General features: G+C 45.4%; 1 protein-coding gene across 1 annotated transcript; it reads right to left on the reverse strand.

Moving 5' to 3' along the window:
• Positions 1 to 259: 259 nt before the first annotated feature.
• Positions 260 to 39266, reverse strand: LOC143773828 (uncharacterized). The gene is made up of 9 exons (XM_077261166.1): positions 39193 to 39266; positions 38992 to 39038; positions 38012 to 38086; positions 28103 to 28165; positions 26230 to 26283; positions 18590 to 18646; positions 11749 to 11823; positions 3516 to 3581; positions 260 to 554 (listed from the first exon to the last, which is right to left on the reverse strand). Exons 1-9 carry the CDS (start codon positions 39239 to 39241, stop codon positions 387 to 389), a joined length of 654 nt encoding a protein of 217 aa, XP_077117281.1. The 5' UTR covers positions 39242 to 39266; the 3' UTR covers positions 260 to 386.
• Between the last annotated feature and the right edge of the window lie 32823 nt (positions 39267 to 72089).

Raw genomic sequence — 72089 nt, forward strand, 5'->3', positions numbered from 1 at the left:
AAGGTATAATTTTATTCAACTTCATATGACATGTCCATATAGAGGAGGTTTGATCCTCCTGTAAGGTGCCCTTTAATATTTATGACTGTCATGCGCACAGAAGAGTTTAACAGATTTGGCCTGATCTTACTGTGAGGTCTTATCCAAGATCTTCTGCAATGTCTGTTTCTCTTTTTTGTAAAATATTAGCTAGGCTTTCTTTAACATCTAAAATTAAGTTTTCAATTAAATTTCAATAAAACTCCAAACCGTGTGCAGTTCAACTTGTCCATTTTATTCTTTTAAAGATTTAAATATTTATTAATTTAAAGATTAAAGCAAATCATTGCCAGACTTATGGAGTCATGATTTTAATTAATTATTAGTGGTACTGAAGAATCAACTAATTATATAATAATATCAAGAACACTACCAAGATTACCACCATCTGTATCTAGAAGGCCAGTAACCTGAATCGCTAATCCATTGCCTGAATCAACAAGGTTACAGGATACATGAAGTAATGAGCTAACAAGTCCCGCAACCGAATTTACAAGTGATCCGACATAGCCATTCTGTAATATAAGGAAAAGGTGAAAATGATTAATTATGTCTGTTAAAACATGAATTGTTTGTTTAGCAAAAAGATATCTTGACATCAGGTCTGCCATTCCACAGTTGAAGTAGTAGAAAATAAATAAGCAGTAGTGTTACTACAAAGACAATCTTTTATTATTAATATCATCTAACAATAGTTATTTTAGTATATTTTTGGCTGTGTTTCCACTGTGCACCAAGGATGATGCTGTAAGTCCTCATGAAAATTAATGTTTAAAGGGAAGCCATCAGCATGATGTTGTAATGTACACACATGGCTGTATTGGTGATATAATACAGATTACTATGATACATTTCGCAAATAAATCTACTTTATTGTTCTTATTTAATCACCATTTGAAATTTTCTACTAATGTGCACAGGGGTCAGACTGCACTTTGGGTCTATTTGTGTGGCAATAATTGATCTATTGATGATTTTAAGTGGAATCTGTCAGTAGGATGTACCCTTCTAAGCCTTTTATATGGGCATGTGCGTTATAGGATGCTGAATAACATGATGACTTGATATTTTTTTTAAATAAGTAAATGAGCTGTTAAGCTCTATGGGCACACAATCTGCCTCCAAAACCTATTTTAAACTAAAGGGGATATTACTAGTATTATCAGTAGAGTAGCAACCAGGGATAGGGGCAGAGGGTGCAGTCCCCATGGGCTCCCCACTGTTAAGTTAAGCTCTGTTGTACTGCACGGAGATGCGGTCCCTCTGCATTATCGCTCTCTTTTCTATAGACTGCAGGTAGCTTTAAGACTGCAATTTACAGAACAGCAGTTGATGCATCTGTGTAAGCACAGAACTTCAGAGTTCGGGCACGGTGACTTCATTGCACTGTGTGGGGACGCCAATTTCCTGTGCCTGCAATGACAGCGTGGTGATCTGCCCATGCGTTAAAGGAGTACTTGTCAGGATCCTGAGTTAGGTGAGTTTATGATGCTTTTTATTTAAATCGTGTGGTGGGACTGTGAGGGCATCATAAAGTTTGGATGATGCCCTCATACAGTGTGGGAGCTAATGTGAGCTCTTCATCCCCAGCACTTTTGTGCATGAACCTCAGAGCCTAATTTCATTATTCAAAGACTCCACTGCACGGATACACCTGACCTGTGTCATCTCCAAGATCTGAAGATTATTTCTGATGGAGGCCTAGAGCTGGCCCAAATGTCAACATTTCTACACAGTAGTTTTACCTAATGTTAATATATCACTATCTAAGTTTTTTGCATTTAACTCTGGAGTGCCAAATTAAATTTTTGGCCTACATGCAATGTTGTGGCCTTTACACAGTGTGGAAGCCACTGTGAGGGCCATAATATATTCTTAGCGCCTTTATACAGTGTTGCAGCTACTGTGGGGGGCTGTCTTAAACTGTGTGCCACTATACAATGTGATAACAACTGTGGGGGCTATCATAAACCATGGGGACTACTTTGTGGGCCTTTATATAGCATGACAGCTAATGTGAGGGTCATTTTACAGCTTAGGGGCTACTGTAGGGGCTTTCATAAAGTGTGGGGGCTATTATAAAGTGTGAGGGCTAATGTGGAGACCATTAAAAAGAGTGGAGGCTACTGTGAGGGCACAAAGGAGACATTTTACTCTGTAAGGAGCACAGTGGTGGCATTACTATGTGGAGCAATAAGATGAGTCAGTATTGTCCTACACAGCAGGTGCAGAAATAGCGACACATACTGCTGCAGCAGCGGCTCAGTATTGGAGTATTAGTAGGATGAGGCATTTGTACAGAGTGGGAATAGATGGGGACGGTGCAAGAAATGTGAGAAGTTAAATATGTCTTTGTTGTATTCTCTGCAGACGAGTTGTGGCTGGAGAAGTTATCTTGTCTGTCTGGGCCAGATGGAAAACATGGAAAAGTGAACGACTCCATCAGAAAGAACGTCAGTGGTAAGTCATTATCTATAACTGTGCTGTAATCTCTTACATGTTCTGCAGGACTGTTATCTCCAACTATATGGTTACCATTTGGCGCTAATATCATTGTCGGTCTTTGTGTGGAGATTTTTTGTCAGTTGCAGCAGGGTCATCTGCTGAGGTTCCCCTATACCAATGTTTACCAAACTCTAGTTCTCACGGCACCCAACAAATCATGTTTTCACACAGGTGATGGAATTTTTATCACAGGATCAAAAATTGCCATAGGCCTATGCAATACTAAGAAGGACCTGAAAACAAGATCTGTTGGGGGCTCTGAGGCCTGAAGTTTGGGAAACACTGACGTAGACTCACGAATAATATGCGCCACCGTAGTTGTAATCAGGTTTACCTGGTTAGAGATCCAGTTGGAGGTTTGCCCCCCACTCCCCTCTGAGCTGAACCCCACGCCCCAGAGTGTGCGACAAGTAGATCAGCAGTGGTAACAGCCCCTTTTGTTTAAAATAAGCTCGGAAGGGAGATTCTCATGCAGATCTATTTCCGGCCCATAGATAAGAAAAATGTGGATTTCTCTGGGATAAGACACTGGATTGCAGATATCAAGAAATAATTTTGACTCACATGCCCATTTAGACGGCTTAGGAAGGCTGATCTTATTGATGGATTCCTTTTAAAGCTAATAACTGGAATACAAACCCAGTTCCTTTTGGAAATGTTTCATTTGCCATCATCCTTGCTGCCCCCCGCTAGACTTTGTTGACAAGGCTGCAATAGTGATACCCTGTGTACAGCACTAGTGACCGTTCTCAGCAGGCACACTCAGGTAGACGGTACGAGTCCGCTAAGCCCAGGCCATCACTGTTTCAACTCTGTTAACCAAGACTGGCGGCTAGTGGCAGAAAGTGCTGCAGCAGCAAATAAGTATTGTATGTTTTGTTAGTAGAAATCAGATCCAGCCTGCGGACTATTTTTCTATAAAACCAGTTAACTCCTTTAAGCATAAATATGTAATATAAAAGTGTAATTACCAAGCCAAAAAGTACGACGTTCAATAATGAAACAAAATCCAAACCTTCCGCATTAATAAATTTAGCCTGAAAATGAAACATAAGACAGCATAATATTATTATTTTAGCTTACATATTCACGTTTCCCTTACTGGACATTTGCTCGTCCCTCTTTTTACCATGGAAGTAACATGAATGTTGGGGGAAATGTTAGCATAAGGGCCGATTGTTGTGGACTGACAGTTGACATGTATATGACATGTGGATGGTTGTTTTTAGGTCTCTTGTTCTTAGGTGTGATCCTGCAATTTTATCATATATAAGTCTAAATGCATTCCTATTATTAACTATTTACTAAACAAGGGTAATTGACATTTCTTCATCTTGGGTTTACATCATTTCGTAATGAAAAAAGTATAGAAATGATGATAAACTAGAACAAAATGATTTCATCAATAAACTAAAGCCATTCAATTTTATCTAATACTAGATGGCAGCCCGATTCTAAAGAATCGGGAGTCTAGAATCCATATATACTTTATTTATTCAAATGTAAGAATAATTTGGTGGGCGGGGCCCCTCGGCCTCCGATTTGGTGGGCGGGGCCCCTCGGCCTCCGATTTGGTGGGCGGGGCCCCTCGGCCTCCGATTTGGTGGGCGGGGCCCCTCGGCCTCCGATTTGGTGGGCGGGGCCCCTCGGCCTTCGATTTGGTGGGCGGGGCTCCTCGGCCTCTGATTTGGTTGGCGGGGCCCCTCGGCCTCCGATTTGGTGTGTGCTCTGCCTGGGGCCACTGTGCTCTGCCTGGGGCCCCATATGCTGCCTGGGGCCCCTGTGCTCTGCCTGGGGCCCCATATGCTGCCTGGGGCCCCTGTGCTCTGCCTGGGGCCCCATATGCTGCCTGGGGCCCCTGTGCTCTGCCTGGGGCCCCTGTGCTCTGCCTGGGGCCCCATGTTCTGCCTGGGGCCCCTGTGCTCTGCCTGGGGCCACTGTGCTCTGCCTGGGGCCCCATGTTCTGCCTGGGGCCACTGTGCTCTGCCTGGGGCCCCATAAGCTGCCTGGGGCCCCTGTGCTCTGCCTGGGACCACTGTGCTCTGCCTGGGGCCCCATATGCTGCCTGGGGCCCCTGTGCTCTGCCTGGGGCCACTGTGCTCTGCCTGGGGCCCCATATGCTGCCTGGGGCCACTGTGCTCTGCCTGGGGCCCCATATGCTGCCTGGGGCCCCTGTGCTCTGCCTGGGGCTCCATATGCTGCCTGAGGCCCCTGTGCTCTGCCTGGGGCCCCATGTTCTGCCTGGGGCCCCTGTGCTCTGCCTGGGGCCACTGTGCTCTGCCTGGGGCCACTGTGCTCTGCCTGGGGCCCCATATGCTGCCTGGGGCCCCTGTGCTCTGCCTGGGGCCCCTGTGCTCTGCCTGGGGCCCCATATGCTGCCTGGGGCCCCTGTGCTCTGCCTGGGGCCCCTGTGCTCTGCCTGGGGCCCCTGTGCTCTGCCTGGGGCCCCATATGCTGCCTGGGGCCCCTGTGCTCTGCCTGGGGCCCCATACGCTGCCTGGGGCCCCTGTGCTCTGCCTGGGGCCCCTGTGCTCTGCCTGGGGCCCCTGTGCTCTGCCTGGGGCCCCATGTTCTGCCTGGGGCCACTGTGCTCTGCCTGGGGCCACTGTGCTCTGCCTGGGGCCACTGTGCTCTGCCTGGGGCCCCATGTTCTGCCTGGGGACACTGTGCTCTGCCTGGGGCCCCATAAGCTGCCTGGGGCCCCTGTGCTCTGCCTGGGACCACTGTGCTCTGCCTGGGGCCCCATATGCTGCCTGGGGCCCCTGTGCTCTGCCTGGGGCCACTGTGCTCTGCCTGGGGCCCCATATGCTGCCTGGGGCCACTGTGCTCTGCCTGGGGCCCCATATGCTGCCTGGGGCCCCTGTGCTCTGCCTGGGGCCCCATATGCTGCCTGGGGCCCCTGTGCTCTGCCTGGGGCCCCTGTGCTCTTCCTGGGGCCCCTGTGCTCTGCCTGGGGCCACTGTGCTCTGCCTGGGGCCCCATATGCTGCCTGGGGCCCCTGTGCTCTGCCTGGGGCCCCTGTGCTCTGCCTGGGGCCCCATATGCTGCCTGGGGCCCCTGTGCTCTGCCTGGGGCCCCTGTGCTCTGCCTGGGGCCACTGTGCTCTGCCTGGGGCCCCATACGCTGCCTGGGGCCACTGTGCTCTGCCTGGGGCCACTGTGCTCTGCCTGGGGCCCCATATGCTGCCTGGGGCCCCTGTGCTCTGCCTGGGTGTAGGACACTGGTGACGTCACTTATCTCCGGACATTAGCTCCGGACATTAGCTCCGGACATTAGCTCCGGACAAAGCCACGGAAGTTGGCACAAATTGCAGGAAGTAGTATTCTAGGCAATTATATATTAGATATACACTATATGTATGCAACGCACAATACGCTAATACTTGTATGTATGCAATCTTTTCAGGAAAAGCTCATTATGGTCATGAGCCTGGTAGCTTAACCATGTAGTAAATTATTGGTGATGTCAGGGGCATAGCTAGAAAAGCTATGACCCCATAGCAAACTTTTGATTCCCCCATGTTCTGTTGCTGATTAGTGAAGAGCAGAATGGTGGGACATATATTGCAATTTTCTGACTATAGAAAACACATTTCTATGCTATGCCTTCCAGGATCCAATGTTATACAATTAGATATTTTCTACTAACTGAAACTAATTGGTGATTTAAATAAGCACTCTAAGCTAGAATACAGAGGTTAAAGAAAATCTGTCAGCAGGTTTTTGCTACCTCATCCGAGAGCAGCATAATGTAGGAAAAGAGATGCTTATTCCAACCATGTATCACTTAGTTTACTGGGTGCAGCAGTTGTGACACAGTTCTTAGATGTAGCATGAAGCAGATCTGAGAAAGCTAACCCCGCCATCACTAGGCTCTGTGTGTACATAGTCTATTGACAGTGAGCTGCTTATCAGAGTAGGGGGTGTATCAGACCAGGGCTCATGTATAGTATGGTCAGGGCAGTGATAATCTCCTACTGATAAAGCATTCATTGTAAGTAAACAACAGCACACAGACTAATAAGTGACACATCCCTGAATTCAGTGTCTCAGCTGCTTCCTCCTGCTGTCCTCAGATTACATAGGAAAACCTGCTGAAATATTCATTTTAACATCAAGCTCCTGTGGCTGTTAGTGTTTCTATGCAGCATTATACAGACAGATCTACCTCATTCACATTATGCATGCAAAACTCTGCAACACCCAGCGCACTTCACTCCTGTCGATGCACACTAATAGCTCTATTGCCCATTGGAAATACAAACTCACATAGCTCTGCTATATGCAACAAAGCACACACAGCAATGCTGCACACTTACCACATCTACAGAGATACGAACTTACAGCTTTGCTTTATACAGTGGGGCAAAAAAGTATTTAGTCAGTCAGCAATAGTGCAAGTTCCACCACTTAAAAAGATGAGAGGCGTCTGTAATTTACATCATAGGTAGACCTCAACTATGGGAGACAAACTGAGAAACAAAAATCCAGAAAATCACATTGTCTGTTTTTTTAACATTTTATTTGCATATTATGGTGGAAAATAAGTATTTGGTCAGAAACAAACAATCAAGATTTCTGGCTCTCACAGACCTGTAACTTCTTCTTTAAGAGTCTCCTCTTTCCTCCCCTCATTACCTGTAGTAATGGCACCTGTTTAAACTTGTTATCAGTATAAAAAGACACCTGTGCACACCCTCAAACAGTCTGACTCCAAACTCCACTATGGTGAAGACCAAAGAGCTGTCAAAGGACACCAGAAACAAAATTGTAGCCCTGCACCAGGCTGGGAAGACTGAATCTGCAATAGCCAACCAGCTTGGAGTGAAGAAATCAACAGTGGGAGCAATAATTAGAAAATGGAAGACATACAAGACCACTGATAATCTCCCTCGATCTGGGGCTTCACGCAAAATCCCACCCCGTCAGAATGATCACAAGAACGGTGAGCAAAAATCCCAGAACTACGCGGGGGGACCTAGTGAATGAACTGCAGAGAGCTGGGACCAATGTAACAAGGCCTACCATAAGTAACACACTACGCCACCATGGACTCAGATCCTGCAGTGCCAGACGTGTCCCACTGCTTAAGCCAGTACATGTCCGGGCCCGTCTGAAGTTTGCTAGAGAGCATTTGGATGATCCTGAGGAGTTTTGGGAGAATGTCCTATGGTCTGATGAAACCAAACTGGAACTGTTTGGTAGAAACACAACTTGTCGTGTTTGGAGGAAAAAGAATACTGAGTTGCATCCATCAAACACCATACCTACTGTAAAGCATGGTGGTGGAAACATCATGCTTTGGGGCTGTTTCTCTGCAAAGGGGCCAGGACGACTGATCCGGGTACATGAAAGAATGAATGGGGCCATGTATCGTGAGATTTTGAGTGCAAACCTCCTTCCATCAGCAAGGGCATTGAAGATGAAACGTGGCTGGGTCTTTCAACATGACAATGATCCAAAGCACACCGCCAGCGCAACGAAGGAGTGGCTTCGTAAGAAGCATTTCAAGGTCCTGGAGTGGCCTAGCCAGTCTCCAGATCTCAACCCTATAGAAAACCTTTGGAGGGAATTGAAGTTCATGTTGCCAAGTGAAAAGCCAAAAACATCACTGCTCTAGAGGAGATCTGCATGGAGGAATGGGCCAACATACCAACAACAGTGTGTGGCAACCTTGTGAAGACTTACAGGAAACGTTTGACCTCTGTCATTGCCAACAAAGGATATATTACAAAGTATTGAGATGAAATTTTGTTTCTGACCAAATACTTATTTTCCACCATAATATGCAAATAAAATGATAAAAAAACAGACAATGTGATTTTCTGGATTTTTTTTTCTCAGTTTGTTTCCCATATTTGAGGTCTACCTATGATGTAAATTACAGACGCCTCTCATCTTTTTAAGTGGTGGAACTTGCACTATTGCTGAGTGACTAAATACTTTTTTGCCCCACTGTATATACACACATAGCACTGCTTCACATATACAGCACTGCTGCACACATATACATACTCAGACAGCAATGCTGCATGCACACACAAACATATCTCTGAAGGCATCCTATATCAGTGTTATTTCTGAGTAGCTCAATACCTAATGTAATATTCTCCAAAAGTATCCTCTCTCTTTCAACTTCCTTGCACCCACCTAACTCTGCTGACTATACAAAGATAAAATCACACATAACTGTGCTGCCTTTATATACTCACACATGTAGGTTACATATTTACCACTGCTGCACATACACACACATCTGCTGCACATACTGTATACAGACTTCTGCTGCACATACACACACTTCTGCTGCACATACACACACTTCTGCTGCACATACACACACTTCTGCTGCACATACACACATCTGTTGCACATATGCACAAATCTGCTGCACATACACACACTTCTGCTGCACATACACACACATCTGCTGCATATACTGAGATGCAGTGACCTCTGTTACAGCTAGGGGCAATGCATGTTCTCCTCAGAATGTGCACGGAGGTATGTTGAGGCCATGGGAATGCATGGCAGTCGCAGGCATAAATGTGATGAGACAACATCTGGAATTATTGTAAATGGCCAAAATGTGTTGCACAGGAGATACTCTGCGCTGTAAGCCTGAAATAATGTTGTTCTGGGACCTGTAGTCCCACAAGTATTGGTGTAGCTTTAAAGGGAGGCTTACAGGGTTAGTCAGAGAGCTGGGCAGGTCTGACTAACCACACGCACCTCCCATTTATGGTGTGGTCACATGAGGGAGAATGTGTGGACCTGATTGGTCCGTGTGTAATGTCTTGGAAGGTCTATGTGTTGGATAGTCCCAGGTGGGGCCGGACGTCCTGACAAGCACATGAAAAGGTCTTGGACCTGGAGGCCTGTGTGTTGGACGGTCCCAGGTGGGGATGGACGCCCTGAACAGCACACACAGAGGCAATGTTTGCAGAGTCAGCGATGGCACTGAGTTTGGGGGAACTATCATCCGTCTGAGGATCTGGACTGTCAGGAGTGCACTGGTCACAGGGACGGTGAGCCCAATTCAGCAGCTTCCCCAGGAGAGAGCACTGACAGGAGGTTAGCGTGTGGAGCAGGAGCTCCAGGAAGGTAACCCAGAGTTGGGGGATTGTATGCACTGACGAGGGTCAGTTAATGAACTGTGCAGGTCACCCATGGTAACTGGAGGTTGTAAGGTCCAGCATGTTTAGAGACTGCAACCTAATGTCGTGTGTTGCTGCCTGTTGTGTTCCATGGACATTAATGAATAAACCAAAATAGTCTGTTTATGTGAAAAACCGGCCTGTCTACGTTTATCCTGTTGTCAAGCGAGTATTCCCCAACCCGCTAGTGATCGCGGCATCACAATAAACACACATTTGCTGCACATACACACATCTGCTGCACATACACACAATCTGCTGCAATATGCACATTTCTGCTGCTACTGTATACACACACTTCTGCTTCACATATACATCTGCTGCATTTACACACATCTGCTGCATATACACACACACACATCTGCTGCACATACACACACATCTGCATATGCACCCACATATACTGCACTGTTATGGACCTGGTGGTTAGGAGCACCCGGAATGACCTGATGGTTAAACTAGAACTAAGGACAAGCTCTGGGGAAGTGGGAACTCTGATGACCGCAAACCCTACTCCTATCACACACACTAGAAATAGCCGTGGAGCGTACCTAACTCTCCCTAGATGCCTCTTCACAGCCTAAGAGCTAACTACCCCTAAAGATAGAAATAGAAGCCTTACCTTGCCTCAGAGAAATTTCCCCAAAGGAAAAGGCAGCCCCCACATATATTGACTGTGAGTTAAGAGGAAAGTCACAAACACAGGAATGAAACAGGTTTTAGCAAAGGAGGCCAGACTTCACTAAATAGTCAGAGGATAGAAAAGAGAACTATGCGGTCAGCACTAAAAACAAAAACCGACTCACGGTGTGGAGGTGCAACTCTGCACCCCCAGAGCTTCCAGCTAGCAAGGAAATATGATGATGGCAAGCTGGACTAGAATTTAGCAGTACTAAGAAATATATTCAGGCAGCAATAACAACAAATGAACTCGCAGGGACTTAGCTTCTGCTGGAGTAGACAGGTCATCAGAGAAGTCCAAGAGAGATCTGAACCAATACTGAGACATTGACAGCTGGCATGAAGTAACGATCTGAGTGGAGTTAAATAGGGAAGCCAGCATAGTAATAAACGAGGGCAGCTGAAAAAGCCAACCTCAAGGACCAGCAGTTCCACTCAAAGCCACCAGAGGGAGTCCAGGAACAGAACTCACCAAAGTACCATTCATGACCACAGGAGGGAGTCCGAGAACGGAATTCACAACACTGCACATACACACATCTGCTGCACATACACACATCTGCTGCACATACACACAATCTGCTGCAATATGCACAATTCTGCATATACACACACTTCTGCTTCACATATACATCTGCTGCATTTACACACACACACACTTGCTGCACATACACACATCTTCTGCACATGCACCCACATATACTGCACATACACACACATGCTGCACAGATACACACATCTGCTGCACATACATACATCTACTGCACATACACACACACACCTCGGCTGCACATACACACACTTCTGCTGCATATACACACACAACCAAACACACAGCCAGCTCTACTGAATACATAAGCACTCTCAGTACTGCATGATCACCCCCATACATCTCTGAAGTCACATACATCAGTGATATTTATGAGTAGTAGTTAGTTCATTACCTAATGTATTATTGTTCTCCATTTGTATTCCCCTCTCTTTCAGCTTCCTTGCAGAAATGTGACTGATAACATGGAACATCATGAAAAATCCTACAGCTAATCTAGACCAGTGCTGGCACAGTTCAACTTCCTCTCTTGTACTGATCAGTGTGGGGCAGAGAGTGAGAGGAGTGCAGCTTTCTCACTGCACAAATCTCTCTCATCCTACCTGAAGCCCCAGGTCCCATGGTTATAGTTCTGTCCCCAGACATATGAAATGCATATTCAGTAATAACTATATGGAATTCAACAGTGCTATTAGTAACATGGACCATATCCTGGCAATCTATTACTCAAAACTAGGTTATGACTCAAAATATGTTTTGCTCATATTTAGTATTTAGCAAAAATTGAAAGAAAAATGTATAGATGTATAATATTTACCGCACTGCAACACACGGCTTCAATAAGGTCATGCGGATCTGCAGTAAATGATGCAGCTGCCCATGGGTCATCACGCTGTAATAAATACAAATATTTTAAGAGTGCATATAATTATGAATCAATGAACATGTGATTTATACGCTTATTATGTGTGTGTGTTTTAGTTTTCATACTGTAGTGCCACGGTAGCACACTGTGCAGTGACCCAGCAAAGTTCAAAGCAAAACATCTATTTAATGTTCAACTCAAAAAAACACAGCACACCATATCCTCCAGATCACAGCTGGGAAACAGGACAGTCCACCTCCAGATCGCAGCCGGGAACAAGATAGGATATGTGCAAACCAGATGTGGACTATGTATTACAGTCACAAAGCACACCAGTACACTTCTAACTTTTTGCCGTGGATGACTGCACCATCGTGTTAATGTTCTACTCACAGCATTATACAGTACACAATATCCTCCAGATCGCAGCCAGTAACAATATCCTCCAGTTTACAGTCACTAAACATGCCAGTCCACCAATGAAAAGTTACCATGGGGGACTGCACCGCTGTTTACGCTGTGGGTGCCAGGCTTCTCAGCTGCCTTAGCTGTTTGGCTCAGGTGGTCAGTGTTGCTTCACACAGGTGGGGTGCTGCAGAGCCTTCTGCTCTGTATTGCTCCAAACACCAGACTTACACTGAACCTGACACTCTCAAACCCTATACTGCAGGGTATTTAGCTAGCAACCTGTGGCCTTCAGCCACATAGAAAACCCAGCCAGGAATGAAATGGACTGCATTACTACCTTCTGCAGTCTGTTTCAAAACACAAAAGCCCAGAGCAGGTTTTCCCTAAATCTGCCTTGACCAATCAGCATGTCCAAGACCTACACTCAATTTTATTCTGCATTGCAATCACAGCAACACTTGTGACTGCAATGCACTCTCATGGCCTCAACACGCCTCCGTGCATATCCTGGGGGGAACATACAGCGACCCTAATATGTAAAACCAGTCACTGCCTCACATACCCCCTCCCTCTGTTCAAGCCTGTGGGTTGAACACTTGTCACCACACATGGGCACGTGACAGGCATCCGCATGACCCTGTGACACTCCCGTCCGACACTGTACTGAGAAACCAAAGAAGGGACTGGAACCATCGGTTGACACATGCATCCCTCCCCTTTGTGTTTCTCCTCCATACTTTAAGTGGCCACTCACCTCCCTGTTCTCCATTGCAGAAGACATGCCCACTTTCCTGACTAACAGTAAATTTGGGCCAGTTTTGCGTGGTCTCAACATTGTTTATTTGGGGTTCACTAACCCCGCAGATCATCCCTTTACCTCAGTACCTGCTTTTGGGCATTTGGAAGCATTTCCTCCATACACTTACCAGTGGGGTCTCCACGGCCTCTGCTACCACAAACTCCAGGGGGAACCTATTGGGGTTACACTCTATCCCTAGGTTGATGTCACCTGTAGCAGGTATCCCTGACTTGGGACCTTCGGGTTCTACACCTGGAGCAACATTTACCTTGAGAGGGTTGACCCTTGTCTCCCACAGGAAACAGAACAGGGGCAAGTCTCTTCCCAACACAGACCCATATGGAATGGTCTTCATCACTCACACCACATGTTTAATGTCCCCAAATGATGTAGAAAAATTAACCTCTACAGATTTCCCCATGGATACCCATCACCGTCACTTTCCATCCTTTGGGTTGACCCTGGCAACAAGGGACCCATGGACCAAAGTCACTCTGCTTCCCGTGTCCAGGAGAGCTTCTGTTTGGTACCCATTCACAGGTAACTGGCACAGCCGGGCATCACTGTCAGCTGAACAGACTGGCTAGGCAAAGACACACCACGGGTATACCTGCAGTCCATGGGTTCAGATATCACGGGGCAGTTGACAGCCATATGACCGGGACCTCAGCAACGCCAACACTTAATGCTGTGGCCCGAAAATACCTTGGAGCCGCTTTAGGGGAAACGGAACTTCTGTCATGCTCCTGTACAAAGTCCTGAGTGGCTGTACACCACTCAATCTAACTGATCAGCTGGTCCAGAGTGCCCAGGTCCCCTTGCACCACCCAATGCTGCAGAGCGGTAGGCAGAGCCCTCACCAGCCGGTTGATCACCAACCTCTCTACCATATGGGCCAGGGTCAAAGTCTCAGGCTGGAGCCATTCCTCTACCAACTGAAATAAGTCATACGCCTGTCACCTGGCAGGACGAGTCTCTGCAAAGGACCACTGGTAAACCCTTTGATTGCCCCTTACCTTAGGGGTCTCCTCTTTACACAGCTGTAACCGTAGCTCCTGCTACTGCAGCAGTACCTCTAGCTGCTGGCGCTGGAACTGCAGTGCCTCTTGCTGCTGCTGGTCCCGTACCTCCTGCTGAATGCGGACCACCTATTTCAAAAACTCCTCCATTTCTCCAGCAGACTTGCTCACAACATGCAGCATGCTTTGGGGTATGCATCAGTTCACATTGCTCCGTATACTTTCCACCATATGTAGTGCCGCAGTAGCACACTGTGCAGTGATGAGGCAGTGACCCAGAAAAGTTCAAAGCAAAATGTCTCTTTAATGTTCAACTCAATAAAACACAGCTCATAATATCCTCTGGATCACTGCCCGGAAACAGGACAGTCCACCTCAGGATCGCAGCCGGGAACAAAAAAGTCCACCTACGGTTCGCAGCTAGGCACATATCCTCTAGATTACAGTCACTAAACACACCAGTCCACTTCTGACCTGTTGCCGTGGGCAACTGCACCACCGTGTTAATGTCCTACTCACAGCAATACACATTACACAATATCCTACGGATCACAGCCGGGAACCATATCCTCCAGTTTACAGTCACTAAACATGCCAGTCCACCTCTGAAAATTACCATGGATGACTGCACTGCTGTGTACTTCGTGGGTGCCAGGTTTCTCAGCTGCCTTGGCTGTTTGGTTGCCTCACACAGGTGGAGCGCTGCAGTGCCTTATGCTCTGTACTCCTCCAAACACATGACTGACACTGAACCTGACACCCCCAAACCCTATACTGCAGGGTTTTTAACTAGCAACCTGTGGCCTTCAGCCACATGGAAAACTCAGCTGTGAGTTAATAATTTAGGTCAATGTATTCCTCCAACTGGTCATCCGGTGGTCACCAGGTAATGGGTTGTAACCAGTTACAGACTCCAGAGCTGCTTTGCACTTTCCATCTTCTTTCTTAGACTTAGTTTTGCAGAAACAGATCACTTACATTGGCTGAATCCTGTATCTAGCATTTACTATGTCCGACTGTGAGGTGCGTTACTTCCCCTGTTACATAGTTCAGACTTAGCTAGAATGGAAGTATCATGTACAGGTGACCAGTGACCTCAACCAGGCAAATGTATGTGCTCATAACTCAGTAAATACACCAAACTACAGCGACTGCTTCCTTTAGATTTACATGCAATCCATGTAATAAGAAAAGGGGCCTGTGCTAGTTTCCTTTTAGTCCAGAAGGAGAAGGCATTGTGCTGATCAAAACTGCGAAGCCTCCACCTGCCATGAAAATAATTGTTTAACACTCTGAAGTCTCCCATGACTGTATCCAGCCCCTTTCAAGCTTAGTAATGTCCAAGTAACCCCACCATAGAAACGCTTTTCCTCTGCTTCCTCACCATTAATACGCTTCTGTGAGGCCATTTGTGACCTGCATTTGGTAGTGATACCAACCACTCAGCTGGTACCAGTGATGATGGTGGTGCATTTCTTGCACTCACATCCATAGCTATGGTTTGTATATATATATATATATACTTTTTTTTTTTTTTCAACTTCTACAGGTATACGAACAGAAAGTGAAATGTGGTAGGATGCTACGGTATAGATATGACGTGTACAGTTGTCAAATTAGACTTGTAAAACTTGTTCAAAAAGAGACATGCAGAGTTATATGGCTACATTTTTAATTATTTTCTCTGTTTTATAGATTTTAATGCATATTTCTGTGGCAGAGCTGTGATTTCTGATGAATTCTTACTATCATAAAATCATCCTAAAATGCCTGCTGCTTTCTCTACCTGCACTTTTATATGGGCTCTGACAGACCGTACTAACTGGCTGGTCTATACCATGTGATGTGAATGCAAGCCGGCTTGGATTTGTCCCCAGGAGAATAGGAGAATCCTCCGGTGAGCCCCTGTGCAAGAGTGGACCACCACACTCTCATATGAGCGGTACTTGCCAATACACACTTTAATCACTATATGTGCTGTTCCCTTTATGTTTTTTCATACCTTGCAATTTACCATTATATTATTAGCTTGCTTTCCATGCTTGTCTGTTGCCATCTACTGACCAGAGGCTTTGTGTCAGTCCCTCGCTCTTCCTTTTACATTTTTCTAGAACGTGGGAATGTCCTGTAGCCTTATGTATTAGCTCACTTCCTGGCATCCTTTTTTTTTTCAGCCATGGTGTGAGAAGTACGCATATCTTTTGGGCTGCAGAAAACAAAAGTCTTTTGACCACACACACACACACACATTCAGTAGTGGCTCCAGGGGTGAACACCCACAAGACAACCACAAGGACGGCTGCTTGTACCATCTGCATCATACCACCTCATATCTTTGGTTATGGTTCAAATAAACCACCGCTGATTCATCTCTCTGCATCCACATTTGAATCCATCTGCCTAGGAGCGACTCTTGGTCCTGTCTGCTACACGGCAAGGATACAAAGATAGGACTTCTCACACCACCACCATACTACACACCTTCAATAGCCTTGAGTGGGGACAGAACACTATGTACAGACTAAGGCCGGGGTCACACTTGTGAGTGTGATGCGAGAAACTCGCATCATTACCCGGCGGCACTGGGGACTGGAGTGTGTGGCTGCATGTATTTCTATGCAGCCGAACACTCCAGTCCCGAGTGCCGGTGGCAGTGCCGGGTATTGATGAGAGAGACTGGAGTGAGTTTCTTGCATCACACTCGCAAGTGTGACCCCGGCCTAAAGCAGATTCTTATTAGTTCCAGTTCATTGTCATATACATTTGTGATTGAGGATAATGTCACATTTGCATGTAGCTGAAAAGTGGGGCACTGGACTTGGTTACTGTTGGGCCCTTGGCAAACCAGTATGATACTGAGCCTGCAAAGAATTATGAGGCAGTCATGTGAGCCGTTTGTCACTGATGCCATCTTCTGCCATGTATAAAATGTCAGCAGCATTTTATTTGTGTTATACATGAATCATATTGAAAATTTTTCAAAATCAGAATTTAACAAATTTTATTTGCATCAAATCTATTCTATTATCTCTAATTACCATCAGTCACCGTCTGCAGTGAAGCTCACAATCTAAACTCCTTATCTGTATTTCTTTGGAGTGAGGGTATGTGCACACGTCCGGATTTCTTGCAGAAATTTCCTGAAGAAAACCGGAAATTTTCTGCAAGAAATCCGCATTTTTTTGGCGTTTTTTTTTTCGTTTTTTTCGCTTTTTTTAGCATTCTGCAAGCGTAATTAGCTTGCAGAATGCTAAAGTTTTCCAAGCGTTCTGTAGCATCGCTTGGAAAACTGACTGACAGGTTGGTCACACTTGTCAAACATAGCGTTTGACAAGTGTGACCAACTTTTTACTATAGATGCAGCCTATGCAGCATCTAAAGTAAAAGATAGAATGTTTAAAAATAATAAAAAAATTAAAAAAAATGCTTATACTCACCCGCAGACAGCTGATCTCCTCACCGGCGTCCGTTCCGTATAGATAGTGTGTGCGCGCAGGACCTTCCATGACGTTGCGGTCACGTGAGCGGTCACATGACCGGTCTCGACCAATCACAGGACAGTGACATCATCGCAAGGTCCTTCTCCGCACACCAGCTACAGAAACCGAAGCGGCAGCATGCAGCGGAGAGGCGGGAAGACATCGAGGGTGAGTAAAGGACTATTTTTTATTTTAATTCTTATTTTTTGACCAATTATATGGTGCCCAGTCCGTGGAGGAGAGTCTCCTCTCCTCCACCCTGGGTACCAACCGCACACAATCTGCTTACTTCCCGCATGGTGTGCACAGCCCCGTGCGGGAAGTAAGCAGATCAATGCACTCCTAGGTGTGCGGAATCCCCTGCAATTCCGCATTTTAATGAACATGTTGCTTTTTTTTCCGCGATGCGATTTTTTCGCGGAAAAAAATGCTACATTTGCACAAAAAATGCGGAATACACTGAAAATAATGGGAGGCATATGTTAGCGTTTTTTTTCGCGTTTTTATCACGTTTTTATAGCGAAAAAACGCGAAAAAAACGCGAAAAATACTGAACGTGTGCACATGGCCTAACTGTTCAGAGTCAAATGGCTTATGTCTGTTTAGCAATATGCAAATTGCCTCTTCTGAGAAAAAGAGAACTTAAACTCTATAGTGCCACCTGTTGGAAGTAGCGATCCTACAAGTCACAATCAACCCTTTAACGAGTCATGCAATATGACTTAGGATAAAATGCCAAATCATCTCAATTCGCAGACACAGTGTTTGGGCTGTTGGCCCTCGTCAGTGCGAAGCATGAGAACTGATTTGGCTAGGTGAGAGGCTCTGGACTGGGGTCTAAGGGGTAACGTTTCTCATTGTGGAGAGTGACATACCATCTCTGGCTTGTCAAGGTAAGGCGAATAAGCCAAGGAGAAATGTTACCCCTTAGACCCCAGTCTGTTTAGCAAAGCATTTGTCTGTAAACTAGGGGTAGGAAAAAGAAAAATGGCCTGACAGGATTGTCACTCTTACTGCTACATGAACCATGTTAGTAAAAGTATGAATTAAGAATTTATTTTAGAGAAAATTAGAGTTTACCACATTACCTCAAAAGCTGCTCTGATTTTGGCTTTCTCAATTGGACTAATTTTCAGGCAAATCATCTATGAAAAGTGGTAAGAAAAGCACAATTAATTTTAATAACACTATAATCATAAAAAATAAAAGTGTGGTATGGGGTAAAATAAATGGTTGCTTCCTTTTAGAAATTGTCCTACTAGTGTCCAAGATGTTGCTTTCTGGTATTACACCTACAGTATACCTCTTCACCCAGCTGTAAGAGAAGATGCTGACTTTGAGCAATCTTGTATTTACACTAAGTTTTTTTGCCAAGTAGCTCTCCAAAAACCACAAGGGAATTCATAAGCGCATGTGTATATGGCATGTTTTTCCTTCTTTAAAGGGAACCTGTCACCGGGAATAATGCTGTTAACCTGCAGATATGTGGCTATTCTGCAGGTTAACAGCGTAATTATGCTGCCCGACGCCTGCGCGTGGCTGAATGCAGTGAGGAGAAAGTTATATTTATATAACCTGACTGACGGCTGAGCCTCAATGTAGTAACAGTGTCAGTCAAGGCAGGGCCGCATTTACAGTGTAATCCACCAGAAAAAGATGCCATATGCACGTACTCTAAGAGTGGCACGTTTTCTGGATTAAATTTTATCATCAGTAATTTTTTTGTTTCATATTATTCCGAGCTAAATGCAAATAAGCTATAGAATGACTTCAATGTCATTGTGTTTTTTTGACACATATTTTTTAATCAATTCATTTGTATTAAGTTTTTATTCCATTTTCCATTTTTTGGTAAATAAAATCAAAACATCTTTCCCCCTTCTCACTCAACCCCTCCACCAAAGCTATCCACCAATGTCAATGACTGCTCACTTTCCCCAGTCCTGCATGCTTGGTGCCTCGGAGTGATCCTCGACTCTGCCCTCTCTTTCAAGCCTCATATCCAAGCCCTTGCCTCCTCCTGCCGACTCAAACTCAAAAATATTTCTGGGATCCATGCATTCCTTGACCATGTAATCACAAAAATGCTTGTGCACGCCCTCATCATTTCCCGACTTGACTATTGCAACCTCCTACTCACTGGCCTCCCCTCCAGCACTCTGGCACCACTCCAATCCATCCTACACTCTGCTGCCCGACTAATCCACCTGTCTCCCCTTTATTCCCCAGCCTCTACTCTCTGCCAAGCCCTTCACTGGCTTCCTATTGTCCAGAGGCTCCAGTTCAAAACCCTCACTATGATATACAAAGCCATCCACAACCTGTCTCCTCCATACATCTGCGACATGGTCTCCTGGTACTTACCAAGACCCCTGATCCTCACAAGATTTTCTTCTCTACTCCTTTCTTATCTCTCTTCTCACAACCGCATACAAGACTTCTCCCGTGCTTCCCCCATACTCTGGAACTCTCTACCCCAACACATCAGACTCTCGCCTACCATGGAAACCTTCAAAAAGAACCTGAAGACCTACCTCTTCCGACAAGCCTACAATCTGCAGTGATCCTTGTTCTGCTGAACCACCGCACGACCAGCTCTATCCTCACCCATCCCCTGTAGACTGTGAGCCCTTGGGGGCAGGGCCCTCTCTCCTTCTGTAATTGTGTGTGTTTATGTTCATGTTTATTGTGATTGTCTATATTTGCCCCTTTTCACATGTAAAGCGCGCCATGAAATAAATGGCGCTATATAAATGTATAATGATAAAAATAATAAAAACATATTAATCATATGTACCACTAATATAAGGCACAATGTGTCATGAAAAAGCATTCTCAGAAGCACTTGAATTGGTAAAAGCAATCTATAAAGTTTTTACGATGTAAAGTCAGATTTGAAAAATGGGACTTTGTCCTAATGTTTGAAATAGGCCATGTTTTAATAGGTTAATAAAAACTGTAAAAAATAATCCTCCTTTAATTTTTTTTTCTTTTTTTTTTTTTAATATTTACCCATAATAGAAAAATAATGTAAATGTAATATGGCTTTAAAGCTTAACAGCCTGTAGAATAAACTTAACCTGCTATTTTAAGATTAATATGAACAGCAAAAAAAAAAATTTAAAGGAGATATCTGGGACGTAAAAAAACAAAATAAATGTGCCTAAGCACTTACAGACAGGTAGTTGCTATCTACCCTCCTCTTGTGCCCTGTGCCATTCGCTGCCAGCACACAGGGGTCACAGATTTCTGCTAACGTCATGTCAACAGAGCAGCAGTTACTTTTCCTGTTGACAGTGCTGGACTACTCTTGCCATGCTGATTGACAGCTGACTCACTGCTGCCTAATTGGGGGAAGATGGCTGTCAATGAGCATGACACAAGAGGTTTCACCCTGTCAACAGGAAGCAAAACTGCTGCTTTTTTGACAGGCAGGAACTGAATTTCTGGCAGAGGGGGTCAATGACCAGTGACGGATACAACAGGTAAGGTAGTTGCCTGGTAGCAACTACATGCCTGTAAATGCTAAAACAGATTTTTTTTTCCAAGTCCCAATAAACCCCTTTAAGAAGGATTGCTGTTTTGTCATGTCACCCTAAATTTAAATTACAAAAGGTTTTCAATAAATGATACATAAGCCAAAATAGTGTCAAAAATAAACGATAATGTTGACAGAAAGATTAAAAAAAAAGCTATAGTTCAAGGCATTTATTGAGAAGAAGAATGAAAAGGTACAAAAATAATATAAAAAAACCCTTTATTTATACTATAGACTAGAACCATACCAAATCGGAGTACTTTTATAGCTTTATTTTTAATGGGTCAAAAGGAGGGCCAGTTGAAATTTTGTGGGGTTTACATTTTTCATCATATTTAAAAACCTATTTTCCCTTTTATTGTATTCAATAGTACCTATAGGGGACTTGGAGCTGCGATCATGCGATCGCTTGTGTTATACATAAAAGTGCATCAGCACTGTTATGTATAGCTAAAATCACAATCACCTATGAACATCTTCAGTAGACCCCGACTGTCATGACAACCCATCGGTGCCCCGTGATCGCGTCAAGGGCGCACCAATGGGAGCGTGGAATGACAAGCTCCCTGCCAGCATCTGTTATTTGCCACTGACAGAGATTGACAGCTGGATTTAACAGGTTTACCGCCAAGAGAGGAGCTCCGACCCACCTGCTGCTGTTAAATGCACATTATGGATGATTAAATCTGCCGTCGTGTGCCAGAAAATATGTGGGCTCAGCTTGTGAGCATGCATCAAAGTCAGGGAGCTGGCATATGATGTACATATGAGAAATTAGGGAATTGAGTAACACTAATATTTTTAGGCTGTTATCTGTCTGAAAATACAGGGTGGGCCATTTATATTGATACACCTAAATAAAATGGGAATGGTTGGTGATATTAACTTCCTGTTTGTGGCACATTAGTATATGGGAGGGGGAAACTTTTCAAGATGGGTGGTGACCATGGTGGCCATTTTGAAGTCGGCCATTTTGGATCCAACTTTATTTTTTCCAGTAGGAAGAGGGTCATGTGACACATCAAACTTATTGAGAAAGAAAAAAAACAATGGTGACAATTTTGTGTCAAATTTCCACAGCCATACGCATGTGGATGCTTGCAGAAGGAGTGCGTCAAAACAACGCATTACAGCCTATGTGAACACATGCGTTCGCTTGCGTTTGCACAAGGGTCTAAATACAGAAATCCCATGAGTCACGCCCATTGAGCGTGGCTTGTGTCAAGGAAATTCTCCTTGAGAATTTTTTCATAACAAAAACGCATGCGCATAAACAATGCGAACGCTTGAAAAAACGCATGCAAACGTTGCATTTTTTTATCTGTCAATGCGTAAGATGATGCGGATAAAAAATGCAGCGTTATCATGCTTTTGGATGCATTTTGCCATGTGTTGGCGGTTGCATACAAAACGCTGCGGACTCAACCGCAAATGTGAACCTAGCCTTACTTCTTCATCAGGAACTTACCTCATGTATCTGTACAAGTGGTAAATTCCTGATGAAGAAGGAATTGAATACTTGGAAACCCGTAGATTAAACCACCATATTTCATTCATCTCATCTTAATTGGAATTTTGTTCAGCAGCGCTAGTAATAGCCACAATATTCCTTTCATTCCAAACTATTAAAAAATAATATTGATTACCCAAAATAGAAAACTTCATAAAAGGAAAAAAATAATTTGCCAGAACTGCATTTTTTGGTCACCTCACCTCCCTAAAAATATGCAATGAAGAGCTAAAAAAAAGTATGTACCCCAAATTAGTACCAATTAAAACATTCCCTAGCTGAATAAGCAGAAAATTAGAAATGCTAAGGGTTTGGGAAAATGAGACATTAAGCTATTTTTCTTTTCAAAATTCAGAATTTATTTTTCATCAACTGAAAGTTTTTTTGGGAATAGAAAAAAAAATAGATAGGCAATTATAAATTCATAGTTACATAGTTACATAGTTACATTATAACTATATACCGTACATTTAATTAATCAATCAAAATTGTTTTGTCTAGGGAGGTAATCACTATATAATTAATATGGCCACCGCACCTCAGATGTGTTATATATTTTCTAATTTTCGGTTCGTTTCCCGTGGTCATTTGCTAAAAGTTAATTTTCCTTCAATACGTTCCTTTTCTTCTCTTCCTCAATGTGCTCGTTTAGCTTACAAAATTAAATGGTGCTTTGTTGAACGCACTGTTGTCAAACCTGACTACCGATTGCCTTAGTTATATACAGTACAGACCAAAAGTTTGGACACACCTTCTCATTTAAAGATTTTTCTGTATTTTCATGACTATGAAAATTGTACATTCACACTGAAGGCAACAAAACTATGAATTAAGACATGTGGAATTATATACTTAACAAAAAAGTGTGAAACAAATGAAATTATGTCTTATATTCTAGGTTATTCAAAGTAGCCACCTTTTGCTTTGATGACTGCTTTGCATACTCGGCATTCTCTTGATGAGCTTCAGAGGTAGTCACCAGAAATGGTTTTCACTTCACAGGTGTGTGTCTTGTCAGGTTTAATAAGTGGAATTTCTTGCCAAATAAATGGTGATGGGACCATCAGTTGTGTTGTGCAGAAGTCAGGTAGATACACAGCTGATAGTCCTACTGAATAGACTGTTAGAATTTGTATTATGGCAAGAAAAGAGCAGCTAAGTAAAGAAAAACGAGAGGCCATTATTACTTTAAGAAATGAAGGTCAGTCAGTCCAAAAAATTGAGAAAACTTTGAAAGTGTCCCCAAATGCAGTAGCAAAAACTATCAAGCGCTACAAAGAAACTGGCTCACATGAGGACTGCCCCAGGAAAGGAAGACCAAGAGTCACCTCTGCTTCTGAGGATAAATTTATCCGAGTCACCAGCCTCAGAAATTGCAGGTTAACAGCAGCTCAGATTAGAGACCAGGTCAATGCCACACAGATTTCTAGCAGCAGACATATCTCTACAACAACTGTTAAGAGGAGACTTTGTGCAGCAGGCCATCATGGTAAAATAGCTGCTAGGAAACCACTGCTAAAGACAAGCAACAAGCAGAAGATACTTGTTTGGGCTAAAGAACACAAAGAATGGACATTAGAGCAGTGGAAATCTGTGCTTTGGTCTGATGAGTCCAAATTTGATATCTTTGGTTCCAACCACCGTGTCTTTGTGCGACGCAGAAAAGGTGAACGGATGGACTCTGTATGCCTGGTTCCCACCGTGAAGCATGGAGGAGGAGGTGTGATGGTGTGGGGGTGCTTTGCTGGTGACACTGTTGGGGATTTATTCAAAATTGAAGGCACACTGAACCAGCATGGCTACCACAGCATCTTGCAGTGGCATGCTATTCCATCCGGTTTGCGTTTAGTTGGACAATCATTTATTTTTCAACAGGACAATGACCCCAAAAACACCTCCAGGCTGTGTAAGGGCTATTTGACCAAGAAGAAGAGTGATAGGGTGCTATGCCAGATGACCTGGCCTCCACAGTCACCAGACCTGAACCCAATTGAGATGGTTTGGGGTGAGCTGGACCGCAGAGCGAAGGCAAAAGGGCCAACAAGTGCTAAGCCTCTCTGGGAACTCCTTCAAGATTGTTGGAAGATCATTCTCGGAGACTACCTCTTGAAGCTCATCAAGAGAAAGCCAAGAGTGTGCAAAGCAATCATCAAAGCAAAGGCTGGCTACTTTGAAGAACCTAGAATATAAGACATACTTTCAGTTGTTTCACACTTTTTTGTTAAGTATATAATTCCACGTGTGTTAATTCATAGTTTTGATGCCTTCAGTGTGAATGTACAATTTTCATAGTCATGAAAATACAGAAAAATCTTTAAATGAGAAGGTGTGTCCAAACTTTTATTATTTAGTATACTGTATTTTGTCCATATATTTCAGTTGCATATAAATAACATTTTAATTTGAAAAAAATATGGCCTCTGACATGTTACACTGCCAAAAAACTTTCATTGAATGTTGATAGGACAGGTGCGGATGATCATGGGCACTAGGAAGTTCCACTTTATGTGTAGGAAGGTGTGTTCCCCTAATTCTATTGGAGATACCAAAAGACACCACTCAAACTTCAGAGTACCCTTCCTTTTTGAGCGACTATGCGTAATGTAGGCATTTCCAGGTCAAGGTAGAGAAACTCAGATCAATGTACGTCCTACACATTCTAGGACAGGTTTCTGTTAGAGCAGGGGTGCACAATTCCAGTCCTCAAGGGCCACCAACAGTGGATGCTTTCAGGATTTCCTTAGTATTGAACAAGGTGTTGGACTCATCACCTGTGCAGATGATTAAATTATCACCTGTACAATACTAAGCAAATCATGGAAACATGCATTGTTGGTGGCATGGAAGACTGGAGTTGTACACCCCTGTGTTAGAGTAACAGGATGGCAGCCATTATAATTCTATAGCGGTTACCTCCCTTGGCCAAACAATGGTGTTTTGCTAATAAAGCGTACTTATTGTTTTATTCATAATGATATTTCCTTTACTTATTTTTTTAATCCCATAATTACACTGACCTAGACAATCAAATTTCTAGGTCACTTTTACCACACAAAGAATGCCATAAAAGCAAAACCCAGAATGCAGTGCATTTTTTTTTCATCATTTCATTCCTCTTGGATTTTTTTCCCCATTTCCGAGTACATAGTATGGCAAAATTACTGGCATCAATACAATTCGTTCCTCAAAAAAGACAAGCCCTAATATGGCTATGTAAATGGAAAAATAAAAAATAGGACTTTTGGAAGAAAGCATAGAAAAGTGGGAGTTTACAGGGGCAGTAGGAGTTGTGAAGTTGTGTGCATGTGTGAAATCTCAATCACCTCTGAGATGACTTGGCCAGTGAGAATGATGCCCATCACTCCCAGGCGGGCCCGATTAAAGCGGCCTATCCTGGGTTATATGACGCCACGCCAGACTAGTTATAGGTAATTTGTATTGTAGTTTTAGAAACATGTGACAAGAGATCTGGTGCATCAAGACCATGATTGTAGTGCAGAATCAAGGTTCCTTATTGTATTAGGAGCAGTTGGTAGGCATGGGCGATCTGGCAAGTTTCCTTTACTAAAGAGTGTTGGAAAATGGATTGCCTGAGCTAATAACAGCTTTACAGTACATATGGGACATCTCCTAAAGTAACACAAATTAAATAACAGCATAGCATAAAATAAATACTATACCACTTCTTCAAAAATAATGTCATCATCACATTGCTTGTAGGAAGCCACCACTTTCTACAATAAAGGAAGAATATATAATGATATTTTAGTCATCTATTGTGTGCAATATAAGAGCAAATGCAAAATCATCATAGTCTCCTATCAGTTCCAGAATTTCTTATTAGCTCACACTTAGTTCTGCTGGGAACGCTCCTCATTACTATCTTTTATATTTTGCTTAACCAGGTATACTTATGTTATGCTATCCACTTTACTTGTACATCAAGGTCCAGGAATCGGCAGAGTTTTATTAATCATTATTCTCAGCTGTGAAGCTTTTTATGGTAGCCATACAGATAACATAACTGTGGTCTATATGCCTAAATCCATTATTAATAATTCAAGGGGCAGAATCTGCTAAATCCATCCAGCAGAGGCACATCATCGATGGGAAGAAAAAGGTTCAGGATACTTGGAATCCAACACGTGTTTTTCTTCCCCTGAATGAGGAGTCAAGTGCAAATCTGGATGTAGGTAATGAGGCTGATGTGATTTATGTGGACTTTGCAAAGGCATTTGATACTGTACCCCATAACTGCCTTATATTGAAGCTCCATACACAGGGACTGAGGCAGATGGGTAAGGAATTGGCTAAATGACAGGAAACAGTGTCATCTTGAATGGTACGTTCTCTTAATGGGATATAGTCAGCAGTGGTAATCCTATTGCTGCATATACATTAAATGGGAAAGTACTCGAGACTACAGATCAAGAGAAGAACTTGCATATTCTGATTACAAGTAAGTTGAGCAGCAGTACTCAATGTCAAGCAGCAGTTGCAAAAGCAAACAAGATTTTAGGCTACGTTCACATTTGCGTTGTTGTGTGACGACGACGCAACGCACAACGCATGCAAAACGCATTGTTTTGTGACGCATGCGTCTTTTTTTGCATGATTTTGGACGCAAAAAATGCAACTTGTTGCGTCCTCTGCGCCCTGACGCGTGCGCCCAAAAAGACGCATGCGTCACAAAACGCAACACAACGCATGTCCATGCGCCCCCATGTTAAATATAGGGGCGCATGATGCATGCGGCGACGATGCAGCGCCCGATGCTGCGGCGCACAACGCAAATGTGAATGTTACCTTAGGATGTATAAAAGGAGATAAAATCCGGCGATCTCAGCGTAATTTTACCCCTTTATAAATCACTGGTGTGGCCACATCTAGAATATGGGATCCAGTTTGGGGCTTTACATTTTAAAAAGGATATTCATAAATTAGAGTCAGTTCAAAGACGGCTAACTAGATTCTTACAAGAGATGAGAGGGTGAAAAAGTTTGGATTGTTTAGCTTAGAAAAAAGATGCCTCAGAGGGGATCTCATTTAAATTTGTAAATATACTGAAGAAAACACAGTAGTTTGACAATAAATGGCTTCACCCAACCACTAACTATGAGTGGAGAAAAAGTTTTGATGTTATTAATAATCTCTGAAAAAAGCCCAAGAAAACAAAAATTCTGTTGGGGTATGTAAACTTTTGAGCACAACTGTATGTGTGACCAGTATAAAACACTGGCACATGACTGATTCCGTCCAAAGACCGTACCGATGACTAGAGGACACTCATTACGGGTGGAAGAAAGGTTCTGTTGTAACCTGGGATAGAAACGTTTTAAATATAAACCATAGTCTTTCAATATATTACTGTGACATTTTCCTTGGGTAGATAATAACAAGCAGTAGAAGTCAGCATTAGATGTGTATGCTTGACTAACATATTATTCTAGTTACATAACAAAAACCTGATAAATAAAACGGAACGTATGGAAGTATGGGAATCTGCACTTGACATAAAGCAATAAAATGGTCATAGTTTATATATCATTTTACCACAATCATAAAGACTGCATCCACGAGACATCCAACTTCCCTTGAAGTATCTTTGCCTTTAGCCTAGAAGATAGACGAATAATGAAAAAGGCACTACAAATACATACAACATATCAGCAATAAGAGGGAACAAACAGCACTTTTAAAATTATATGTGAACACGTCTGTAGTAAAATACTAATGTAATTATTCTTTGACAATAGCTAAATAGATAAATTATGATAATTTGACAGATAGATAGGGTAGAATACGGTCTCCTACTAGATACTGTCCTCTACTGAGGTTCCCCTATACGCACAATTGGGGTCTGCCAGCATAGCTGTAATCAGGGTTAGCTGGTTAGTGACCCACACAGATGTTTAGCCCTCACTGAGATGAATCCCTAGCTACTCCTCTGGTTCAGACTGATGATTTGTCTGCATTTGAAGCTACAATAACTAGGGTTGAGCGACTTTCATTTTTTTAAGATCGAGTCGGGTTTTGGGAAACCCGATTTTGTCCAGAGTCGAGTCGAGTGCAGTCGGCCGATTGTCGCTAAAAGTCGGGGATCGACCGAAACACGAAACCCAATGCAAGTCAATGGGGAAGCATAGTCGGCAGTGAGTGGAGGTCAGGAAAACACCTACAGTGCCCATTTTAATACCAAAAACAACCATTCTTGGTTCTGAAGCTTGTCAATCTTAATTAACTTTATAATAATAGTTGGGCATTGGAACTTGGGGGTCATTTGGCAAAAGTTGTTGGGGGTAGGGCTGGTTCAAGGTTTTAATGGGCCCAGGAAACGTGGACTACGTCACGGCGGTGGAGCAGGGAGAGGTAAGTATTTCAACGTTGCAAGTGCTGTGATCCTGAGCAACCAGGGGGGGCCCACTCGTTCGCATTGGCACTGGCACAGGGCCCCTCAAAGTATGGCAGTGTGTTTGCATGGCGGGGGCGCCTCCCACCAGCAGCGACACTTTTGCGTACTCTGAGGGGCCCTGTGCCAGTGACGTCGCCAACGAGTATGCCCCCCCCACCTGATGAAGGAACCTGCACTTTCATCTGCACCTTCCTCTTTGTCCCTGTGTAAGGTGGTGTAACATGTGGGAAGGGGAACCTTACTTTCAGCAGGGTCAGATTCTGGCTGTGTAGAGTGCAAGGGGAATGTAGTGGTCTAGGTCAATGTACCAGCAGACTCATCTAGCAGTGGCTGGGCAATGGGCAGGATGAGGAGGAAACAGATATAGGGCCAAAGAATAAATTAGGCTAAATGCAGTTCAAAATTGGTAACAGGACTAAACAGGCGGCATTGCTTTGTTCAGTGGAGTAGCAAACCCAAGAGCAGCAAACACTTTTTCAAGGGCCCAACCACACCAGTAGGCCAAATGCAGTTTAATATCTGATACTATAGGCCAAAAGCCAGAAGGTAGAAGCTCAGCTGTATTCAGTTGAGGACAAACACCAGGCAGGGGCAGACACCGTTAGTAGGCCCTAAACACCATTTTTTTTTTTAAATAAACAGCACTTAATGAGAGCCAGAAGGTTGAAGCTCAGCTGTATTCAGTTGAGGACAAACACCAGGGAGGAGCAGACACCGTTAGTAGGCCCTAACCACCAATTTTTAAAAACACAGCACTTAATGATAGCCAGAAGGTAGAAGCTCAGCTTTATTCAGTTGAGGACAACACCAGGGAGGGGCAGACACCGTTAGTAGGCCGGAACCACCAATTTGTTTAAAAACAGCAGTTAATCAGAGCCAGAAGGTAGAAGCTCAGCTTTATTCAGTTGAGGACAACACCAGGCAGGGGCAGACACCGTTAGTAGGCCGGAACCACCAATTTGTTTAAAAACAGCAGTTAATCAGAGCCAGAAGGTAGAAGCTCAGCTTTATTCAGTTGAGGACAACACCAGGCAGGGGCAGACACCGTTAGTAGGCCGGAACCACAAATTTTTTGTAAAAACAGCAGTTAATCAGAGCCAGAAGGTAGAAGCTCTGCTTTATTCAGTTGAGGACAACACCAGGGAGGGGCAGACACCGTTAGTAGGCCGGAACCACCAATTTGTTTAAAAACAGCAGTTAATCAGAGCCAGAAGGTAGAAGCTCAGCTTTATTCAGTTGAGGACAACTTGAATTAGGGACTGCAGACAGACTTAGCAGGCTGTCCCCTGTGTGGACCATGCATCCAATACATTAACCCATTGAGCCACAAAGGACACGTAACCTTCCGTGGCCATGCCTACAGGTCCATGTGTCTGTTGTCAGGTGTACCTTTGGACTCACAGATTGACAGAATGCAAGGACAATGCGGTCTTTAACATGCTGGTGGAGGGGTGGGATGGCTTTTCTCGCAAAAGAATTGTCAACTGGGTAGCTCATAGCGTGGTACATCGTAGTCCATCCTGGCTTTATTAATATTAAATAAAATAAAAAAATAGGCTCTATGCACTTTATTATTGGTTCCAGGGGAACACGGGCAGCAGTGGTCTGGTCAGTGGAGGCCTAGTGGAAGGAGGGACCGCAGACAGGCTTCGAAGGCCTAACACAATAAAAATGGGCTGGCTGTAGGCACTGTAAAATTGGTTCCAGGGGTACACGGGCAGCAGTGGTCTGGTCAGTGGAGGCCTAGTGGAAGGAGGGACCGCAGACAGGCTTCGAAGGCCTAACACAATAAAATGGGCTGGCTGTAGGCACTGTAAAATTGGTTCCAGGGGTACACAGGCAGCAGTGGTCTGATCAGTGGAGGCCTAGTGGAAGGAGGGACCGCAGACAGGCTTCGAAGGCCTAACACAATAAAATGGGCTGGCTGTAGGCACTGTAAAATTGGTTCCAGGGGTACACGGGCAGCAGTGGTCTGGTCAGTGGAGGCCTAGTGGAAGGAGGGACCGCAGACAGGCTTCGAAGGCCTAACACAATAAAATGGGCTGGCTGTAGGCACTGTAAAATTGGTTCCAGGGGTACACGGGCAGCAGTGGTCTGGTCAGTGGAGGCCTAGTGGAAGGAGGGACCGCAGACAGGCTTCGAAGGCCTAACACAATAAAATGGGCTGGCTGTAGGCACTTTAAAATTGGTTCCAGGGGTAAACGGGCAGCAGTGGTCTGGTCAGTGGAGGCCTAGTGGAAGGAGGGACCGCAGACAGGCTTCGAAGGCCTAACACAATAAAATGGGCTGGCTGTAGGCACTGTAAAATTGGTTCCAGGGGTACAAGGGCAGCAGTGGTCTGGTCAGTGGAGGCCTAGTGGAAGGAGGGACCGCAGACAGGCTTCGAAGGCCTAACACAATAAAATGGGCTGGCTGTAGGCACTGTAAAATTGGTTCCAGGGGTACACGGGCAGCAGTGGTCTGGTCAGTGGAGGCCTAGTGGAAGGAGGGACCGCAGACAGGCTTCGAAGGCCTAACACAATAAAATGGGCTGGCTGTAGGCACTTTATAATTGGTTCCAGGGGTACACGGGCAGCAGTGGTCTGGTCAACGGAGGCCGATTGTAATGAGTGTCTGCCAGTTAGTAGTCAAAAACAACAATTAAATGTGAATGTCTCGCATTAAAACAAAACAAAAACACTAAAGGGTGCAATCATTAGGTTCAGGGGTGGGATCCTCTGCATTGTTTCAGACCTACTAATTTAGCGCAAAGTATTTACTGTGGTAAATAGAGGACACTGCCCCTGACTATGTTAAGTACCATCATACATGTCAACACAATGGTATTGTCAGTGGCAGGTATGGAAGGATGTCAGCGCATAGACTAAACATTGGTGGAAGTGTGAGAGATAACTGTGGAAGTGGTAGAGCAATGTTTGACCTGGGGGTGGGTGAACTCTCTTGTAGCCGGCGGTACAGGCCCAGGGTCCCTCATGTTACAACAGTGTGTCTGACGTTGGGTGCGCACCACCACCGCCAGAGACACTTTATTGTACTATGAGGGACCCAGTAGCAATGCCGTCGACCAAAAGCGAGCACACCCACCTCTTCAGACAAACAACAGTCTCACGGGTGCTTGCGCCAAGTCGCGATACCACGGCCCCGTGTGGGGAGTTTGGCCATTTAGGGAGGTGTAAACATGTCGTATGCTGGACAATCAGCTGCAGAAAATTAGACATTAGAAAAGTAATTCACAGTAGTCCACAGGCAAGAGCTTTTCATAGGAAAGCTAGGTGTCGGCCGGGCAAGGTGGGGCAAAAGATTTCGAAATCCAGTTGTGGTTCATTTTAATGAATGTTAGATCGTCAACATTTTGGGTAGCCAGACGAGTCCTTTTTTCGGTTAATATTGAACCTGCAGCACTGAATACTCTTTCTGATAGGACACTTGCTGCCGGGCAAGCAAGCTCCTGCAATGCATATTCTGCCAATTCTGGCCAGGTGTCTAATTTGGAGGCCCAGTAATCAAATGGGAATGACGGTTGAGGGATAACATCGATAAGGGATGAAAAATAGTTAGTAACCATACTGGACAAATGTTGTCGCTTGTCACTTTCAATTGATGCAGCAGTACCTGTCCTGTCTGCGGTCATAGCAAAATCACTCCACAACCTGGTCAGAAAACCCCTCTGTCCAACGCCACTTCTGATGTGTGCACCCCTAACACTCCTAGTCTGCTGCCCCCTGGAGCTCGTGTGAGAAAGATCACGTGCGCTGTGTGCTGGGAATGCCTGAAGCAAGCGGTCAACAAGAGTTGATTGTTTGGTTGCTAATATTAGTTCCAAGTTCTCATGTGGCATAATATTTTGCAATTTGCCTTTATAGCGTGGATCAAGGAGGCAGGCCAACCAGTAATCGTCATCGTTCATCATTTTCGTAATGCGTGTGTCCCTTTTTAGGATACGTAAGGCATAATCCGCCATGTGGGCCAAAGTTCCAGTTGTCAAATCTCCGGTTGTGATTGGTTGAGGGGCAGTTTCAGGCAAATCTATGTCACTGGTGTCCCTCAAAAAACCAGAACCCGGCCTTGCCACGCAACCAATTTCCAGTGCCCCAGGAAAGCTTCCGCATTAAAATTATACTCATCCCCATCATCCTCCTCGTCCTCCACCTCCTCTTCGCCCGCTACCTCGTCCTGTACACTGCCCTGACCAGACAATGGCTGACTGTCATCAAGGCTTTCCTCTTCCTCTGGTGCAGACGCCTGATCCTTTATGTGCGTCAAACTTTGCATCAGCAGACGCATTAGGGGGATGTTCATGCTTATTATGGCGTTGTCTGCACTAACCAGCCATGTGCATTCCTCAAAACACTGAAGGACTTGACACATGTCTTGTATCTTCGACCACTGCACACCTGACAACTCCATGTCTGCCATCCTACTGCCTGCCCGTGTATGTGTATCCTCCCACAAAAACATAACAGCCCGCCTCTGTTGGCACAGTCTCTGAAGCATGTGCAGTGTTGAGTTCCACCTTGTTGCAATGTCTATGATTAGGCGATGCTGGGGAAGGTTCAAAGACCGCTGATAGGTCTGCATACGGCTGGAGTGTACAGGCGAACGTCGGATATGTGAGCAAAGTCCACGCACTTTGAGGAGCAGGTCGGAGAAACCAGGATTAGTTTTCAATAAGCACCAGGTTTAAGGTGTGAGCCAGGCAAGGAATGTGTTTCAGTTGGGAAAGTGAGATGGCAGCCATGAAATTCCTTCCGTTATCACTCACTACCTTGCCTGCCTCAAGATCTACTGTGCCCAGCCACGACTGCGTTTCTTGTTGCAAGAACTCGGACAGAACTTCCGCGGTGTGTCTGTTGTCGCCCAAACACTTCATAGCCAATACAGCCTGCTGACGCTTGCCAGTAGCTGGCCCATAATGGGACAACTGGTGTGCAACAGTGTCATCTGCCGATGGAGTGGTTGGCCGACTGCGGTCTGTGGAAGAGCTGTAGCTTCTGCAGGAGGACGAGGAGGAGGAGGAGGGGGTGGGAACGCCTACAGCCAACTGTTTCCTAGACCGTGGGCTAGGCACAACTGTCCCGAAATTGATGTCCCCTGTGGACCCTGCATCCACCACATTCACCCAGTGTGCCGTGATGGACACATAACGTCCCTGGCCATGCCTACTGGTCCATGCATCTGTAGTCAGGTGCACCTTTGTACTCACAGATTGCCTGAGTTTATGGACGATGCGCTGTTTAACATGCTGGTGCAGGGCTGGGATTGCTTTTCTGGAAAAAAAGTGTCGACTGGGTAGCTCGTATCGTGGTTCAGCGTACTCCATCAGGGCTTTGAAAGCTTCGCTTTCAACTAACCGGTAGGGCATCATCTCTAACGAGATTAGTCTAGCTATGTGGGCGTTAAAACCCTGTGTACGCGGATGCGAGGATAAGTACTTCCTTTTTCTAACCAGAGTCTCATGTAGGTTGAGCTGGACTGGAGAGCTGGAGATCGTGGAACTTTCGGGTGTGCCGGTGTACATGGCAGACTGAGAGATGGTTGGAGATGGTATTGTTTCCGCCAGTGCCCTAGATGCAATATTTCCTCCTACAAAACTGGTGATTCCCTGACCCTGACTGCTTTTGGCTGGCAAAGAAACCTGCACAGATACTGCCGGTGGTGCGGAAAATGGTGGCCTTACAGTGACGGAAGGGATGTTGCGTTGCTGACTAGCTTCATTGGCCGAGGGTGCTACAACCTTAAGGGACGTTTGGTAGTTAGTCCAGGCTTGAAAATGCATGGTGGTTAAGTGTCTATGCATGCAACTAGTATTTAGACTTTTCAGATTCTGACCTCTGCTTAAGCTAGTTGAACATTTTTGACAGATGACTTTGCGCTGATCAATTGGATGTTGTTTGAAAAAATGCCAGACTGCACTCTTCCTAGCATCGGATCCCTTTTCAGGGATTGCAGACTGAGCTTTAACCGGATGGCCACGCTGTCCTCCAATAGGTTTTGGCTTTGACACGCGTTTTGGGCCAGATACGGGCCCGGCAGATGGAACCTGTTGCGATGTTGATGCCTGCTGCAGCCCCTCCTCCACCTCCACTTCTGAACTACTGCCGCCTGCACCCTGTTCCCCCAATGGATGCCAATCAGGGTCAACAACTGGGTCATCTATTACCTCCTCTTCGAGCTCGTGTGCAACTTCGTCTGTGTCACTGTGTCGGTCGGTGGTATAGCGTTCGTGGCGGGGCAACATAGTCTCATCAGGGTCTGATTGTGGATCTGTACCCTGAGAGGGCAATGTGGTGGTCTGAGTCAAAGGAGCAGCATAGTACTCTGGCTGTGGCTGTGCATCAGTGCACTCCATGTCAGAATCTACTTGTAATGGGCATGGCCTGTTAAGTGTTTCACTTTCTAAGCCAGGGACGGTATGTGTAAAGAGCTCCATGGAGTAACCCGTTGTGTCGCCTGCTGCATCCTTCTCTCTTGTTGTAGTTTTTGCTGAAGAGGACAAGGAAGCGACTTGTCCCTGACCGTGAACATCCACAAGCGATGCGCTGCTTTTACATTTACCAGTTTCAGAAGAGGAGGCAAAAGAGCTAGAGGCTGAGTCTGCAATGTAAGCCAAAACTTGCTGTTGCTGCTCCGCCTTTAAAAGCGGTTTTCCTGCTCCCAGAAAAGAGAGCGTTCGAGGTCTTGTGTAGCCAGACGACGAAACTGGCTCCACAGCTCCAGACTTACGTGGAATATTTTTATCCCCACGACCACCTGATGCTCCACTACCACTACCATCATTACCAGCTGACAATGAACGCCCACGGCCACGACCACCTCTTGCACCAGACTTCCTCATTGTTTTAAAAACTTAACCAAAGTAACTTTATTTGTTGCTGTCAAACAACTTACACGGTGAGCTACAACTTCAGTATGATTTCAATATCCGTTTACAGGTTGGTGAGACCACAAGGAAAATCAGGCACAATGTTACACACTCTGTTTTCTGTGGCACCAAATCACAGAGATGCCACACACGCAGGACTGTCACTCAAGCACAAATGTCAATATTAATCTCCCACTGTTTTATTTATTTTTTTTTCTTTTTCAGGGAGACTTTAGAAACCAAATAATAAAAAATAAATAGGCTTTCTATGGCCCACTGAGTGAGAGATGGCACACATAGGAGTCAGGAGTGGCACCCAAGCAGAAAGGGCAATATTAATCTCCCACTGTTTTATTTTTTTTTCTTTTTCAGGGAGACTTTAGAAACCAAATAATAAAAAATAAATAGGCTTTCTATGGCCCACTGAGTGAGAGATGGCACACACAGGAGTCAGGAGTGGCACACAAGCCCTGACTGAGGCCAATATTTTTCTCCCACTGATTGATGTAGTGTTTTTTTCTCAGGTAGAATTTAAAACCCAAATCAAGCAAAAAAATTAATAGGCTTTCTATGGCCCACTGAGTGAGATATGGCACACACAGGAGTCAGGAGTGGCACACAAGCCCTGACTGAGGCCAATGTTTTGCTCCCACTGATTGATGTAGTGTTTTTTTTTCAGGTAGATTTTAGAACCCAAATCAAGCAAAAAAATTAATAGGCTTTCTATGGCCCACTGAGTGAGAGATGGCACACACAGGAGTCAGGAGTGGCACACAAGCCCTGACTGAGGCCAATATTTTTCTCCCACTGATTGATGTAGTGTTTTTTTCTCAGGTAGAATTTAAAACCCAAATCAAGCAAAAAAATTAATAGGCTTTCTATGGCCCACTGAGTGAGAGATGGCACACACAGGGATGGCACTCTAGCAGAAATGCCAATCTTAATCTCCCACAAAAAAAAAAAAAAAAAAAAAAAGAAACAGGGACTGTCCTACAATTACTATCTCCCTGCAGTAATCTCAGCCAGGTATGGCAGGCAGCAATAAGGAGTGGACTGATGCACAAATTAAATAAAAAGTGTGGACAAACAAAAAAGATAGCTGTGCAGAAAGGAAGGAACAAGGGGATATGTGCTTTGAAAAAAGCAGTTGGTTTGCACAGTGGCGTACACACAGCAATACAGCTATCAGGGAGCCTTCTAGGGCAGCCCAATGAGCTACAGCGCTGAGAGAAAAAAAAAAAATGTAGCTTCCAGTGTCCCTGCACACCGAAGGTGGTGTTGGACAGTGGAAATCGCTACAGCACAAGCGGTTTGGTGGTTAATGGACCCTGCCTAACGCTCTCCCTGCTTCTAATGAAGCGGCAGCAACCTCTCCCTAAGCTTAGATCAGCAGCAGTGAGATGGCGGTCGGCGGGAACGCCCCTTTATAGCCCCTGTGACGCCGCAGACAGCAAGCCAATCACTGCAATGCCCTTCTCTAAGATGGTGGGGACCAGGACCTATGTCATCACGCTGCCCACACTCTGCGTTCACCTTCATTGGCTGAGAAATGGCGCTTTTCGCGTCATTGAAACGCAACTTTGGCGCGAAAGTCGCGTACCACATGGCCGATGCAACGCTGGGATCGGCTCGGTTTCATGAGACGCCGACTTTGCCAAAAGTCGGCGACTTTTGAAAATGAACGACCCATTTCGCTCAACCCTAACAATAACTCATAACATGCCAGTAGCACAGTTCGTCCATGCAGTGTGCACATGTGAATTAATTCTCAAATGATTAAACAGGTCCAATGTATATTAGGGAAAGTGCACAGGATTGCATAGGTGCACTGGACACCAAGCACTAGAAAGCACCATCTTGGATTAGGGCATGCAGTCACACAGTGGGGCAGCTGAACATGTGGCGAGCATGCAATCCATGTATTAGTTATTTATGGGAGTTCTACTAATTTAACAAGCTTGTGTTGCTTTATTTTCTTATTTTCTAGACAGACAGACAGCTAAGAAGACAATCAAACAGACTGATAGATGATAGATGATAGATAGATAGATAGATAGATAGATAGATAGATAGATAGATAGATGTGAGGTAGATATATAGATAAGAGATAGATACATAGACAGATAGTATCCATCTTAGAATCTCTAGTAAAAAAAAATCAAACAAAAAAGAGCTGAATTTATTGTACCTTTAGATCCTGTAATTTTGCATACTTGTGAATGATTTGATAAATCATAGTGATCAAAACTTCAGCTTTAGTCACCTGAAAATAAGTATTATGGATGGTTGATAAGCAGCATTTACACTTCAGATTTATCATTTTCATATACGGTAATTGTTTTTTGGTTTTCTCTATAAAGTCCTCACATACATTTCTGCTACAGCTACACGGGTTATCCTTGATTTTGTTTCTCTATGGGGCCAAGCACTTGTTAGCAGGTAGTTACTAACTACCCAATTATTCTGCCCTGTGACAATGTCTCCCGGCTCAGAGCTACTGACAGCTATTCTCCTGCTTCCTGTGACATCATTTCAATAGGGCAGTTGCTTTTCTAGCTCTCTGCTCTGTCAATAGGGTGTCACTGCCGTCATCATGTTGATTGACAGCCGACTCACCTCTGTATTAGGCTGAGCTGGCTGCAAATCAACATGATACCGGTAGTGATACTCCGTTGATAGAGCAGAGTGGAAGAGAAGGAAATGCTCTGTCAACGTGACATCACAGGAAACAGGAGAATTGCCAGCAGGAGCCAATCGTGAGCACTCTGAGTGGGAAGAGATCATAACAGGGCAGCACAGGCAGATAGTTAGCGACTACCCGCCAATAAGTATTTAGCCCCATAGGCAAAATAAAAATGGTCCTGAACCATCTTTTTAACATCATTAAGTAGCCCCAATATGTAACAGAGAGTCCTGTAAGTAACAAACTGACAAGATTGATGTTGCTGAGTCTCCAGCGCCATTATACTAGACCTGATGTTTGTTTTGATTCATTTTCTATTTTAGGCTAAAATGTTAAATTGCTGTTCTCTGGGGGTAGATTATACCCAGACAAGTCCTGTATTTGGTTACCGTGTTAAACCTGTTGTCCTAACCACATTTCATAGTAATCTCAAACAAATAGGCAAATAAATCAAAGGTTTGTAGAGAAGAAAATATTATTCTTACCGAGAGCTTTCCACGGCATGACTCAAGGCCACCATGACCAGCAGAAACTGAAAAGAAACATCACTGTTAGGTTCATACTTTTTCCCAAATATCAGAGCTAATGAGTAACCTGTACCAGTTATCATCCTGGTGCTAAGTCTAGTTAGATATACTACTTACATCTTTAGTACATGAAACATTAATACACTCCTTATATCTTACCAAAGCAACTGCTTAAGCCCACAAGCAAGAAGAAAATGGCGATTTTCATTTTTGCAGTAATTGGTTTTAAGCTGTTAACCACAGATAAGTTGCAAATAATGAAGCTCCTTTATTTATATGGTGAGGAGACGGCTTGGGGATATTGACTTTAGCGTCATTATTGGCCTTTGGTAAAGGAGAATGTAATCATCATTTTCATCTCTTACTTTGAAATCATCCACTCCTCTTTATTCCTTATTTGTAAAAACAATTGGCAAATCTTATGGTATAGTCTGTTTGTCTTACACCCACATTTAAATCTTAAAATTAAACAATAAGATCCTGTTTTTTAGTACCCAGCTTCACTTCTCTTCCTGTCCTCAATTTAGTTCCTTTTTATCATCATAATTAAAAACTCTTAAAGGAGCCCTGTAGTGAAGAATGGAAAATCAGACCTGACATTCTTATAAGTGTTCCTTACCCATACATTGTAAAGTCTTTTTGATAGTAGGGTTTTTTGCTATATATTAAATATGCGAATGAATATATGATATTAAAGAGGTTGTTCCAAGAACAAAGTACAATTTAATTAATATATCTTGGAGTATACAGACATTACGGCACGGGATCCTAGTTAATTTTTTTCTTTGAGGTAAAACATTGTTTAACCCTGCTGTTCTGTTAGGTCAAAAATGACCGTTTTTGAAATTCTATAATGTTATAAAAATTCAGCGTGTGATTCTGAGACTTGAGGCTCCCTGACTTTTCGTCATTAGGGGGGTACTCTCAGTGGGAATTTTTTTTTTTTAATTTTTGTTTACTTTATTTGGGAACAGTACAAGTGTATGTGAAATCTAAACAGAACAGCAGGGTTAAAAAAGGCAAGGAAATGTCTTACCTCACAGAAAGAATCAGCTGTGATCCTGCACTATCCTGCCTGTATAGTCTTTTGCTTCCTCCCCTGCCCAGGAGCTGTGGACCATCCGACCATATCCCTGCATGTTCAGACACAGCCATTACACAGTACATACAGTGGGTATATCACATGGTCATAAGTAAAGATGAGAGAATTTGTTCGGAAAATAATCCCCAAACATAAATTCGGCCTGAATATGGCACATTCGGATTCGTGATCTGAAACCAAAGCAAAATTTTATAACAATTGGTAAAAATCAGTAGCATTTGATAAAAGTGCGGGAAAATATTTGCGTTGCCACAAAAATATTTTCAGCACCTTAGCAACGGTGGTTTATCATGAGCATTTAGCACATGTTTGATGAGGGGAGGGGGTTTGCAGAGCTCAGAGGCGTTCTTGGAAGCACAGCATAGCAGTCATTTTTTTTTTCCTAACTTTATGTGTGCACATTGCGGCTAGCCAATCAGGGCGCAGGAAACACCTGCAATGTCATAACACCACGGCTTGTGTCATTGGCTGCTGAAATCACATGTAAATATCGAACATCTTGTTTTAGTGCCATTTTGACACTGATACAGAGAGGCTGCTCCTGACGCTGCCACTGTTACTAGCAAGATTTCATCTATTTAGTTAGGTGAACACTGAGAAAAAGCAAACTTTTCAATAATAAGCTGAAAAGTACAATTTATTTCAAAGCAGAATAAAAACCTCATAAATACATAATTTCCAATGAATAACAGCAGGAGGAAACACAAGCAGGTACAAAAAAACAGAGGTGGAAATGAAACGCCCGCCAGGGCCGTGGGGTACTCGGTACTGGGTCCAGTACTTAAAGGGACTTCTCAAAGCAGCGGTGACCCAGTCCATGGCCCTGGGTGCCCATGATAAAGGGACGGTCTTTAAAGGGTTTTTTTAAATAAAGTTTTAGACACCACCTGTGGTATTCTGTCAGGAATGACCAACGCTGCTTAAAAGGGTCCTCTGGGGTGAGGTTATGTCAGCCAGATGGTATAACTTCCCACAGGTGAAGTAGTCCCCAGGGCTCCTGGTGTGTAGATGAAAGATGGTGAGTGGTGCAGTAAAGAATGAAGGACGGAGTTGTGCAGTCTTTTTACCTGGTTTACTGATGGCAGCAGGCAGCCACAGTCCAGGGCACCAGATCACAGGTACAGGCAGGGTCCGGCCGGCTTGGAAGCGAGTTCATAGTCCAGCTTTACCAGGTGAAGTTAAAAGCCTTCCTCTTAGCGCGGTGGTATTATCTTCCCTTACTGCCTATGGCTTCTTAGCAAGGTCCTCTCAGTTATCACTGTCCTTTATTGAAGTGGGACACAATCCTGTATGACAGGTGGCTCGAGCCTTTTTACAGTGTCTCTATCATGACCCGGGCTCTATATGTCACTGTGTCTCCGGGGTATTAGGTTCGACAGGTTACATGTAGTCTAGCTGTCCTACTGGTTTCTGCTGTGCCTCCTAGAGTATGACACAACCTCGGTCTTCCAGATACTGGTATCTGTGCTCTATCAGGGAGGCAGCCCAGTCGCAGCTATCCTCCCTTGTTGTCACTCTCCTGTGCTTCGCTCTCTGGCATGTTAGCTAAAGGCTGTTCTTCCTTCTGTATCTCGTTATCTAGGAGCTACAGCCCCTCAGGCTGTGCGGCCCCTCACCCATTCTTCTGCCTCAGACTGCTCCAGTCTGCTGTCTGGCACCAACTGTCTAAATCTTCCAAACTGCTTAGCAACTGCCTAGCAACTAACTCCTCCTCCTGATGGGAGAGAGCAGCGCCCCTGAAGTCGGGTGTAAAGCTCCCCCTTCTGGCCTGGAGTAAGAACGGTGTTGTATGTGCTAATTACCTGTTAAAAGGAATCCTCCATTGCTTCCAAGCTTGACATCACTCTTTCTGTGAGGAAAGCAATGCCACTGTAACAACCAGGACCCTGGGGTGTTACTCCCCCCCCCCCCTCGTTAAATCCAGTACTCCCGGACTGGGAAAGGAAAACAACAATTCAGGTTATTAAAAGACATACAAAAATTTTATTACATTAATAACATTTTTGCATCTTCTTCTAGGGCAGGTCCTCAGGCCTGCATCCTCCTGGACTGGAGTCAGCTGGATCTTCTCCTTTGGGGACACTTGCACGGACTGCACAAATTTGGTTAAGGGCATAGTCCCCTATATTGTCCTGCGCCAGTTGTTTGCATTCAAACAATCTAATTTTTATTTCAGCTGCAGTGCGGGTGTCAAAAGTATTTTTTCAGTTTGGCTAATAATTGCTCATCAGTTTCTTTTTCAATATCCGGCCAGTATTTTACATCTTTTTCTGCTGCACCAATTAATTGGCCAGTAAGGATGTTGACTTTTTGTTGTTCCAACAAGGGGTACACCTGAAATAAGCTGCAGAGTCTCTCTTTAAAGTCACTGAGGGTGTGGGACTCTCTTGAATATTGTGGCAGCCAGGCCGCTCCTGGTATATAGGGCATAGATAGCGGCATTATTGGAGCTGTTACTGCAGTGAGGTCTTGCCTATTTGCAGGAGCTGCGGGCACTGTAGGGACTGGAGGCATTATGGGACCTGCGGCTGCGATCGCCTCTAGTTCTCCTCCCAGGTCCGACATTTACATTCCCCCGTGCTTACCTTCAATTTGGCTGATGTCTCTCCTCTGGGGTCTGCAGCAGTTCCTCCTGTGCGCAGTCACTCCTTCCGGTCCTCCGTCCAGGGCTTTGCAGCGTCTTCACTTGCGGTTCTCCTGCACAGCGTCATCACTTGCGGCTCTCACTTCAGGCTCTGCCCAAAATGACACACCCCTCTTTTCCTGCGCTCCTCGCGGCCCTCCTTCTGGTTTTTTTTTTTGGCAGTTATTTTGAAAACAAAGTGCACGCACCATGTGACGTAGTTATGGCAATGTTTTGATGGTGATGTTTTAAAAGCTCATTAAAGTCTCTGGTACACAGTTTAATAAAGTCTCTCTTTTAAGCACAGTCTCTTAGGCGCAGAAGACCCGTTTGCTGGGTCGGTCCATCCTGTTCGTGACACCAAAATGAAATGCCTGCCAGGGCCGTGAGGTACTAGGTACCAGGTCCGGTACTTAAAGGGATGTGTCACAGCGACGGCGACCCGGTCCATTGCCCTGGGTGCCCATGATAAAGGGACAGTCTTTAAAGGGTTTTTTTCAATAAAGAAGTTTGTGATGCCACCTGTGGTATTCAGTCAGGGATGACCGACGTTGCTTAAAGGGGTCCTCTTTGGTGATGTTATGGCAGCCAGATGGTATAACTTCCCACAGGTGAAGAAGGTCCCCTGGGCCAAGAGAATAGATGGAAGATGGTGAGTGGTGCAGTAAAGAATGAAGGACAGAGTTGTGCAGTCTTTTTATCTGGTTTACTGATGGCAGCAGGCAGCCACAGTCCAGGGCACCAGATCACCGGTACATGCAGGGTCCGGCCAGCTTGGAAGCGAGTTCATAGTCCAGCTTTACCAGTTGGAGTTAAAAGTCTTCCTCTTAGCGCGGCTGTATTTTAGTCCCTTACTGCCTATGGCTTCTTAGCAAGGTCCTCCCAGTTATCTCTGTCCTTTATAGAAGTGGGACTCAAACCCGTATGACAGGTGGCTCGAGCCTTTTTACAGGGTCTCTATCATGACTCAGGTTCTATATGTCACTGTGTCTCCTGGGTATTGGGGCGGACAGGTTACCTGTAGTCTAGATGCCCTACCGTTTTCTGCTGTGCCTCCTAGAGTATGACACAACCTCGGTCATCCGGTTACCAGTATCTGCGCTCTATCAGGAAGGCAGCCCAGTCGCAGCTATCCTCCCTTGTTTTCACTCTCCTGTGGTTCGCTCTCCTACATGTTAGCTAAAGGCTGTTCTTCCTTCTGTATCTCGCTATCTAGGAGCTACAGCACCTCAGGCTGTATGGCCCCTCACCCATCCTTCTGTCTCAGAATGTTCCAGTCTGCTGTCTGGCACCAACTGTCTAAATCTTCCTAACTGCCTACCAACTGCCTAGAAACTAACTCCTGCTTCAGACCAGAGAGAGAAGCACCCCTGAAATCGGGTGTAGAGCTCCCCCTTCTGGCCTAGAGTAAGAACGGTGTTGTATGTGCTAATTACCTGTTAAAAGGAATCCCTCATCGCTTCCAAGCATGAGATCACTCTCCCCGTGAGGAAAGCAATGCCACTGTGACAACCAGGACCCTGGGGCATCACAGGAACACCTGGATACAAAAAGCAATTTGTAATTAATAGTAATGTATCAATTCCATAGTCCTGGGAAGTACTGCTAACTAACAGAAACAAACCAAATACATTAAAGTGGAAGTGCTTTTATGTAAAGTACATCATAGATTAATTTCACATAAGATATAGCCATATATATAAAATAAGGACCTGTTATAGTAAGATACATTGTCATATGATCCAAACCATGATTACAGTACAGGCCAAAAACTCAGGCATTAACAATGTATACTGATCAAGTGAACAATTGCATATTTACCATATAGTGCAGGTAATCCAGGTGCCCACCACACCAGACGCACCTTTCGCACAGAAAGCTTTTTCCTGGGGTGATGAACAACTGGCTAAGGTACTATTTAAAGCATCATTGGCCAATGAGGCAGAGGCAATTCAGCCTTTGTTGCTTGATTACCTACGCGTGCAAAACTGGCACCCAGTTTCCTGGTTGCGATGTGTGACGTGATGCATCAGTCACATGACACAGTCACGTGTCTGCAGCATCGTCACTCATTCGTGCAAGCGCACCATGCATACTGAAAGATAGCATACCTAATACACAAAGAAATCCCACACGTACGGCACCTGACTTCCTGGTTGCGGTGAATGAGATGACACGTACGTCATATGATACAGTAATGTTACCACAGAGTCAATGAATATAGTCACGTGAATACACATGCATACCGGAAGACATTAAATCTAATACATAGAAGAATCGTGTATGTATTCACAGGAAAAACAACCCAGCTAAGGAAAAAGAGTGGTGGAAACAAAATATGGTGGAAAATAAGTATTTGGTTACCTAAAAACATGCAAGATTTCTGGCACTCACAGACCTGTAACTTCTTCTTTAAAGAGGCTCCTCTGTCCTCCACTCATTACCTGTAGTAATGGCATCTGTTTGAACTTGTTATCAGTATAAAAGACACCTGTCAACAGCCTCAAACAGTCACACTCCAAACTCCACTATGGTGAAGACCAAAGAGCTGTCGAAGGACACCAGAAACAAAATGGTAGCCCAGCAAGACTGAATCTGCAATAGGCAAGCAGCTTGGCGTGATGAAATCAACCGTGGGAGCAATAATAAGAAAATGGAAGACATACAAGACCACTGATCATGTCCCTTAACCCCTTACTGACCTCGACGGGATAGTACGTCCGAGGTCAGCTCCCCTGTTTTATTGCAGGGCTCCGCGGTGAGCCCGCATCAAAGCCGGGACAGATCAGCTGTTTTGAACAGCTGACATGTGCCCGCAATAGCGGCGGGTGAAATCGCGATTCACGTGCCGCTATTAACTAGTTAAATGCCGCTGTCAAACGCAGACAGCAGCATTTAACTACCGCATCCGGATATGATATATATGATATATATGAGCGCATCGCCGACCCCCGTCACATGATCGGAGGTCGGCGATGCTTCTGAATAGTAACCATAGAGGTCCTTGAGACCTCTATGGTTACTGATGCACGGTAGCTGTGAGCGCCACCCTGTGGTCGGCGCTCACATCACACCTCCATTTCTGCTACATAGCAGCGAACATAAGATCGCTGCTATGTAGCAGAGTTGATCGTGCTGTGCCTGCTTCTAGCCTCCCATGGAGGCTATTGAAGCATGGCAAAAGTTAAAAAAAGTTAATAAAATGTGAAAAAAATAAAAAAAAATATAAAAGTTTAAATCACCCCTCTTTCGCCCCAATCAAAATAAATCAATAAAAAAAAATCAAACCTACACATATTTGGTATCGCCACATTCAGAATCGCCCGATCTATCAATAAAAAAAAGCATTAACCTGATCGCTAAACGGCGTAACGAGAAAAAAATCGAAACGCCAGAATTACGTTTTTTGGTCACTGCGACATTGCATCAAAATGCAATAACGGTGATCAAAAGAACGTATCTGCACCGAATTGCAATCATTAAAAACGTCAGCTCGGCATGCAAAAAATAAGCCCTAAACCGACCCCAGATCATGAAAAATGGAGACGCTACGAGTATCGGAAAATGGCGCAATTTTTTTTTTTTTTTTAGCAAAGTTTGGAATTTTTTTTCACCACTTAGTTAAAAAATAACCTAGTCATGTTAGGTGTCTACGTACTCGTAGTGCCCTGGTGAATCATAATGGCAGGTCAGTTTTAGCATTTAATGAACCTAGCAAAAAAGCCAAGCAAAAAACAATTGTGGGATTGCACTTTTTTTGCAATTTCACCGCACTTGGAATTTTTTTCCTGTTTTCTAGTACATGACATGGTAAAACCAATGATGTCGTTCAAAACTACAACTCGTCCCGCAAAAAATAAGCCTTCACATGGCCAAATTCACAGAAAAATAAAAAAGTTCTGGGAAGGAGGGGAGTGAAAAAGGAACACGGAAAAACGAAAAATCCCAAGGTCATGAAGGGGTTAATCTGGGGCTCCACGCAAGATCTCACCCTGTGGGGTCAAAATGATCACAAGAACAGTGAGCAAAAATTCCAGAACCACATGGTTGACCTAGTGAATGACTGGCTTAGAGCTGGAACCACGGTAGCAAAGGCTACCATTAGTAACACACTGTGCCACCAGGGAATCAGATCCTGCAGTGCCAGATGTAACCCCCTGCTTAAGCCAGTACATGTCTGGACCCATCTGAAGTTTGCTACAGAGCATTTAGATTATTCAGAAGAGTATTGGGAGAAAGTCGTATGGTTTGATGAAACCAAAGTAGAACTGTTTGGTAGAAATAAAGCTCATCGTGTTTGGAGGAGTCAGAATGCTGAGTTGTATCCAAAGAACACCATACCTATTGTGAAGCATGGGGAAGGCAACATCATGCTTTGGGGCTGTTTCTTTGCAAAGGGACAAGGACGACTGATCCGTGTACATGAAAGAATGAATGGGGCCATGTATTGTGAGATTTTTAGTGCAAACCTCCTTCCATCAGTAAAGGCATTGAAGATGAAACATGGATGGGTCTTTCAGCATGCTAATGATCACAAGCACACTGTCAGAGTAACGAAGGAGTGGCTTCGTAGAAAGCATATAAAGGTCCTGGAGTGGCCTAGCCAGTCTCCAGATCTCAACCCCATAGAAAACCTTTGGAGGGAGTTGAAAGTCTGTGTTGCTAAGCGACAAGCCCAAAACATCACTGCTCTAGAGGAGATCTGCATGGAGGAATGGGCCAACATACCACCAAAAGTGTGTCCCAACCTTGTAAAGACTTACAGAAAACGTTTGACCACTGTCAGTGCCAACAAAGGATGAATAATAAAATATTGAGATTAACTATTTTTAATGACCAAATACTTATTTTCCACCATATTTTGCAAAAAAAAAGCAAAATCAGACAAGGGGATTTTCTGGATTTGTTTTCTCATTTTGACTCTCATAGTTGTGGTCTACCTATGATGTCAATTACAGGCCTCTCTCATTAAGTGGGAGTACTTGCACAATTGGTCGCTGACTAAATACTTTTTTTACCCCTACTGTATACAGTGCATAAAATAATGTAGCCAAACAGGATAACTTATAGATATGAAAAACCCTTCAATTTGGGACAATATCCTTAATAAAAAAAATACCCATGGGGGCCAAGGCAGAATGCCAGATACCAAGGCCACATTAATATATGGATAGAAAAACATCACTGGGTTATATTATCTATAAATGATTGCTCTTTATTAAGCGCTAGCATGTAAATTAATTGGGTTGTCTAATTAAAACAAGGTTATTACTTATCCACTAGATAGGTGATGATTTATTATTTGGTGGGACCCACACTGATCAGCAGAATGGCACACTTTTATTCTTATTACAATAGAGATGGAGTGCATGTACTCAACTGTTGATCCGCTTATTTTCTATGAGACTTCAGAGCACTGCACAAAGGTTTTTCCAGCAGCCTCATAGAGAATAAATGGAGCAGCAGAGGGGTATCCAATCTGACAAGCCATTTTGTAACGGATAAAAATTCCCAATTGCGGAAAATAAAAACATTTCTGATCTATGATTTGTCAATAGGACACCCATTAATCAGCAAGTTATGATCTAACTTATGGATAGGTGATAACTTATTTTCTCTGTACAACCTCTTTACAGCCTGGTTTCTTTCCCTTGCTGTTGTTAGTGTGACAATTCACAAGTTGCTAGCTACATTGGGTAAGTAGACTACCGTTTTGGCAAAAAGATCTTCTGTATTTAAATTGGGAGACATACCACACTTATGAGGAAATAAAAATGCTTCTCATAAGTTCCTTAGCAAACATTTGAGAAAATACAGCATGTGCTTCTGTAACTGCATTAAGTACAGCCAGCTGGATGATGCTGAACAAATAATTAAAAAAAATTCCCCCAAGATCTTGAAGGCTGATATGACCTTGCTTAGTACAATGTGGCAATTTGATGTCAAAGCTTCTCAATGTTGAAAAATAAAAAAGCCATAACAAGAATATTATGCGCTAGAAAAGTGTTAAATATCCTCCAAATTTAGAATTTCTTGATACCCCATAAAGAAACAAATCTAATGCTTTTGGTACTTGTCACTAGGGATCAGAGGGCACTAAAATGCTCGGGTGCTCGTTGCTCAAACTGAGCAACTTCTAACACTCGCATTCTTATTTCAAGTAATGAGTATAGTGGGAATCAATGGGAAAGCCAAGCTTTTGTCATGCAGACCTTACAAAGCGGTCTGAGGGGCAGTGAAAATGTTCAAATGGATTGGAAAAGTGCTGAATGGAAGGAGAAGAGCATGAAGAAGATACCTGGAATGATCTCTGACTCCCAGATCACTGCTGAGAACAATAGTGTCACACTTTCAATTCACTTTTAAGGAGTGACAAAAAAAACATTCCAAACTGATGAGAAATTTAAGTTTACAGGAAAAAAAAAAATTAAGAAACAATTTTTCCTGCATAATGTCAGGCAAAATTTAAAAAGGATGTAACAAAAATACAATTTAATTAAAGCGAATTTGATAAAAAAAAAAAAATGGAAATTTTAGTGTAATTTATAAAGGAAGCAAGAAGTGCCAAAAAATTTGGGACTCAGAGGAACTCAGAAACATCCTGTATTAGACATACAGTAAATGAGGGCCTCATACGCATGACATTAGGGTATCCTTGAGTCAAAAGTAGCTTAGATGTTAGTTAACCTACTCCCCATCCATCCACCATACCCACCTCTTTCACCGAACCCTTGCCCAAATACCTGATGCGGCGACCATTGCCGAATAAAAACTTTACACTGAAATTGGATTAAATGGCCACAGCAGCATTTTATTAACATTTAATAAAACGATTTAACAATAAAGTCCAAAAGAGGGGGTGTGGTCCTCGAAGCCCCAAAACCTAATCTTAAGTATCCACAGCCCAACGTGGCCCCAGGTCAAGTCTTACCCCCAGCCGCTATGCACCAGCTCGGGGGCAGATGATAACCAACCTGTCCGAACCACTAAACAATTGACGGCTCCCTTGATTAACCCATCCATAGGATTGAACAGACCCCATCCAACTGAAATTCCTTAGGGGAGTCCAGGACCTCGTGAGATCCCCCCACCAATTCACCATTTCCAATTCCACCAACTTCGAAGACCTTCCCCCCCACGCCACCAACATGAATGTTCTGACCACTCAAACATTCATGTCCCCCCACACTTTCAAAGCTGTCTCGATACCTTCCTGTATGGCCAAGCACCACATATCCATGCCCACTGCGTTTAAATGGACACCATCCACTCTCCAATAACTTCCTTCACTGGATTCCAAATCCACGTGCCTAACTACCACCACGCCATTCCTTCCCATAAAATGAGAGACTGCTTAATTCAACTTAATCCTCGCTTTGTTAACCCCCGCCACTGATCTTGCTCCTCGCCATACCTTCCTCGGGATAATATCGGACCAAACTACCACCACTTTTGGAAACATCGCCCACAGCCTTAGCATGTCAAACTTAATGTCTTTTATCAACTCTCTGCAAGGCCTCTTACCCAGATCATTCCCTCCTAAATGTATTACAACTATGTCAGGAACACGGTCCAACCGGACGAAACAATGAAATTCAGACAAAAAACTGACCCTAAACCATCCCTCTTTTACCAATCCACCGTAGGGTTGCCGATTCCTGAGGAAAGCCCAATTGACGCCCCGACGGGTGCACCGCAGCCCTCAATGCTGCCCAGAAGATAAATGAGTGTCCCATAATCCAAATTAACCGATGATGATGATCTGCAACAGAAAAAAAGAGGGGAGACAAACATCTCAGATCAGGTTTGACCGAACATAAGACCGAAATCTCTCGGATTCCCAGCGACCAATTTTCTTTATCACATCCTCATGCAAACCCAATCTAGCAGCTTCCATTGCTGCCCCAATCCTGAACGAATGACCATTATATTCCATGGCTGTTAAACCCCCTTTCTCCAAACAACATCTAAAAACAGCTATAAATTGGAACCGGGACAAAAAGGAGCCGTCAGCATGAACCAAAAACGGTTCCCTTAAGGACCCCCCGTGTTGCATAAAATTCCTCAAACAAAACACCGGACACAAGGGAGAACCCCGAACCTCAAACAGTACAACTTTACAACCTCTCCCATTTATGTCTGTTTTTGAGGAGGGAAAAAACACCACAACCCTATCGTCATAGACGTCCACGTCTTCCTCAGCAAGCCCCCACTCATAAATCTGGATGGGCTAATGAGTTCCCCTAGGCGGAACGCACCAAATAAAGCCAAAGAAAATGCGGCACTAAATAAATCAATTTCCCATGCAGAAGAGCATATGACCGATAATTTTCTTCCAATTACCATCAACACTTCATATGAAACAGGCCGACTGCCGTCAACTGACTTCCTCTCTTCATACCTCTTACCGCACCAAAAATGATTTAGTTTAATCCGTCACTCCTCTGACTTTAAAGCCAAATGATAACCCTTACCCAGTTTGGACACTGACCAGCCTGACTCCCAGCCATGACCCAACAACAACAATTTACTCTCGTCTTCAATCTCAGTGCTGATTGATGCCCACCAAGCCTCCCAAATATTCCATGCTTGGCCGTACTGCCTCCAAGACCTGTCTGCCAATGACCTAGAAAAAAGATGCCTCACGGCTCGCAAGGCAGGTTCCATAATTCCGCTGGACACTCCGTGCCCTGCGAGTCCGACTACGAGCAAAGCTCCCACTGTGAACAAAAAAGAGAATCAGCAACAGAGTTAAAAGAGCCGAAACTTACTTCCGCTACAATCCATAAATTAAATTTCAAACCTACAAACACCAAGTGCTGCAGTACTTTCACGACTGCCGGTGATGCCGACGATAGAGTATTTATCGCCACCACTGCGCCTGCATGTTCAGAAAGAAAACGGATTTTTTCTGTTTTGAATAATCTCCCCCCACCGAGCCAGCGCTACCGCCCTGGGGAACAACTGAAGCAAAGTGCGGTCTGACACCAAACCCGAATCACTCCATGACTGAGGCCACATTGACACCATCGAATACAGACTGAAACCGCTGCTTTCATCTACCTTGATGAACAAACCCAAAACGTCAGCATCCACGATTGGGCGAATCCAAATTGAACAGCCATTATAATTCTCCAAATACTGTTCCCACACTTTCAAATCATCTCTCATCTCCTTTTTTAATCTGATAAAGTGCAGAGGGGATTTTACCCTCGACGTCGCCAACGATAAAAAACACGACCCATCGGCAAAATCCTGCACGCAAAATTCAGTTTGCCTAATAAGGACTGTACCTCCTTCAAAGTTAATTTACGTGCACTCTCTGCTCTCTCTACCTCAGCCTTCAAAGCCGTCACTTTTTCTTCTGGCAATCTGCACTCCATAGCCATTGTATCGATCTCTATCCCTAAAAAACTGAGTGAAACAACCGGCCCAACTGTCTTGTCAGCTGATAAAGGAATCCCAAATTTTTGAGCCATTCTCTCCACGGTGTGCAATAAAATTGAACAGTAGGCTGCCTGTGCTGGACCAATAAATAAGAAGTCATCGAGATAATGGATACAGGAGTTTAAACAAGAAACATCCTTAACTACCCATTCTAAAAACGTACTAAAAGCTTCAAAGTATGCACACGAAAGCGAACAACCCATTGGAAGACAACAATCCACAAAGTATCCTTTATCACAAAAACAACCTAACAAATGCATGCTCTCTGGGTGCACTGGTAATAAACGAAATGCTGCTTCAATATCTGTTTTTGCTAGCAGTGCCGCTTTTCCACATAATCTCACCCAGTCTACAGCCGCATCAAATGACGTATATAAAAGCGAACACAACTGAGGATCAATCCCGTCATTCACTGATGAACCTTTTGGGAATGATAAATGATGAATAAGTTTAAATTTATTGAGCTCTTTTTTCAGAACTACCCCAAGTGGCAAAACTCTCAGGTTACTGATAAGGGCCGATTCGAAGGGATAAGCCATCCTGCCCAAGGTGACCTCCTTTTTCAACTTTTCCGAGACCACGTTTGGAAACTGCAAAGCCGATTTTAAATTCTTTTTTGACAACCTAATCTCTTGTTCAATAAATGGGATCCTAAAACCGTCTCTCAACAACAATGCCGCCGCTACGTCAGGGTACCTATTTAGATAAGCTTCCATCTCTTCCAGTCGAACTGGAGTCACCCCTTTTTTCAATTGTATCACTTCCCTTCTGCCTGCTTCCCCGAAAACATTTTGCGGCCCCGTGCGTTCCCCCTCAAGATGAGCATTCGTGCCAAAACTTACATTTTCCCCCGAATCTACAGTTTCCCTCATTAAAGGAGAAACCCAGTCCTTTTTGCATAGCCACTGAGTGTCCTGACTGCCCTGAACCCCCAGTGCCCCCCTGAAAAGGCTGACCTGACCTAGAAGGAATCACCTTCATCCATAATGCAATATCCTTGTGGTCCCATCTAATACTAGGTCAAACCGCTTTACACTGGCGAAAATGTTTGTCGTATCTTAACCAGCCTTGTCCCCCATAGACCCTATACGCCTCACCTGTTTCATCCATGTAACAAAATAGGCCTGAAAAATTCTCTGGTGCCTTCTCCCCAATTACACTTGCCAAAATGGCGAACGCTTGTAACCAATTCGAGAACGTTCTAGGGATTAACCGGTACCTCCTCCTTTCTTTGTTCTCTTTTTTAGTATCCTCCTTCCTAATCCTATCCAAGTTGAAACATTCTAACGGCAACAGAGAAAAAAAATCTCTATTTATACCCCTTTCCATATCTTGTCTCTCACCTCGCTTTTTAAGTGAGCCCCAAAGGACCTTCGAAACATACATATACCTCTCCTTTCGCCGCATCATCGAGGCGCACCGTGTCATCCTTCTTTTTCTCACCACCCGCCCCTGTGCTATAACTAGATCTAGCCGAGTCATCCTTAACTGTGTTGCCTCCAGACACCCTACACCCTCCTGTTTCGGACTGAGCACTACTTGCATCAGCAACCTCTGTATTTGAAATTCGCCCATTTTCAGCAAAACCTCTAGTGCCTAATATGGAATTCCCATCCCCCAACCAAGCTGCCGATGGAGATGCTCCTCTCACACCTCCTCCAGACCCCAGTAAAAAGACCAAATCCCTAAGTCCATGTAACAATAAACCCATGCCCCCGCTCACCCCACCAGACAATAACTCCCGCCCCATATTCTCAATAAGCGGTAAGCAGGGATTAACAGGAAAAATACACTCACTCTCACCTGGCTGCCTGGGTGCTGTGACCCCACCAGCCGTAGATCCTGCATCCTGATGAAAACGTCCTGTAGCACTCATAGATAGATCCTCTGCTCCAGTTGTAGCCCCTGGGTCGACCTGTAGGCTCGGCTGCTGGACATTTTCAGCTGGTGCTGTAGCTGCCAGTCCAGGGACCCCTGAGGCTGATGCTGTGCTGTAAGTGACTCCTGTCACATTTTGTGCTGCCGCACATGAGCTTCCCTGCGCTTGTGCAGGGAATCCAGAATCGCCGCCCGAGGCTGCTGATCGCTGCCCGCCTCCCAGGAAGGCCATGGGAATCGATCCCCCAACTTGGCCTGCGCTACTCCTCTGCCTACCGTGTGGCGCCGTCGCTGACCGCACGCTGCTGCCTGGGCCGGCCGGCTGCCCGCTATGACTCCCATGCTGAGGGGCTTAAAGGTAAGGCCCCCGCCTCCTGGTCTCCTGCTCTCCACATCGCAGAGCAGGCCTTGCTGCTGCGCAAGCGCCCGCCGTCCCTGGTCCCGACTCCCACTGGGGAACACTCACCGCCGCGAGGGAAGCGGACGCCTCCACCTGCTGCAGGTCCCGCCGTCTGCTCGGATTCCTCCCGGTTCTCTGATGAGGTGTGGGCTGCCTGCGGCCAGTGTCAGGAACCGGAGGGTCCCTGGAGGGGCTCCGTACTCGGTGCCGGACCCTGGGGGTGGCATCTGGGCTAAGGTGCGCAGGAGACCTAGCTCTCCGCAGCCGTCTGCCGACAGATGGGGTTTGTGAGCCTCCTGCTGCCGCCCCCTGCAATAGGCTGCAGATGGACGTCTGCAGCCATGCTGTTCCTTGGGTGCCCGCAGCATCCCTCAAGCTTTGAAGCAGGGCTTCCACCTCCATATCTGCCATGTGATAGGGAGCTTCTTCTAACAGGTGGGTACCTGACTGTCCCACCAATATGGCTGCACTATTTATCAACCCGCCTTTTTTTAATCCCTCTGCCCCTCTCAAACAGTGATCTCATCACCTCAGCATTCCCATTAACCCTTTATTTACTTTTAAAACCAAAACGCTCCTTATCATCCCATGTCTCCTTGTCATGCCGGCCTCCCTTTAAAGGGCCGGTGGCCCAGTATGGCCTCACTTTTTGCTCAAATTGTCATGTAATTGTAGTCCTAGAGTTTATGCACTAAGTGCAAAGCCTGCCAAAAACTGCAATCAGAGTCATGCATATGCAGCGCCCCAGGGTCCTGGTCGTTGCAGTAATGTCATTCTCCTCTAGGGGGGAGTGATGTTATGTTTGGAGACAATAAAGGAGATCTCACTAACAGGTAACACCAACACACAACACACTTCATACTCCAGTCCACCATGAGAAGCTATGCTCCTATTTATTAGGGCACTCTCCACAATTAGGTAAAACTGGTGGTCTGGATAGAAAGTTAGGCAGACACTGACTGAGCTTGCTCAAGTCAGAAGCTGGCTGAGCTTCGCTCAGGCAGTTGAGCCATGACAGGGGTGGGATCCTGTCAGAGGCCTAGACAGAAGGCCACGGAGCTGCACCTGCCCCACGTGCGGCAGCTTCTAGAAAGAGGCACTGAAGGAGAACTGTATTGTGAAGCATGAGGAGAAATCATAGCAAAAGGAGAGGAAACCACAAGGAGTTCTGCCCTGCAAAGGCTGCCTCCTTCTGAGGCGCAAAATCCAGTAGCCCTAACACCGGAGGGAGCAACCGTTCTTTATGCCTTGCTCCAGAGACCGGCAGGACAGCTAATTCCACGTTACCTGCCCGCCCTATACCCAGGAGGCAAGGTGGCACCCACGAGAGGCTGGGGCGTGATAGAGTCCCTGTCAAAAGCCTCACACCACCGGTCATATGGGTTTGTCCTATCCATCCAGGGGGGCAGAGAGAGACACAACATCTAGAACATCTACAACAGTTGTGAGGCCCTTATGAGAAGCTCAGCAGTAAGGTACTACAACACCTAGGCGCTAGAGAAAGGCTACTGATTTCTACCTGGTTAAGGGGACTCTGGATTTGCCTCCAAACCGGCCGGACTCTGCCTACCCTGTGATCTGGTGCTCTGGACTGTGGATGCTGAAGCCTTCAGTAAAAGGTAAAGAGACTGCAACCTTGTGTCCTCGTTCTTCACTGCGCCTCTCACCATCCACCATCTACACACTGGGAAACCCTGGGGATACACTTCTGCAGCGCCCCAGAGTCCTGGTCGTTGCAGTAATGTCGCTCTGCCACTAAGGGGAGTGATGTTACGTCTGATTGCACTAAAGGAGTTCACCTGACCAGGTATCACACACACTACACTTCACACTCCGGCCACCAGGGGGGGTGGTTCTATCTAGTAGGCCACTCCTCACACTCTGGTAAAACTGGGGGTTGGACAGGAAGAGAGGGAGAAGTAACTGGGAAGAGCTAGAGAGGACCTGTCAGGGACGGGATCCTGGCAGATTCCTAAGAAAGGACAAGAGGTAATAAACTGGAATACAGCAAAGAGGTGATAGGACCAGAAGGAGTCGTGCTGTAAGATCGAGGCAACATCCTTCTGAGGCGCAAAGTCGGTGGCCAGAACGCCGAGCAAGTAAGAGACTCTAAGCATTACTTCAAACCACAGCAGGACAGCCAATTATAGGTTGGCTGTCTCACTTAAACACCTAAGCAGACAACGGAGGCAGCTGTGGGAGAGGGGCGACTCTAGGGTCCCGGAAGAACTCCAGGCCTACCCCGTCATATGGGTGCATCCTAACCATATCATCTGGGGGACGGAGAGAACGAACATCAGAGACAGACGCAACAGTTGTGAGGACTATCCCGGGGTGCTCAGCAGCGAAGGACTACAACACACAGGCGCTAGAAGGTAGACACTGATTCCCACCTGTTAAGGGGACTCCGGATGTGCCTTCGGACCGGCCGGTCTCAGACAGCCCTGTTAACAGTTCTCTGGATTGAGTATCTCGAAACCTTCAGTAAAGAGGTAAAGAGACTGCAACCCTGTGTCCTCGTTATTCATCGCGGACTGCACCACACATCATCAGTCCCAACTTTCATTGGACGCCCCTCAGCAGGGTCACGGACCGGGTCTAGCCACCGTGACAATCCCAGAACCGAGACAGAGAGGCCAGGTACCGGGTACCCCTCGGCCATGCGACAGTGGGGGCGCTCCAATTTGGCGTCACGAACAGGATCTACTAAAGCCTGAAGAATCAGGTCATGTGTGCCCTGGAACTGTGATTTATTGTGCTTGGACTGTGACTTATTGCAAAGACTGTGCATTGCTATTGCCGCCAAGAGTTCCCGCCACAATTCGCCATCGCCGCGCACGGAGGGAGGAGCCTAAGCTTCGTGGGTGGAACCGGTCAAAAGGAACGCGGAACGAGAAAGCGCGGTAAAGTGCCAACCCCGGAAGAGGAACCCCGACCTCCAGCAGGTGAGTAGGAGAAAGGGTTGGCCATGTCTGGGTCAGGAGGAGCGGAGGCGGCGGTTGCAGCCTTGGACACAGAGGCAGCTCCGGGACGTAGCCGCGGCCCTAATACCACCACCGGTTGCCGCAGGGCCAGCTGCCCCCATCAGCCAGTTGGAGACTGCCGCCACAACAGCCATAATGCCCTTCTCTATGCCGTACCTGCCCGGAGCGGCCTGGCTCCCGCGATACTCTGGGGAGTCGTATACATTATCCGACTTTAAAGAAGGGATCTGCAGCCTGCTCGAGTTCTACCCCTTGACAGAGCCTCAGAAGGTTCATATGATAACAAACCAACTCTTTGGGGCGGCTTTGAGAGAAGTGAAGTCCTGGCCCGCCGCGGATAAGGGAACTGCACAGCACGTTTTTGCAAAGCTTAAAGCCACCTTCGATACCCGTACTGCTACAGAAATTAAATTGACTTTCTATGGATGCAAACAGAGGCCGCAGGATAGCTTATGGGACTATGCCCTTAATCTCCAGGAGGCGCTGCGGGCCATTAAGCAGAGTGACCCCGGCAGCATGCAAGATGAGGATAAACTCCTGAAAGAGCGGTTTATTAAGGGGCTCCTGTGCAGTCACCAAAGGGGCCAATTGCACTTCCTGGCCATGCAAAATCCAGACCTGACTTTTGCGCAATTCAAGGATAAAGCCATCCAGGCGCTGCAGGAGCGACAGCCCAGCCGTGCAGTGCCTCCCAGGCGTCCCGCTCTCACATACCATCAGGAGGTGGCGTCAGATGTCCCAGTCGCCGCCGAGGCCGATGCCCAGAGCCTAGAGGACGACTCCCCTGCAGGACTCCGCCTCCAGATGCAGGAGCTGACCAAGAGCGTTGCTGCCCTAGCCCGGATGGTGCAGTCCCTACAGGAGGCCCCCAAGGAGAAGATCCAGCTGGCCTCCAGACCAGAGGATGTCCCCTGGATGTGACAGAGGAGGACTCCGCCGACCAGAGGCCGGGACGACGACCGCTTCCATTGGGATGGACGACCTATCTGCCGCCGCTGTCACCAGGTGGGCCACCTTGCAAGGTACTGTCCTTTAAACGAGCAACCCCTGGGGAAAAGGGCCAACCCCCAGGAGTAGGATGATCAGGCCCGCAGCATTGGAGAGCCAAATACGTTGGAGGGCGACCAGTTCTTCCTGTTGTGATCGACGGTATCCCCATGAACGCTCTGCTGGACACCGGTTCTCAGGTGACGACTATGCCTTACGTGCTTTATAAACGGTATTGGGAGGACACCGATATTACTCGTGGCCCTGATGATGATTTCACCATAATAGCCAGTAATGGTCAGCCATTGCCACAAGTGGGGTATAAAGAGGTCACCATCAAAGTGGGGTGGGTGGAATTGAAGGCCCAAGGGATTGTAATTGTTGATATTGACCGCCGTGAATGTAATCCCATGATGACTATTGGTACCAATGTTATAGAAAATTGTCTTGCAGAAGTTATCGTCTTGTTACAACAGGTAGCAGAAACCGCTGGCTACAGTGAACAACATGCCCTGCAAAAAGAAATCAGAGCTCTGATGCAGAGACAGGAGGTAGAGCTGACTGGTGGTGAAATTGGTTGTGTCACTGAGTGATTCAAACCCTATCGTGATAGAACCCGTATATTCAGACAATAGGCCTACTCTCCTAACAGCCAGGGGGGGTGGTCGACGTCCGCCAGGGGAGGGTGCCCGTACGTGTCCTTAATTGTGGGGAGGAAGAGGTCCATCTCACCAAGTATGCCACGCTCGCCAAACTGTTCTCTGTCAATAATAGTGTGATACAGACACCTGGACCCTTGGTCCCGTCTAACCTGGCGGAGGACAACAGTTCTGCAGGGCACTCGAAAGATTGGTGTCAGGAATTGCATGTGGGCACTGACTCTACCCCATCCCACCAGAAACAGGGGGCCTACAGGGTGGTTCATGAGTACGAGCGGGTATTTAGCAAAGACCCCTTAGATTTTGGACAGGTGAAAGGGATCCAACATCATATCTCCACAGGAGATCATCGGCCCATAAAAGAGAGATACTGCCCTGTACCCCCAGCTCATTACCAGTCTGCCAAGGACATGTTGCGAGAAATGAAGGAGGCTGGGGTGGTGAGAGACAGTTGTAGCCCCTGGGCAGCTCCATTAGTCCTTGTTAAAAAGAAAGATGGCACAATGAGGATGTGTGTTGATTACAGGCAGTTGAATCGCATTACACATAAGGATGCATACCCACTGCCCAGGATAGAGGAGTCTCTGGCTGCATTAAAATCTGCTAACTACTTCTCTACCTTAGATCTCACCAGTGGGTACTGGCAGGTCCCCGTGGCGAAGGCGGACAAATAGAAAACAGCCTTCACGACACCGATGGGTCTCTGCGAATTCAACTACATGCCCTTCGGATTGTGCAATGCCCCTGGGACGTTCCAGAGGATGGAGTGCTGTCTAGGGCACAAGAACTTTGAAACCATACTGCAGTATCTGGATGATGTCATTGTCTTCTCTAAGACCTATGAAGACCATCTGAAGCACCTGGCTGAGGTGTTTGAAGCCCTGTCCAACTTCGGCTTAAAGGTGAAATTGTCCAAATGCCATCTGCTGAAACCCAAAGTGCAGTACCTGGGCCATGTGGTGAGTGCTGAAGGAGTGGTCCCAGACCCCGACAAGGTTACGGTGATCCAGGACTGGCCGAAGCCCAGCAACCTCCACAAAGTCCGGCAGTTCCTCGGGCTGGTAGGCTATTACCGGAGGTTCATTAAGGACTTCACCAAGAAGGCCACGCCATTGCAAGACCTGTTGGTGGGCCATTCAAAGAAGACCAAGGGGAGGAACACCCCATTTGATTGGAACGAGGGGCTGGAAGGATCCTTCACTTGTTTGAAGTCAGCACTGACGGAAGAAGAGGTGCTGGCCTACCCTGAATATGACCAACCGTTTGTGCTGTACACGGATGCCAGAAATTTAGGATTGGGGGCCATGCAGTCCCAGGTCCAGAAAGGCAGGGAGAGGATAATCGCTTACGCCAGCCGGAATCTTCGTCCCACGGAAAGGAACCCTGACAACTACAGTTCCTTTAAGCTGGAATTCCTTGCCATCATCTGGGCAGTGACAGAGGTTCAAACACTACCTGGTCTCGGCGAAATTCACCGTCTTCACGGATAACAATCCGCTGATGCACTTGGATACAGCCAAACTCGGAGCGTTAGAACAGCGGTGGATGGCCCGGCTGTCCAACTACGACTTCACCATCAAGTACCGGGCAGGACGCAAGAATGCAAATGGCGATGCTTTGTCCCGGATGCCCAATTTGCCAGAAACGGGGGAGGACCCGGAGGCACTTGAAGAGATAGAGCTGCCCGCATTTTATCGCCCCAAAGCCGCTCAGTACTCCCATCATGTGAAAAACAGGCACAAGAACCAACAGGATGCCACGCTGAATCCCCTGCCCCATCACGGATGGGCGGAGACTGTTATGATCCGGTGACTTTGGAGCCGCATGAAAGTTTCTCTGGAGTAGGTGGAACCTGTACTGACTGCAAACCCTGAACTAACACCGCAACTAGAAGTAGCCGTGGGGTGTGCCTAACAAACCCTAGACACCTCGACACAGCCGGAGGACGAAATACCCCTATAGATAGAAATACTATCTTGCCTCAGAGCAGAACCCCAAAGGATAGGCAGCCCCCCACAAATATTGACTGTGAGTAGGAGAAGAAAGACACACGCAGGCAGACAAACAGAATTCAGCAACAGAGGCCACTCTAGCTAAATAGGGAAAGATAGGACAGAATACTAAGCGGTCAGTATTAAAACCCTTCCAAAAACATCCACAGCAGATAATACAAAAAGTTCCACAATCTAACTAAAGACATGGAATGTATATCTGCAACTCCAGAGAATTCAACAAGACTGAGAAGATACTGACACAATCTAAGCTGGACAAAAAACAATGAATAGCACTGAATTATTAAGCACATAGCATGTGTGCCAAAGAAACAAAAACCAGACACTTATCTTTGCTGAATTTGGTAGCAAGGCAGAGGAACCAAGCAAGGACCAACACCTCCAAAAACAATGGACAACTGGCAAGGACTAATGAATCCAGCACGCCTAAATACCCCAGTCAGAGCTGCAATCAGCAAATACACCTGCCCAGGACTGCAACTCAGGGACAACTGCATTACCACCTACAACCACCGGAGGGAGCCCAAAAGAAGAATTCACAACAGGAGACCCAGGATGGTGACCCCATGGTCCGTCGGGTGAAAGAGCTCTTGACGCAGGCAGGGTTGCATCCCGGCCTGGATGATCCACAGGAGACACAACAGCTGTGGAAGGGGAGAAGCAAACTGTTTATTCACGATGGTAAGCTGTGCCGGAGGAGCATTGACCCACGTACTCATGAATTGGTATGGCAGATAGTGGTGCCAAGGCGAGATGCGCCCATGGTTCTGGGAGCCTACCACGATGGAGCCGGACACTTCGGATGGAGGAAGCTGGAGAGGCTACTCCAAGGGAGGTTCTATTGGATTGGCATGAAGAGAGCCATTGAGAAGTGGTGTTGGTAGTGCGGTCCATGTAGCCTACGCAGGAAGGACCGTGACAGCCAACGGGATCCCTTGCAGCCCATCATCACCAAACGGCCGCTCGAACTGGTTGCGCTGGATCATGTGAAGCTGACACCTAGCCGGTCAGGCTATATCTACGCTGTTACCATCGTAGATCACTACTCCACATTTTTGGTGGTTGTACCTGTCAAGGATCTAACGGCCAGGACGGCCGCCAAGACCTTCCAGCAGTACTTTTGTAGGCCCCATGGGTACCCGGAGAAGGTACTGACCGATCAGGGACCAGCATTCGAAGCAGTGGTGTTCCAAGAGTTCTGCAATCTGTATGGGTGTAAGAAGATCAGAACCACACCGTACCATCCCCAAACCAACAGGATGTGTGAAAAAGATGAACCAAGTGGTGATCGACTTATTGAAGACCTTGCCCGTAGAGGAACGGAACCTGTGGCCAACAAAGTTGCGTGACTTGGTGGACATATACAATCACATCCCAGTGAATTCCACCAACTGCACTCCAGCGTACCTGATGCGAGGAAGATCTAGCAAGTTACCCGTTGATCTGGACATGGGGGTCCTAATCCCCGAGGATACCTCGCCGGATGCAGAAAGGCAGCGAAAGTACCGCAAAGTACAGGAATGCGTGGAAAGAAGTCTCGCCCAGGCCAGACAGAAACATGAAAGAGACTACAACCAGCACGCCCCTGCGATTCCCTTGTCACCCGGTGAGCAAGTACTCAAACGAAAGAGGAGGCTACACAAGCTCGACAACCAATGGGAAGCGGAACCGTATACCATCCTGCCATCCGATTTCGACAACACGAAGGTCTGCCTCATCAGCAAAGATGGAGGGGAAACCTCATCGGCAATATCCAGAGACCACCTTAAAGTATGCCCTGATAAGTTGAGAAAGAGGGAACCAGATCCAGGAACCTCCCTACCTGTAGAAAAGAAGATGATACACACTGTTCTTGGCGATTTTCCCCAGTCCTGGACTCAGATAAATCAGGCCATCGTGGTACCTGTCCTAATGTTCCGTCAACCGAACCCACCAGAACTAACGGTGGTACCAGATCATCCAGGCCCACAATCTCAGCAGATCCCGCCTGAAGATGCCATGCCAACCGTTGAACCGGCCAGTCCTCCCTCTGCCATCGGCGAATCTGCCGTACCCACTGTTCAACCACTGAACTGAGAGTCAAACTGTGCATGACCTAACTTTCACAACGTTCAAGAGTCCTCACCTCCCATAATGGGAAGCACTGTTATGTTTAATTGTTTATGATATTTTAAAATTGTGTGTGTTTTCTGTTAACATGTATTGTTGTTCTTATTTTCCCAGTCCGGGAGTACTGGATTTAACCAGGGGGGAGTGCAGCGCCCCAGAGTCCTGGTCGTTGCAGTAATGTCGCTCTGCCACTAAGGGGAGTGATGTTACGTCTGATTGCACTAAAGGAGTTCACCTGACCAGGTATCACACACACTACACTTCACACTCCGGCCACCAGGGGGGGTGGTTCTATCTAGTAGGCCACTCCTCACACTCTGGTAAAACTGGGGGTTGGACAGGAAGAGAGGGAGAAGTAACTGGGAAGAGCTAGAGAGAGGACCTGTCAGGGACGGGATCCTGGCAGATTCCTAAGAAAGGACAAGAAGTAATAAACGGGAATACAGCAAAGAGGTGATAGGACCAGAAGGAGTCGTGCTGTAAGATCGAGGCAACATCCTTCTGAGGCGCAAAGTCAGTGGCCAGAACGCCAAGAAAGTAAGAGACTCTAAGCATTACTTCAAACCACAGCAGGACAGCCAATTATAGGTTGGCTGTCTCACTGAACACCTAAGCAGACAACGGAGGCAGCTGTGGGAGAGGGGCGACTCTAGGGTCCCCGAAGAACTCCAGGCCTACCCCGTCATACGGGTGCATCCTAACCATATCATCTGGGGGACAGAGAGAACGAACATCAGAGACAGACGCAACAGTTGTGAGGACTATCCCGGGGTGCTCAGCAGGGAAGGACTACAACACACAGGCGCTAGAAGGTAGACACTGATTCCCACCTGTTAAGGGGACTCCGGATGTGCCTTTGGACCGGCCGGTCTCAGACAGCCCTGTTAACAGTTCTCTGGATTGAGTATCTCGAAACCTTCAGTAAAGAGGTAAAGAGACTGCAACCCTGTGTCCTCGTTATTCATCACGGACTGCACCACACATCATCAGTCCCAACTTTCATTGGACGCCCCTCAGCAGGGACACGGACTGGGTCTAGCCACCGTGACAATCCCAGAACCGAGACGGAGAGGCCAGGTACCGGGTACCCCTCGGCCCTGCAACAGTGGGGGTGCTCCAATTCACCTGTGGGCAGGTATACCATCTAGCTGCCATAACATCACCCCAGCGGACCCCTTAAAGCAGCGTCGGTCACCATGACCAAATACCAGAGGTGGGGTCACAAACATTATCCCTTTAAAGACCTTTCCCCCATTTACAATGTACGTTCCTAGGGCCACGGACCAGGTCAGCCACGTAACATCCCCCTTGAGAACCGAAGGGCCTGGTACCGAGTACCCCACTGTGCTACGGGGGCGATCCACATACACCCTTGAAAACACCAGCTGTACTGCCTAATTCAAATATTATGAGCAAAGTAGAATTGTGTTGCTTCTACACTCATAAAAGCTCTGCGCACAGTGCAATGACTGCCAAGAATGTCATCCATACATCCTTCAAGGCACCAACTGGAGGGTCTCATAAAAAAATTAAGACAGTGTAGTTGTGGCACTTCTACACTCATAAAAACTTGCCACAAAGTGAAAGGCTAGGAAAAATTGACAAAGGAGGGTCACCCAGTCATCTGTTGTGAATTCCGCTCTTGGGCTCCCTCCGGTGGTTGTAAGTGGCACTTTTGTGAGTTCTGCTCTTGGGCTCCCTCCGGTGGTTTTAAGTGGTACGGCTGCTCCTTGGATTTAGCAGTCAGCAGCTGCTTCCACTGATTGTCTTTCTGGCTCGGCTATTTAACCTGGTTCTATCCTTCAGCCTGTGCCAGTTGTCAATGGTTCCTGGTTGGATTCACATCTCTGCTTGGAGTTCCCTGATATTCTGACCAGTTCAGCAAAGATAAGTCCTTGCTTTGTTCTTTTGCAGTCCACTTGTTGTGGACTTAATCGTTCTGCACTTTCTATGTTTTTTCTAGTCCAGCTTGTCAGTATGGATTTATTCAGTTAAGCTGGAAGCTCTGGGAAGCAGATTTACCCTCCACACCTGTAGTCAGGTGTGGAGATTTTTGTAAACTCTGGTGGATTTTTCTAGTTTTTAATACTGACCGCACAGTATTCTGTCCTGTTCTATCTATCTATCTAGCTAGATTGGCCTCCTTTGCTACATCCTGGTTTCATTCTGCGTATGTCGTTTCCCTCTCCACTCACAGTCAATATTTGTGGGGGGCAGTCTATCCTTTGGGAATTTTATCTGAGGCAAGATAGCTTTCCTGTTTCTATCTTTAGGGGTAGTTAGTCCTCCGGCTGTGACGAGGTGTCTAGGGAGTGACAGGAACATCCCACGGCTACTTCCAGTGTTGTGTTAAGCTCAGGAACTGCGGTCAGAACAGGTACCACCTCCTCCAGAGCACGTTCCATGTTGCTCCTAAACCACCAGTTCATAACAGTCATCCACAGACCCCTGAAGGCAACAGCTGTTGTGCCTCATTCAAATATTGAACATTAACCCCTTAATGATCAACAACAGAAAAATGCGGCAGCACTCACCCAATTGTGGTCCAGTTCTTTATTTAGAACATGAGTAAATACAGCTTTTCGGTCCGATGGAGTGCAGTTGGATGGGAGGTGAGCAGGTGAATGACGACAGCTGTTTCGCGCTGATCCAAGCGCTTCTACAGGTCTGGAGACAGGGGAAGTGACGCCGGCTTAAGACAGGTGAGTTAGAACAACCCACTCCTGCCTCGCTGTACGCCCACAAACCCTGTTCCAATAGAAACAGGTGCAATTTGTTTTTGGCGGTGTTTGAGGAGAATTATGTATACTCGGCTAAAAACGCCTTCCTCAAACACATTAGACTATTTTTGAGATATGTCGACGATGTGTTCCTGGTGTGGGACGGCACAGAGGAGGAGTTTGAGGATTTTGTTAGTCATCTTAACACTACTAATCAGATGGGCATGTCATTCACTTCAGTATTTGGGGGAAGTCGGTTAGAGTTTTTGGACGTGCTGGTCACTATTGAGGAAGGTGATATCTGTACATCGGTTTATCGCAAACCCACTGCCACAAATTCGATTCTGCACTTCAATAGCTTCCATCCGAAACATGTCAAACGCTCACTCCCTTATAGTCAGTTATTACGCACACCTTAAGATCTTGATCATGTGGTACTGAAGTTTGTCATGGCAATTCACGGCCAAATGACAGACTTAGAGTCTGCTGGCTATAGTGTCCAGTTCAAAATGTATCAAAATCTAAGTGGTAAAAATAAATCTTTTAATTCCTGTTATGTCTACATTTTTAACCTCTTAAAGATTGCCGATACGCTTTGTAGCGGAGGCAGTTAAGGGTACTTTAAGCACAGCGCCACTTTTTAACAGCACTGAGGTTTAAGTGTATGGTGCCCCCCAGCATCAGAATTTCTTTGAAGTCTCGGCTACTGGTGGTAGCTGAGACGCCATAGAACATAGTTCGGGTCATTTTTTGCGAGCTCCGTTATTAACAGTATAATGGCGACCGCAAAAAAAGTGATTTTCCATTTAATTATGCTCTCTTCTGATGTGATTGCACATCAGAGAAGAGAGAAATAGGGTCCCCTGATCACCCCCCGTTATCTCTGATGTCCCTGCATCCCACCGTGCAGTTCCCCAGGCCGCCGGCATTTTCTCCCAGGAGAAAATGGCATGTGCCTGCTGAGATCTGCCGGAGGGACACAATAGGAACTTTTTCCTATCGATTAATTTTAATAACTGTGATAGACCCTATCTCAGTGATCAAAATAAAAAAGATAGTAAATCGAACCCCACTTTATCACTCCCTTATTTAGGAAAAATAATGAAATAAAAAAAATGTATGTATTTCCATTTTTCCATTAGGGTTAGAGTTGGGCTAAAGTTAGGGTTAGGGTTGTCCAAAGTGAGTTGAGCTAAAATTAGGGTTAGGGTTGGGATAAAGTGAGTTGAGCCAAAGTTAGGGTTGGGCTAAAGTGAGTTAGGCTAAAGTTAAAGTTAGGGCTAGGGTTAGGATTGAGATTAGGGTTAGGGTGTTTTGCGGTTAGGTTTGTGGTTAGAGTTATGGTTAGGGTTGGGATTAGGGTAGGGGTATGTTGGGGTTGGATTTAGAATTGGCGGTTTCCACTGTTTAGGTACATCAGGGGTCTCCAAACATGACGACATGCTGCCACCATTGTTTCCAGCCAATTTTGCATTCAAAAAAATCAAATGGTGCTCCCTCCCTTCTGAGCTCTTCCATGTGCCCAAACAGCGTAACTCATAAGAAAATGCACAATAAATTTTGTGGTCCGTTTTCTCCTGGTACCTTTGTGAAGATAAAAAAAATTGGTTCCAAAGTAAATTTTTGGTGAAAAAAGTAATATGTTCATTTTTTCCTTCCATATTGCTTTAGTCCTCCTGAAGCACCTGAAGGGTTAGTAAACTTCTTTAATGTGTTTTTTTTTTTTCACATTGAGGGGTGTAGTTTTTAGAATCGTGTCACTTTTGGGTATTTTCCATTATATTGACCCCCCAAAGTAACTTCAAATGTTAGGTGGTCCCTAAAAAAATAGTTTTGTAAATTTTGTTGGAAAAATGAGAAATGACTGGTCAAATTTTATCCCTTAGAACTTCCTACAAAATTTTTTTTTGTTTCCATAGTTGTGCTGATGTAAAGCAGACCTGTGGGAAAAGTTATTTATTAAGTATTTTGTGTGACAACACTCTCTGATTTAAGGGCATAAAAATTCAAAGTTTGAAAATTGCAAAATTTTCTAAATTTACCATATTTCTGTTTTTTTCATAAATACACGCAAGTCATAGCTAAGAAATTTTACCACAATCATGAATATGACATGAAAAAAACATTCTCAGAATCAGTGGGATCCTTGAAGCGTTCCAGAGTTATAACCACATAAAGTGACAGCGGTCAGAATTGTAAAAATTGGCTTGGTCATTAAGTAGAAATTTGGCTAAGTCACTAAGGGGTTAAACCTTCTAAAATGCTAACAAAATAAAACAACATTTTACAAATGATGCTGATGTAAAGCAGACATGACGAAAATGTTATGTATTATTGTTTTTGTGTGGTATGACTATCTAGATTAAAGGGATACTCATTCAAAGTTTGAAAATTGCTATTTTTTTACATTTTTGTCAAATTTCTGATATATTTATGAATGAATGCAGAACATGTTGACCTAAATTAACCATTATCTTTAAAGGGAAGGTGCCATAAAAAAATTTTTTTTTACAGCAATTGTAAAAATGTAAAGAATTAATGTTTAAATTTTCTTAAAAAATATTTTCATTTGTTTATAATTTAGTAAAATATGAAAAATAATTTGAAAAGTTTTGGAATTTCCACTTTTAAACACTAGGGGGAGCAGCTGCTGAAATTTCAGAAAAACCTAGTGTACAACAAGCTCACATTACAGCACTGCAGTAATTATGGGCGGAGTCTGCTGACGTGTGTGATGTCTCCTCTCCTTCCCTTCTGGGTGTCTGCTAAGGGATAAGAGAGGATGATATTTAGGAACCCAGTGAGCAGCCATTTTGTTGGTGACTGCAGAGTAAGGCTGCCGTCACACTATCAGTATTTGGTCAGTATTTTACCTCAGTATTTGTAAGCCAAAACCAGGAGTGGAACAATTAGAGAAGTATAATAGAAACATATGCACCACTTCTGCATTTATCACCCACTCCTGGTTTTGGCTTACAGATACTGAGGTAAAATACTGACCAAATACTGCTAGTGTGACGGCAGCCTTATACTAACAAGTAGACAGTCACCGAGGATGGCAGGCAGCAAGGATTCTGGGAGATATGTGGTGGAGGGAGCAGGGTGACAGCAGCACAGAGTATTTCAGGAGAGCAGTGTGCTGGTCTATGGAGGGGCCCCCTGTTCAGTGCGCGGAGCAGCCAGGGATTGTATGTACATAGAGCGCTGTCTTTTATACACATGGATGGACCGTCTGCTCCACAGAAATCCAGGAAACATTTCTGCTGATTGATGGACTGTTCTGATCCAGACTTTGCATGCAGACCCCATTCCCCTCCTCAGATCCTGTCTTCTCCATCCTGTCCTGGCGATGTGTGAAAGTGAGACGACAGGCGCAGTCCGGGGTGACGCTGGGAAGGAAATGTAGCCTTATAGTAACGATAAAAATGAGACCCCTCTCTTCAGCTGCATCACCAGCCCTGACTGCACCTAACTGGAGGTCATGCTGCCCCCTCTATTACCCCAGACCCGCGTGCAGGTGCTCAGCCAGAACCACCCTAGAATGGGTTCACTTTCTGAAGATAATACTGCCATAGTGTTCTCACATAATACCGCCATATAGATCACACATAATACCGCCATATACATCACACACAATACTATCAAATAGATCACACAATACTGTCATACAGTTCTCACATACCACCATATAGATCACAAATAATACCGCCATATAATTCTCACCTAGTACTTCCACATAGATCACACATAATCCCACAATATAGTTCTCATATACCACCGTCTTATAGTTTTTACATCATTCCACAACACTGATCAAACATAATATTGCCATATAGATCTCATATAATACCGTCACATAGATCACACAATACTTGGCGGCATAATGTGTGATATTATATATATATATTATAATATCCTGTCATAATGTGTGGTCTTTATGGGAGTATTATGTGAGAGATATATATATATATATATATATATATAGCGGCATTATACGTGATCCATATGGTATTGTGCTGTTCTAGGGAGGTGAGAGACGTATGGTGGAAGGAGCAGGGTGACAGGAGCACAGTATTTCAGGAGAGCAGTGTACTGGTCTGTGGGTGGGAGGGTGTGCTCACACTCACGCGCTCCCAACTGTACTTGCAGCCTTTACTGGCTATTAAAATGGGGGACACCCCCCAAAAAAAGACGTGGGGCCCCTATAATTAATAACCATCAAATATTATGCAGACAGCTGCGGGCTGACATTAATAGCCTAGGAAGGGGCCATGGATACTGTCCCCCCCCCCAGGCTAAAAACATCAGCTCTCAGCCGCCTTTTACATGCGCCTTTTCTGGCGCTTTGCCTGGCAATTTCCACTTGCCCTGTAGCGGTAGCAAGTGGGGTTCATATTTGTGGGGTTAATGTCACCTTCATATTGTCCGGTGACATCAAGCCCACGGCTTAGTAATGGAGAGGCGTCTATAAGGCACTCATCCATTACTAATCCTATAGTTGTATTGTAAATAAAGACTCGGCCAGAATAAAGTCCTTTATTAATCTTTTTTAAACCATACCGAACGCATAATCCTCGACTCCCTCATCTCCCACAACAAAAATAATAAACCACATTGAGGAAAGACACGCGGGGGGGGGAGAGGAGTGCATAGGAGAGGATTAGATACTGACTGCTGAGCCGTGTATCTAATCCTGGCCTGTGTGATACCGACTGCTGAGCCGTGTATCTAATCCTGTCCTGTGTGATACTGACTGCTGAGGACACAGTACACGAGACAGGATTAGCTACCCAGGACAGAGGTAGCAGTGGTAGGTGTATACAGAGGCAGGCAGTGGTATACAGAGGCAGGCAGTGGTATACAGAGGCAGGCAGTGGTATACAGAGGCAGGCAGGTAGCAGTGGTATACAGAGGCAGGCAGTGGTATACAGAGGCAGGCAGTGGTATACAGAGGCAGGCAGTGGTATACAGAGGCTAGCAGTGGTATACAGAGGCAGGCAGGTAGCAGTGGTATACAGAGGCAGGCAGTGGTATACAGAGGCAGGCAGTGGTATACAGAGGCAGGCAGTGGTATACAGAGGCAGGCAGGTAGCAGTGGTATACAGAGGCAGGCAGGTAGCAGTGGTATACAGAGGCAGGCAGGTAGCAGTGGTATACAGAGGCAGGCAGGTAGCAGTGGTATACAGAGACAGGCAGTGCTAGGTGCTATATAGGGGCTGGTAGCAGTGGTAGATGCATAAGAAAATAAAAACGCTGTACTTACCTTTTTCCTCTACCAGGAAATGCTGAGTCATGTTCAGGGCAGAGCAGTGTGACGATCTCCCTGCTCTGCTCTGAACAGGTCGGCAGTGATTGCAGCCTGTAATGTAATACTAAGTACAGGCTGCAATCACAGCTCCTCGCTGCAGATATTTACCCTGGATCCTCGGCAGCAGCTTCTCCCAGCAGCAGCTTCTGCCATCGCACGCACTGAGCTGTGTGTGCGATGGCAGAGGGAAATAAACAAAATGGCCGATCTCCTCTCACAGCTGTGACGTGGCAGCTCAGTGGGCGTGGCCAAGTCACAGCTGAGAGGCAGGAGATGGAGTCGGAGCCCGACCGTTGGCTCCTATGTACATGGCTGCCGTAAGTGAGGTGTGCAAGTGTCGTGCCCAGACACTTACACCCACACTAATGAAAATGGCGGCCTCCAGTGGTGAATGTAAAAGTGAATAAATAAAAAAGTATGAAAGAGGTACATTTACTTTTGTATTAAAAATAATTGATTGTATAATCAATAATTATTAATACAAAAACTAAAATCACGGCACCCTCCCTTTAAGTACAATGTGTCACAAAAAAAAATTCTCAAAATTAATGAGATATGTTCAAGCATTCCAGAGTTATTACTACATAAATTGACAGTGGTCAGATTTTTAAAAATTGGCCCTATCACTAAGAGGTTAAAATCACGTGGGGTACCATAGGGGTCAGTATTGGGCTCTTTTTTAATAATATATTTATTAATGACCTTGTAGGGGGCATACATAGCAGAATTTCAATATTTGCAGATGACACTAAACTCTGCAGGGTAATCAATACAGAGGAGGACAATTTTATATTACAGGATGATTTATGTAAACTAGAAGCTTGGGC

This window comes from Ranitomeya variabilis, chromosome 5 (genome assembly GCF_051348905.1).
Source record: "Ranitomeya variabilis isolate aRanVar5 chromosome 5, aRanVar5.hap1, whole genome shotgun sequence".
Lineage (NCBI taxonomy): Eukaryota > Metazoa > Chordata > Amphibia > Anura > Dendrobatidae > Ranitomeya > Ranitomeya variabilis.

Coding starts and splice junctions, on each gene's coding strand:
- LOC143773828 (XM_077261166.1), bottom strand. CDS start 39,241: ATGAAAATCGCCATTTTCTTCTTGCTTGTGGGCTTAAGCAGTTGCTTT. Junction 18,647..26,229: donor ACATTATTTTTGAAGAAGTG/GTATAGTATTTA, acceptor CACTTTTCATAG/ATGATTTGCCTGAAAATTAG. Junction 555..3,515: donor ACGTCGTACTTTTTGGCTTG/GTAATTACACTT, acceptor CTTATATTACAG/AATGGCTATGTCGGATCACT.